The sequence below is a fragment of the Populus nigra genome, chromosome 14, assembly GCF_951802175.1.
Source record: "Populus nigra chromosome 14, ddPopNigr1.1, whole genome shotgun sequence".
NCBI lineage: Eukaryota > Viridiplantae > Streptophyta > Magnoliopsida > Malpighiales > Salicaceae > Populus > Populus nigra.
In genome coordinates this window covers 6,487,753-6,559,841 of record NC_084865.1, presented here as the reverse complement: position 1 = coordinate 6,559,841, position 72,089 = coordinate 6,487,753, and the positions used below count along the sequence as shown (strand labels likewise).

General features: G+C 33.5%; 4 protein-coding genes and 1 pseudogene across 10 annotated transcripts in view; 3 read left to right on the top strand and 2 right to left on the bottom strand.

Moving 5' to 3' along the window:
• LOC133672793 (MAP3K epsilon protein kinase 1-like) overlaps positions 1–5,186 on the bottom strand; it is a 13,616-nt gene extending 8,430 nt beyond the window's left edge. For both annotated transcript variants that reach the window (XM_062093322.1, XM_062093323.1), the window contains exons 1-12: positions 4,950–5,186; positions 4,427–4,561; positions 3,907–3,927; positions 3,335–3,408; positions 3,147–3,237; positions 2,976–3,059; positions 2,363–2,464; positions 2,079–2,210; positions 1,712–1,783; positions 1,090–1,190; positions 619–733; positions 44–439 (exon numbers count right to left, since the gene is read on the bottom strand). In XM_062093322.1, coding sequence (XP_061949306.1) covers positions 44–439; positions 619–733; positions 1,090–1,190; positions 1,712–1,783; positions 2,079–2,210; positions 2,363–2,464; positions 2,976–3,059; positions 3,147–3,237; positions 3,335–3,408; positions 3,907–3,927; positions 4,427–4,561; positions 4,950–5,009 — 1,383 coding nt within the window. In that variant the 5' untranslated portion in view covers positions 5,010–5,186. The remainder of the gene's footprint in view (positions 1–43; positions 440–618; positions 734–1,089; positions 1,191–1,711; positions 1,784–2,078; positions 2,211–2,362; positions 2,465–2,975; positions 3,060–3,146; positions 3,238–3,334; positions 3,409–3,906; positions 3,928–4,426; positions 4,562–4,949) is intronic.
• Positions 5,187–21,294: 16,108 nt separating this feature from the next.
• On the bottom strand, positions 21,295–24,977 carry LOC133673334 (alanine--tRNA ligase-like; annotated as a pseudogene).
• Positions 24,978–27,135: 2,158 nt separating this feature from the next.
• On the top strand, positions 27,136–32,991 carry LOC133673392 (uncharacterized). Of its 5 annotated transcripts, none has more exons than XM_062094158.1 (8): positions 27,136–27,416; positions 28,120–28,533; positions 28,642–28,697; positions 28,829–29,239; positions 29,399–30,704; positions 31,146–31,228; positions 31,327–31,468; positions 32,121–32,991. In XM_062094158.1, exons 1-8 carry the CDS (start codon positions 27,233–27,235, stop codon positions 32,765–32,767), a joined length of 3,243 nt encoding a protein of 1,080 aa, XP_061950142.1. In that variant the 5' UTR covers positions 27,136–27,232; the 3' UTR covers positions 32,768–32,991. The 5 variants fall into 5 exon arrangements, with proteins under 5 accessions (XP_061950142.1, XP_061950144.1, XP_061950141.1 ...); XM_062094160.1 differs by having other exon boundaries at positions 28,808–29,239; positions 32,187–32,991; XM_062094157.1 differs by having other exon boundaries at positions 28,808–29,239.
• A 9,095-nt stretch (positions 32,992–42,086) lies between these two features.
• LOC133673333 (serine--tRNA ligase, cytoplasmic-like) lies at positions 42,087–53,164 on the top strand. Its single transcript, XM_062094067.1, has 6 exons — positions 42,087–42,110; positions 42,693–42,823; positions 42,911–42,948; positions 51,762–51,901; positions 52,129–52,307; positions 52,768–53,164. The coding sequence occupies exons 1-6, from the start codon at positions 42,087–42,089 to the stop codon at positions 53,000–53,002; spliced, it is 747 nt and encodes a 248-aa protein (XP_061950051.1). The 3' UTR covers positions 53,003–53,164.
• An 11,271-nt stretch (positions 53,165–64,435) lies between these two features.
• On the top strand, positions 64,436–68,325 carry LOC133673584 (protein S-acyltransferase 11). Of its 2 annotated transcripts, XM_062094461.1 has the most exons (5): positions 64,436–64,591; positions 65,329–65,551; positions 65,979–66,277; positions 67,589–67,662; positions 67,753–68,325. In XM_062094461.1, exons 1-5 carry the CDS (start codon positions 64,568–64,570, stop codon positions 68,069–68,071), a joined length of 939 nt encoding a protein of 312 aa, XP_061950445.1. In that variant the 5' UTR covers positions 64,436–64,567; the 3' UTR covers positions 68,072–68,325. The 2 variants fall into 2 exon arrangements, with proteins under 2 accessions (XP_061950445.1, XP_061950444.1); XM_062094460.1 differs by having other exon boundaries at positions 67,589–68,325.
• Positions 68,326–72,089: the final 3,764 nt, after the last annotated feature.

Genomic DNA, 72,089 nt, shown 5'->3' with positions numbered 1-72,089 from the left:
TGAGCACAACATCATAGTCAAGAAAGCAACAGATATTAATTACCTTTTGAAGCCCATTATCTTGACTTCTTGTTGCAAAACCAAATGATCCATTCTCAACATGAGTAGAATTTGTTTTTCCCCCATCCATTCTATCTATGTTTTTCCCTCTTGCATCAGGAGATTCCATGTCACAATTACTCAGAGCCTGATCCTGGTCATGCATATGTGTTGCCCCATGAAGCGGAGCACAAGCAGCAGCTACTTTATTCATAGATAGTCTGCCAGAACTAGTTTTGAGAGATGAATTTTCATGAATAGCTAGGGTCGGGACTTGATCTGAATGGAGATCATTGTCTAATTTATCAGTTCTTTCCTCGACTTCATCATCATTTGAGGAATTATCCTTACAAGACTTACTGACATCATCAGACACTGTCACTAATTCTTTCCTGGAAACCTGAAAACCAAAAGATTTGAATCAGGATGTAGTGCCAATATATTTTAATTGCTTCTCCATGGAAGAATAAGGTGTGAATCACTTTTCAAGCAAAATTGATTTCTTTCTCCGCTAAGGATATGAAGAAAAGTCCCCAAGTTAACAACTTATCACAATGTTAAAGATCACATGATTCTCACAGCTTCAAAATCAGCAACAGAAGCTTCTGTTTTATCCACAGAACTAATTTGGCCAGTGCACTGATTATCTCCATTTAAAATTACCGCATCGACTGCAACATCTTCCTGTATGCTTCTACAAAAAAGAAAAAGTATGCATGCTTGCAGTAAGATACTACATTGACACTTTGAAAGGAAGTCATCTAATTGCAAACAAAGAAAAACAGTTCAATTTATGGTGACATGACATCTGTTTAAATATTAAAGCATAAAACACTGGATGCCACTTCCAAAAATCACAGCAGAGCAGTTGGATAGAGTTAACTACTGGTTCATCTCCACGCTCAAACTGAATATTTGAGGGCACACATGGTCTCACATGCAAAATCTTAGGCTTGGGGTTTAAGGCTAATCCATATAAACTACCTTGGTTAAGAAAGTGATAAGCAGAACTATAAACAGATGGACAAAAATAAGAAGATCAAATTCAACCTTAATGATCCACTATGACGGAAAGAGTTCAATGCACGCCTAGAATTCAGTATCCAAGGATGAGAAAGTAGTGTTTTTGCATCGGGCCGCTGCGTAGCATCCTGAAATTCACAACCAAATATCTCATTTCCTTAATAAATGAATAAAATCTAAACTGAATGATGCATGCCGACAAATTTCAGGGGTCAGCCAATTGAACATTAATTACAAAGCTGAAAGATCTATACAATCATAAGGCAAAACTGAATCAGATCTGAAACCAAACTGAGGCAAGCCAGAGTTGACTGGAATGACCACAAAGGAGAAAACAAGACAATGCTATGCCGTCTTACCAGCAATTGTGCTTCTTTCTTGGAATCCCTTTCTAGCAAAACTCAGTATATGATCTATCCTTTCTAGCAAAAGATTAGCCTATAAAAGGGAAGTGGTAATTCCCATCCCTTTCTAATTTTGGTCTAGGTTGTTGGGCCTGACCAAATTGGTGTGGCTGGGATAGTTCTTTCACAACTTTAAAATTGGAAACCAAGCAAGAAATCGTCGATGCATGAAATTAGGCAATTAGGAATTAGGTAACAGAACTGAGAAACTGATCGAGCTAGAGGACTAGACGTGTGCAATGTACCTTCTTGAAGCACTGGCGCAGAAAGTCTGTAATGTCAGGAGATAAGCTATCAGGTATCGGAGGATTATCATCCTGAGAGAGAAAGAGAGTTCTGTCATCACAGCGCAGTCAATCCTCAGACCAGTTCAACAAATTCAATTAGCCCCAAAAAAAATAAAAAAAAGCACTTGTAACATCAAACAAGACTATTGCATTCCAGACAATAAGAATCCCAAGTAAAATCTAAACAAGAAACATGAGATGGCATCAACATGGAGAAGAAAAGATGAAAAATGACAGTGAACCCAAAAGGTTTTAACAGGAAACATTGCTCTCTTTAATAAACTGAAAAGACTATATATATATATATATATAAAGCTGATCAAACCTGAACAATACGAAAGAGAGCTGGCATTGGCTGCAAATCATAGTAAGGTGGTACACATGTAAGAAGTTCAATCACGGTGCAGCCAACGCTCCAGATGTCAGAAGCGGCACAAACCCCTGACATTTCAATAACCTGACAAATAAACAAGTTTCACATGATCAAGGCTTGTAAACACCTCAATAGCTACATCATATGTATTATCCTTTCCAACCATGATTTTGATCATAATGGATTAGAACAAATAGAAAAAACATATAGCAAATGAAAGCAGGTAAGAGATGAACCTCTGGGGCCATCCAATATGGCGTTCCAACAACTGAATGTGTATTAACATCAGCTTCAGTTAATTTTGTTGCAACACCAAAATCAGCAAGTTTCACAAGGCCCTGGAAGTAAAAATAAGGTCAATTAACTGCTTTAAAGACACCATTTTAAAAGATATAGGATGAATACAGAACATAATATGAAGAAAAAAAAAGGCAAATCTTCAAGTAAAAAACATGAGAGGTGAAAAAGTACAGTGACGTCACAGAACATCCATTTACAAACATTATAGTCACATAGGCACCTCATCTCTCTTCATTATTTTTTAAAAGTAGTCTAAGAATACAAACAAAAACTCTTGTCAAATGGAAAAGGGTTTCGTTAAATTAGCCATAAACAGTCATGTCACTTATATATTTCCCTAAATGGAAAGTGTGCATCATTCCCAAGATTTAACATTATATAGCAATTATACACTGCAACTCTGAATTTACAGAAATGCACTATTTGAGAGAATAAATATGACATCACACAATTTTGGATTGAGCACCCTAGCGTATTTGAAATCAAAGTAATTATAAGGTGCTCACATCTAAATGAAAAATTACCAAAACACCATAAACAGTGCATTACCTCTTTGGTAGTCAATATGTTTGCACCCTTGATATCTCGATGAATAACACCCTGTTCATGCAAATAAACTAATCCTTCCAGAACCTGAAATCAAAATATTTTATAAGCATAAATTAGAAAAGAAAAAAAAAACTCAGAAAGAAGCTACTAACTGAAGAGACAATCAAAAACCTGGGCAATGTAAACAGCCACCAAAGACTCTGGAAAAGGCCCGAATTTATTTGGCTTGATAATGTTTGCAAGCGAGCCATTCTCAACATACCTGAATCAACATAAAGAAATTAAAACATATGAATTTGAAGCAGAGTTTACATGGAACGTCATTTATCAGTTAGTCAAAAACATAAGAGCTCACTTACTCAAGGATTATGTGAAGATGAGTCTTCGTCTTCGATGATCCGAGATATTTCACAATGTTTTTATGGTTCAAATTCTGCAATCAAATTAGTATGTTCAAACTAGTATGATCACATACTGAGAATATGCATTCTCTAGAGGGAACTCTCGTCATGACTAACTTTAAAAGCATGAAAGCCCAAGGACCTCCAATGCTAGAATATGAATTATTATATAAAGGCCATTAGACAGCTATGGTCCTGCCCAAGAAGTTCCTTTGGGTTTGCCACTTGCGTGAAGGGGACATAAAAGGCAATCATGTTCATCCTGTTTTATGCTTGAAACACAGATCCACAATAGAACCTCTAGAAGATGATGAAGGGAGTAAGGTTTTAGTAAAGAAAGCCATGGTCACGGATACCATAATAGTTTCAGTAACTGACAAAGTGGTCCTTATTTAAAAGTCAGCCCAGAACCTTATGCCCCAAATATGCTGTCTTAAAAGAATTATGGACTTGACAAAGGAAAAGTTCAAGTGCAGCAAAAAAGAATATTCAATCAAAAAGCAAACATAACAATAAAGAACAAGAGCTACCTTCAGTAAATCTATCTCTTGCTGAAACATCAATCCATTCCACCAAAGAAATTGTACCCAAAAAGAAAGAAGCAACTGTCAGCCAAACTTACAAAGTAGACAGAAAAAATATATCATTGTAAAACCAGATGAAACATTAAAAGTAAATGCTTTATTAACAGACATAAATGCTTAAAAGGAAGTTCCACTTGAGGAATTACAGAAGATATGGAAAAGACATAACTATAACCACTACAAAACCATTTCTGGCTTTCTATGAGATGTCAATAGTAAATGCTTCAACTACTTAATTCAACTTTGCCAACCCCTAAACAGCTCACAGAAACTGAAGTTGGCTGTTTCCGAAGAAAGTCAGCAATAAACTCTCAAGTCTTTCAGGCCAACTTAAAACAGTAACAAGAAAATTATCTATAACAGTGCCCTTCATCATCTTCAACTAGCTAGCAACATTTAAGATTAAAAGAGTTGCGCGTACACTTGCACACAGATGTATATCTTTAAGAGAAAATTAGAAACAAACCATGATGATATTAAGATCCTCTTGGGCAATATTCTCCAACGAAACTTGTTTAATTGCAACAAAATCCCCATTCTCCAAATCCAAACCTTTATACACTCGACCATACGCTCCTTTTCCAATCTCATCTCCAAGCATCTACACCAAAAACAAAATACACCATACTCACTTAAAAATCATGCATTCGCGCTAATTCGTTATTGACTAAAGCCAATAGTTAAGAGACAATCAGGAAACAAAATTAAAATTAAATAAAACTAAAGAAAAATAAATTAATTAACAAATTCGAAATTGAAGTCTCATATTTTAATTTAAGTTCAAATTTAATCTCTTAATCAACTAAAATTCAAATCCTAGACTGAAACTCACCAAAACAAACACTAAAAAAACCAAAACCTCGAATCGAGAAATTTCTCTTTTCAACCTCGATTTTCCCAGCAACCAAACAGAACACGGAAAATTAAATCGATAACGTGCATAAAAGTGGCATAAATAGCGAGGATTGTAGGAGAAATGGACTGCTCACATATTTGTTATCGAGAGTCTTCGATTTAAGAAAATGAGATGATGGCGTTTGCCGAGACATCTCTTCTTGTCAAAAATGGAACACGCTTTTGCTTAAGAAAATCCTAGAGACTCTCCATTTCGTGAATTCAGAAACAAAATAACCGTATTCTCCAGCCGGATAACGTTTACGAAGCCTCAGCTCCGGCGACATACGAGCGAGAGAGAAACTATGGGCGTGTTAGTGAGAGTGTCTGCTTTTTCAATGACGGAATTGACCTTAAATAAAAAAATACATTAAAATCCAAAATATTCAAAAACAAATTACATTAATATATCAAAATTATTTAAAAAATACTAAATTAATATCTTTATTAAATTTAAAATACTTTTAAAAAATATTTAAAAATAAAAATAAAGTATTAAACACGCTTTTAATAGAGTGAAGTAAAAGGATAAATTATATTTAGTTGTTACTAAATAGGCAGTTTAGATTATGCTAGCCACTATGATTTTTTTTAATATAAGAAAATCATATGATTATACTATTTTTAAATGAGAAAAAAATTTGGTTATGGATTTGAATAAGTTTAATAAACTTGATTAATTTAATAATATAATTATAAAAAAATCAATGACAAAAATAAACAATGACCAATAAACAAATAAATACTTGTTAATATTATGAAAATATACCATTTAAATATTTTTAAAAGTTCTCAATAATCTTATTTTATAAAATAAATGCAAATTAAATAAGAACAAGATAACCTCGTAAAGAAAAAAATATATATATGAAACCCAATTACCAACAAATCAAACATTAAATGATGAACTAAAAAAAATAAAAATGACAAAAAAAACCCAACTCATGTCATCATGCTAAATTCGTGGCCTGGTCATGAAATTAGAATAATCTCATACAAAAAAATTAAATAAAATAATAGAGGTTAACTTTCAAGCAAACTAAATAATAAAAGACAAAACTGAAAAAAAAACTATTAAAAAAATCAAAGAAAAATCCTAAGTCAACTCGGTTAAGTAAACTAACTCAAGACCTAAGATATGAGATTAAGATAACCCTATAGAAAGAAAAGCAAAATAAATCATGAAGCTCAAGACCCAATAACTTAATGCCGAAAGATTAAATTGAAAGAAAAAATAATTTTATGAAAATAACCTAAAACAAATCGAAGTCAAATCAAGCTAATTTTTAAAACTCATAACCTAGGTTATGAAACAAGAATTACTCTATAGAACACAAACACAAAAATATCAAAAAGCAAAATTATCAATTATTTAAATATCGATGGATAAAATTGAAAAACAAATATTAATCAAGAAAAGGATTGAGAAACAAAATATATAGCAATAAAAAAATAGGGATAAAATCTGGTATAGTATAATAATTAGGGATGATTACAAAAAGCTTTATAAGGTTTAATTGCGTTTTCACTTCTCCATTGTAGTTTGAGAAATTACACTTTACATTCTAGATCAAACAAAAATTTCAAAAATGTTCAAAAGATGAAATTACTCTCGTATATAATGTAACACAAACACAAATAACAATCACGACAACTTCTTTTTCCAATCTCTTCTCCCTTTCCCTTCTCAATTAGTTTAGTTTCATATGCTAATGACCCCGTGATTGAGGATAATGTTAGAATGGACTAGGATTATCTATTTGTTTAGCTCCCACATATTCATGTCATTTGTAATTGTATTAGATTCTGTTCTTGATAGGATTCTTGCATATTATAAGAACTTGATTTCCATAACTTTGCTCCTCTAGAATTTTGAGTGTGTGGTGTCTTCATCACCAATGCTTAAGAAGATTGTGAGATTGCACATATTGCCTTGAAAAGTTATATACATAGAACTTCCTAAATTGACAAATAAACAACAACTAAAAACACTACAAGAATACCATAAATTGCAATTTGTCTTTCATCTACTATGTTAGGGTGAGATATAAGTACATGGTTGGTCTCTTTTTTATTTTTATTTTTTGCATCTATCTTGGTTACAACAAGTTTCTTATTTAAGCATCTCTATTCTTAAGTAGTTAGATCTATTAGCATTTTATTTCCTTCCCATTTTAAATCTTTGTTTTGCATTTAGGAAGCAATTGTAATAGGAAAATTATGACCTTAAGGTGCTAAGGATATATACTTTCCCTATTCAAAGCATGAAATCAAGGAGAAAAAAAAGAGCTATGTAAAAGAGAATTTACTAAGAAAATGATACTCCAACCAAAAAGGTCACTAAAATTTCACACATCCAAACATTCTCTTCATGTGTGGTAATTGCTAGAGGTGTAGTGAAGGGAATTTGTTTTTTACACCACAATTGCACCCTATACATTATTCATCCAGACATGAAGTCAAGCAATGTTCTTGAATGAATGAATTGTGTTTTTTTTTTGTATGCAACACTATTATGAATTATTTGGTTCCTTTCTTTCCAAATGCAATAGAAAAAAGAATACCAATAATGCCTAAAAATTGTTTGACAAAATGCTTAAAATGGATTTGTGTTTATGGAATTAAGGATAACATTATTATAATTATAAATTATGGATGACAATTTTGTTATTTTAAGGCTTAAGGGTCTTTTTAGTCATTAAAATAAATATAATAGCAAACATGTAAATGATCAGATATTTTTTTATTGACTTCTTTTTACTATGTTAAGTGTTAGCGTGCATATAAAGTTCAGGATCTAAAGTGTAACTTCTCAAACTACAACGAGAAAGTGAAAACACGATCAAAACTTAAGAGGTTTTTTTTTAATTATCCCTAAAAATTAAATGAAATAAAATAATGAGGGGTAAAATTAAAAAATAAAATAAATCAGAAAAAGGAAAAAAAACAAATAAAAAATAGCAATCAAAAGAATAAAAAACAAATTGGATAAAAGAAAATTAATTGAAGTTAAATGTTGAGAGATAAAATTGAAACACAAAATCAACTTCAAAGGGTATAAAAAGTAAAATAAATAACAATTATAAGATTGAGGACCAAAATCAATACAAATACAAATTATCAAGACACATTTAATTTTTGGAAGGTTAGGCAAGAAAAATAGTTAGTTGTAGTCACACTGTCGATCCTCCGCTAATATACGCCCCAACACCTGGAAGAGCTTGGTGTGTTGCTCCCAACACAACCATGAAAGCCGACAAAAAACTTCGTGAGCGCCACCCGACAGGCGTTGACGTATCCCATGTGTTGACATATAGGTTGCATGTGCTAACAACTTTTAGTTTTCAGATAATATTTTGTATTTATTAAAATACTAAATTTCCCTTTGATGAACTTGATTATAACTTAAAAACTAGGATGAAAATACAAAAGATCTCCTAGACACTAGTTCAATAAATTTTTCTTCTAAGGGTAATTTAGTCATTTTATGTACTTTAAAAGTAAATTTTGAAAAAGCCTTTAGACATCAGTTAAATAAATTTTGCTTTTAAAGGTAATTTAATCATTTTACTATGTTGTAAAAATGTAAAAAAATCAATTTATCTCTGATCAATCTGATAATGACCAATGTAACTTGAGGAAAAAAATCATTTTACCTCCAATAGCAAGTTTGTTGTTTTTTTAGAAGAGCAAATTTGTCATTACACTTAGCAATTCATATTGCAATATGTTTAGGTGTATAGTAAAAGACGGGGTACTCTTAGTTTTTTTATAATAAACTTGACCACGTTCAACTTTCCCCCTCTAATTTAGATCTTTTTAATATTAAAATTAAGATTAAAAGAGATAATTACAAAAAACTTTCTATAGTGTAGTTATTTTTTTCACTTTTCTTCCATTCTTTTGGAAATTACATTTTACATCATAGAGTTTATAATTTCATGACACTTTATTTTCTCACTCCAACATGTACAAAAAAGTTATAAAAAAATGACAGATTATTTATAAGATGCCATTATATTTTATTTAATGATTAAAGAGCACATATAAGAAAAACCACTTTTTCCATCTTGACATCTCTTTTAAGCATTTCATTAAACAATTTCTTTACAATGCCAACATGCCCAACTTATACTCCAACCAATCTTACATGACCATTACTCCTCCAAAGCGCAATATAAAATCTTTGATTGGATCTCTTTAAAAAAATAAACCCCACAATACCAAAGTTGTTTTGTCTGCTTCTATCTTCTCATTTTCAATGATGGTTTGTTAATTTAGCATCTTGGTATGATAGATAAAGAACATAAAGGAATTGAAAGAAGAATTGAAACTACCTTAACCACAAGGTTGATCTTTGCAAAAATGGTGCTTTGATAGTCCTGCATGTGTATTGTTTTACATTCATTTTTTTGTGTGGAGAAATTGGTGCTCATATTGAATATGGAATATGGATGTTGATGTTCATCTTGAACTCTTGGGAAGATGAAATTAGGGATAAATATGAGATGTCTCTTATGATGCAACAACTCTTTGATGAGCCTTAAAAACGACAATCCTTTTAATTCTTTCATTTATGAACATGAAAAACCAAAAGAAAAAAAAAAGAAGGAAAATGACAGCATAAAATAATAAAAAGACTACCGCGGGCTAGCGAAGTTTACCATTGGTCGCATCATCGCACAAGCAAGAAATTCCCTGACAATACAACAGAAGAAAGAGCACTGCAGATTTAACCCTATTCGTGTCGCGTGTTTGTTAAAATAAAAACTTGGGGATTAAAAAAACCCAACAAATCATTGGCATACAAACATCACTCACCCCTCTAATTTTAATGAGGCTTTGATCATTGGTTTCTTCATTAGCCATGTGTGAAAGATTTGATTTTCTTAGTATCCAAATTGAAACCATATTGGGTTTTGTTATTTACAATAAAAGGAACAATTTTGATTTTGGTTTTGTGTTTTAAAGGTTAATTTTTCAATTTAATTGATATGAATTTTGACTGTTAATTGTCGATGTTTAGAGAGAAAGAAAAGATGAAGAGAGAGAATGAAAGAGAAGGAATTGCAATGTTATATGTGTGTTTGTATTATATTATATATGATGATAAATTTATCTTTTTATTTTATTTTAAATTTTAAGTTGGCCAAGGATACAAAGTATAATTTTTGAAAGAATTGAGATAAAGTAAAAAAAAACTAAACTACAAAAGTTTTTAGTAATTATCCCAAATTAAAATTGAAAAAAAAAAACCCCATTGCCTATGGCATTTTTAATGTAGAGGTTATGGTTCCCTTTCACTCATATATGAATATTGTTAATAGTCGTTGAGGGTATAAAATTAAGAGTCAAGTTGATGGTAGTGTTGAGAGATATAAAACTCATTTACTTGCTAAAAGGTTTACTTAATAGGAAATGATTGATTATTTAAAGATTTTTAGTCATGTAGTTCAACCAACTATTATTTATTTGATTCTTACTATTGTCATTTATCTGGGTTAACAGATTAATCAACTCGATGTTCATAATGCTTTCTTGAATATGATACTTCTAAAATAGGTGTATATGAAACAACTACCTAGTTTTGTTCACTATACTTTTTCCTCTCATTTTTCCCATCTTCATAAGTCTTTATATGACTTGAAGCAGGCTCTTCGGGCTTGGTACAATCACTTAAGTGATTATCTCCTCTCTGTTGATTTCCAAGCTTCTAAAGTTGATACTTCTTTGATCACTCTCTTTGTGGTAGTGATATATTTAATTTGCTTGTGTATGTTCATGATCTTTTACTTACTATGAGTAAATCAACCTTGCTCTAACATTTGAACTCCTTTCTTGGTTTAGAGTTCAAGCTTCATGATTTAGGTTATTTGTATTATTTCTTGGGAATTTAAGAAATACTCAATAGAAGTATACTCTTGACATTCTTTACAAAATTAGTATTTCTTCTTGTAAACCTATTAATACTATTACATATTTCTCCTTAAAGTTCATCATGTTGTTTGGTGTCTTGTACTTCTTACCTTACATTCTACAGACAAATTATTAGTGCTCTCCAATATCTTACTTCCACAAGGACTGATGTATGTTATATAGTGAATAAGGTTTATCTATTTATGCATGCTTCTACTGATGCTTATTGGATTATTGTTAAATGCATCTTGCGTTATTTGAACGCTACGACTAGCCATGGTTTGCAAATCACTAATAGTTTAACCTTTTCTCTTCATTGGTTTATTGATGTTGATTGTGATGGAAGTGTTGATGATCGTAAATCTACTAATTATTATCTTGTTTATCTAGGCACTACTCCTATATCCTGGAAGTTTATGAAGCAAAAAATCATCGCTCTTTCTTTTACCAAAACCAAATACAAGGCTTTACGTGATGGTATTATTGAGGTTTTATGGACTCGCTCCTTTCTTTCAAAACTTCAGCTTTCCCCTGTTTGTCCAGCTATATTATGGTGTGATAATTTAGGTTCCATATATTTATTTATGAAATCTATTTTTCATGCTCTTACTAATGTTGAGGTTAAATATCATTTGTTTATGATAGAGTTACTAAGAAAGAGCTCTAGGTTTTATTTATTTCTTCTAAGGCTCGACTAGATAATGTTCTCATTAAACCTCTTTTTCATGCTATCTTTGTTCGATTTCAGTTAAAACTTCATATGGAGTCTCCAACTTCACCTCGAGGGTGGGGGGTATCATGGAAATTATATTGTACAACTTTTATATTACTTACCTTGTATAGTTTTGTGATCTTGTGTGATATATTGCATCCTTGTTATTACATACAACTCTAACTATATAAATATAAAGGTTGGTTGCTAACATTGGTCAAATTACTTATAATTCATAAAACATGTTTTTTTTATCTGGTGTCTGTCTTATTGGGTATCTTAAAAGATATTCGAAGACAACATCCAAACATTAGTCATGGTTCTTTATGTCATTACAATAAGGACCAAACAAAAAGTCATTGGCATTACACGTACAAATCCATTGAGCTATAATAAGATATTCTTGTTTAGGAAAGGAAAATGAGTCATGTATGAAGAATTAGTGAGCTGTTGATTTAGGAATTAGGACACTGTTACAAGATCGTTGGTATCTGCCCAATCTGATCATCGAAGTTACCATTGAGCACGAGGAGGCCTATTCATAGATTGGGTAGAGCTGAATTCATGTCGGCTTAACCTAGGCCTTTTCATTATACATACTTCATTCAGGCTTTAAAAACAAATTTAAAACAAAAACAAAATAATTTCCATATCATTTGTTTAGAAAACCTTTTTTCTTTTTCTTTTTTGAGAAAATTGTCAAAAAAAAAAAGAGTTGTTACAAACGAGAATCCGTACCTTTCCAAATAAGTATTAGAAAATCTTAACGAGACATTCTGGGCTTTACATCATTTTCCATTGTGGAAATCAGTCTCAAAATCAGTTAGGATCTTAGAGAAATCTTAGTATATATGGTTTAGGAAAGAGAATCTGGTATTAACTATCTAGATTCTCTAGATTATTGCTTTCTAGTTTAGTGTAGGATACTTTTCTATCTAGTATTTATTTCTTGTTTTGAGGGTCAGTAGGTTAGCTTCTCTTCCCTATTTATTGTACAAACATACTGTTGGTAATATTAAGAAAAGAGAAAGACTTCTCTCAAAATTCTTCATGGTATCAGAGCCTACTCTTGAACCCTAATCTACTTCTCTAAGGCATGGCAGCAGCAGGACAAAGCTCTATCTCTGAGGTGACCTCACAGCCAGGAACAACCTCTCATGGTAGCCTTTCAGAAGGCACTGAAGGCACATCACACCAAATCACAGGACACAAACTCAATGGATATAATTATCTTCAATGGTCATCATCAGTCATGGTGTTTATTTGTGGAAAGGGCAGAGATGACTACCTCACAGGGGATATCATCATACTAGAAAAGAATGATCCCATGTTCCGAACATGGAAGACTGAAAATCATATGGTAATGTCATGACTGATCAATTCAATGACCAACGAAATTGGAGAAAATTTTCTCCTATATGGAACAACAAAGGAAATCTGGGAAGCAGCAAGAGAAACCTACTCAAGTTCTGAAAATAAATCAGAACTATTTGAGATTGAGGCAGTGTTACATGATCTACGCCAAGGAGAACTTTCTATTACTCAATACTTCAACACTCTCTGCCATCATTGGCAGCACCTAGATATGTTTGAAATTCACAGCTGGAATTGTTCTAAAGACACAGTCCTATATAGAAGAATTGTTGTGCAGAAAAGAACTTTCAAGTTTCTTCTTGGGCTCAACAAGAACCTTGATGAAGTCAGAGGAAGAATAATGGGAACCAAACCTCTTCCAAATCTCAGAGAAGCATTCTCTGAGGTTAGACGTGAAGAAAGTAGAAAGAAAGTAATGATGGAACCTTACAACTCAGCTCAAATAATGGAAGGATCTGCCCTTGCTGCTCGAGGCTATTCAAACAATAACTATGATAATCGACAGAGGAAAGGAAGACCCTGGTGTGATCACTGCAACAAACCAGGACATGTCAAGGAAAACTGCTGGAAGATTCATGGCAAACCTGCTTATTGGAAACCATCAAAATCAATAAATGACAAAAACAGACGTGCCAACAATGTTATCTCAGATAACAACCGAGATAAGAACACCATTCTGCCAACATAAACAAGTTCTTTCAGCAAGGAACAACTTGAGATCTTACAGAAACTCTTCAGTCAGAATTCACTATCCCAACCAAGTATGTCAGCCTCTGGTTCTGGATCTGGACTGTTAGCACAAAAAGGTAAATTTTCAACAGCCCTTACTGTTAGTAAGAAACACTCAAGCCCTTGGATCATCGACTCCAGAGCATTAGACCATATGACAGGAGATGCCACTCTTCTTAATGAATACAATCAGTGCACTAATAATTCTACAGTCCGTATAGCTGATGGGTCTTCCTCCCAAGTTAAGGGAATAGGCCTGAGTAGACTCTCAAGGGACATGATCCTAAACTCTATTCTCCATGTTCCTAACCTAGACTGCAACCTACTCTCAATTAGCAAATTGACTCGTGACCTGAATTGTGTTGCTAAATTCTTTCCTCATTTGTGTATATTTCAAGATTTGGATACGGGGAAGAAGATTGGCAGTGCTAAGATGTGTTCTGGGCTCTATCTACTCAAAAGTGAGATTCCTCTAAGGCAAACTCAAAACAGAAGCTATGTATCATCCAAGGGTCAGTCAGCTTTAAATTTTCATGTCAATAAAGATAGTGAAGTTCTATTATGGCACTATCGTCTTGGTCATCCAAACTTCATGTACCTTGAAAGGCTGTTTTCATCCTTCTTTTCCAATAAAAGCTCACAATCCTTCAAATGTGAAATATGTCAACTCTTTAAACATGTTCGCAGTAGCTATCCCACCATTTCATATAAACCATCACATCCATTTGCAATGATTCATAGTGATGTATGGGGCCCCTCACAAGTGCACAATATAACTGGAACTCGGTGGTTTGTCTTCTTTGTTGATGATCACACTAGATTGACTTGGTTATTCCTTATGAAAGAAAAATCTGAAGTCAGCCAGATTTTCCAAAACTTCCATGCCATGATACAAACCCAATTCCAGACTAAAATCCAAATCCTAAAAACTGATAATGCCAAAGAATATTTCAATTCTAGCCTTATTACTTATTGTCTAAATCAAGGCATTATCCATATAAGCTCTTGTGTTAACACTCCACAACAAAATGGAGTGGCTGAAAGGAAGAATAGACATCTGTTGGAAGTTGCTAGATCCCTTATGCTCTCTACTCATGTGCCAAAACAATTCTGGAGAGAAGCTGTACTTACAGCAACCTATCTCATCAACAGAATGCCTTCAAGAGTTCTAAACTTCAGAACTCCCAGCCAAGTCATTCTACAAGCCTTTCCACATACCAAACTACTCTCTTCCTTAGACCCTAAAGTATTTGGCTGCTCAGTATTTGTTCATATACACCATAGAGGAAAATTAGACCCTACCTCTCTCAAGTGCATTTTTATAGGATACTCTCCACACCAAAAGGGTTATAAATGTTACTCTCCTGTTCTAAAAAAGGTCTATACTTCTATAGATGTCATATTTTTTGAACATCAAACATACTATCCCAAGTCTGATCTTCAGGGGGCAACCATGAGAGAATATCAGAATTAGGATATACAATCTGATCATGTAATTAACTCAGGAGACAACCCACAAAGTCTTGTCCAAAGTCATTTGAGTCCTTACACTACACCTCTAGCCTCAATCCAATCAGTCCCAGCACCACCAACCTCAGTCCAATCTCCTGACCAAATTCATCCTACACCAAAACAGATCACAAATCATGAGCTTCTTACTTATTCTAAAAGAAAAAAAAAACTTGGAAAGGAGATAGAGCACACAATACCTCTTGCACATGACCAAGATTCAAAACTAAGTCCAGATTCTGCCCCAATATACTCAGGTATGGAAACTTCTGACTGTGAGAATACTACCTCTGTTATTGATGATTCAAATATTCCAATTGCTTTGAAAAAGGGTGTTAGATCATGCACAAGTCATCCCATCAGCAAATTTGTTTCATATGAAGGGTTATCACCAACCTATCATGCATTTGTTTAAGCCATTGATAGTGTACAGATTCCTAAGTCTATTGAAGAAGCTCTCAAAGATTCAGGGTGGAGAAAGGCAGTGAGTGATGAAATCAGTGCCTTAAACAAGAATAGAACTTGGGAAATTTCTGAACTTCCACCTGGAAAGAAACTAGTTGGGTGTAAATGGTTATTTACTATCAAACATAAGGCTGATGGAAGTATTGAAAGGTTAAAAGCTCGTCTGGTTGCAAAAGGGTTTACTCAGTCCTATGGAATAGATTATCAAGAAACATTTGCTTCAGTGGCCAAACTTAATACAATCAGAGTGCTTCTGTCCCTAGCAGCTAACAAAGACTGGCCATTACATCAACTAGACATAAAAAATGCTTTCCTTAATGGAGACTTGGAAAAGAAGTATACATGGAGATTCCTCCAGGACTAGAAACATCCTCCAACGTCAACAGAGTATGCAGACTGAAAAAATCACTATATAGACTCAAGCAATCCCCTCGGGCATGGTTTGACAGATTTACAAAGACAGTAGCATAGTATGGATATTCCCAATGCCAAGCAGATCACACACTGTTTGTAAAAACCTCTCCAAAAAAGGAAATAACAATCCTAATAGTATATGTGGATGACATCATCTTAACTGGGGATTATGAGGAAGAACTAGTGAGACTGAAGAAACTTTTAGCCAAGGAATTTGAGATCAAAGACCTTGGGTATCTCAAATACTTCCTTGGCATGGAAGTGGCACGGTCAAGGAAAGGTATATATGTTTCTCAACGAAAATATATCTTGGATCTGCTAAAAGAAACAAGAATGCTTGGATGCAAACCTGCAGACATCCAATGGATTCAACAAAGAAGATAGGAGCAGAAAATGAGAGTATACCAGTGGATAGGGGGAGATATCAAAGACTTGTGGGTTGACTCATCTATCTCTCACATACCAGACCTGATATTGGCTTTGCTGTCAGTTTTGTAAGCCAATTCGTGAACAACCCGATAGAAGATCATATGGCAGTAGTTAATAGAATCTTGAGGTACCTAAAAATGACTCCTGGTAGAGGTCTTCTATACAAGAAATGTGACAACAAAAATATTAAAATCTACATAGATGCAGACTGGGCAGGAAACATTATAGATAGGAGATCTACTTCTGGATATCGCTCCTATATTTGGGGAAATCTAGTAACTTGGAGAAGCAAGAAACAACATGTGGTATCTAGAAGCAATGCAGAATCTGAGCTGAGAGCTCTAGCTCTTGGTATTTGTAAAGGGATGTGGATACAAAGATTATTTAAAGAACTTGGCATGGAATCATTGATACCTATCCAGATGTATTGTGATAATCAAGCAGTCATAAGCATAGCAAAGAATCCAGTTCATCATGATAGGACAAAGCACATTGAAATAGATCGACACTTCATCACAGAAAAGATTGAGAAGAACATTGTTCACCTCATCTACACTCCAACAAAATCTCAAATTGCAGACATCCTTACCAAAGCTCTACCAAGAACTAATTTTGAAGAATTGAGTCACAAGCTAGGCATGTATAACATATACAACCCAGCTTGAGGGGGAGTGTGGAAATCAGTCTCAAAATCAGTTAGGATCTTAGAGAAATCTTAGTATATATGGTTTAGGAAAGAGAATCTGGTATTAACTATCCAGATTCTCTAAATTATTGCTTTCTAGTTTAGTGTAGGATACTTTCCTATCTAGTATTTATTTCTTATTTTGAGGGTCAGTAGGTTAGCTTCTCTTCCCTATTTATTGTACAAACATACTGCTGGTAATATTAAGAAAAGAGAAAGACTTCTCTCAAAATTCTTCATGGTATCAGAGCTTCTCTCAAAATTCTTCAGTTTTTAATCAAAGGCATATTCTTTTACCAAGACTAGAGAAGCTGACATTTTTTTCATTGAAATTAATAAGGTCCTAGAATCAAACAAATATCACTGAGAAATATAGGCCATTGTTTACATATATGAATAAGAGGAAACGAAGCATCATCAAAACATGCAAACAACATTAGAACAGTAGAGTAAGCAAGGCTATGAATGCGCATTTTAAAGGAAAGATGAAGAATATACACACACATGCACATTAGTATATTATCCCGCATTTCATAACAAGTTAATACATTTTTTTAAATATAAAAAAATATTCAGAATATAAAGAATGTTTTAAATCTCTTGGGTCTGGCCGGCATTAGATCTGGCAATCATGCTAAACCCAACAAACTTGGATTTTAAGGCCATGCCAGATCCAATAGACTTGGGTCTAGCGGCCATGCCTAATTATATTTTTTATAATTTTTTTATTTTTTATAAAAACATATTTAAAGTATTCTTGAAGTATCTTAAACATAAATATTAATTAATCTTAAAAAAATATTTAAACTACTCTTGAAGTATCCTAAATACAAATTTTAATTATTTTTTTAATAAAAAAATATTTAAACTATCTTTAAAGTACATTTAAACTATCCTTGAAGTACACTAAATAATATTTTTTTTATAAATATTTTCTATTTAAAAAAAATATTTAAATTATCTTTAAAGTATCATAAATAGAAATCATAATTATTTATTTTTATTTTTTATTTTAATTTTTTAGAGGCTCTTTGGTATGCCATGCTAGACCTAAAAGCCTTGGATTTGGTGGCCAAGCCAAACCTAACTAGCAACCAAATTATTTACAATTATTTATAAATGAATAAATTTGAATATTTACAGATTAACCTTTTGGTTTATCAAATAATAATTGCTTTATTTAATTTTCGAAACACATAATATCATTTATAATTGCTCTTAATTAAAAACTAGGGACAAAATTGAATTATATGCACAAGATTGTAAATTAATAATAAATAAATAAATAAATTAGTTTCTAATTCGTGAAAAGAATTGAAGTAGATAATACTATCATACTCTAAACAACAACCAATAAAGGCTTTGATACTAAAATAGTAAAAACAACGTAAACACAATAACAAAAATAACCTATAATAAAATTAATAAAGAGTTCAATTTATTCTGATGAGTTTTGAAGTAGAATAATTATTTTCAAATTTTAATGTTTATATTTTTTGTTAATTTTTTAAAGCTTTTTAAAGTTTTGATAATCAAAATAAAGTATAACGACAATACTATATAGTTTAGTTGTTAAGTAACTTATTTATATTATTTAGAGTTTTACATGATGTATTAATTAAAAATAAGAGTAACCTGTATTTTATGCTACATTTTATAAAATAGTTAATTTTTATGAATTAAGATTTTTCTTTTCAAATGCTTTACTAATATTGGTCTTTTTATTAATAAGATGATGAGTTGAATTTATTTACTTACTTATATATATATATATATATATATATATATATAGATTACAATGTCAATATTTTATTAAGGATTCTAGACCCTAGCAATATGGGTTTGACAGCCTTACCAGACCCAACCAGTAGCTAAATTATTTAGAATTATTTATAAATAAATAAATTTTAATATTTACCAGATTAACCTTTTGTTTTATAAGATAATAATTGATTTATTTAATTTTTGAAACACATAATATAATTTATAATTTCCCTTAATTAAAAATTAGGGACAACATTGAATTATATGCCATATGATTATAAATTAATAATAAATAAATAAATAAATAAATTAGTTTCAGATTCATGAAAAGAATTGAAATAAACACTATTATCATGCTCTAAACAACAATCAAGAAAAGTTTTGAAACTATCAATTTTTGTTTAAAATAGTAAAAACAACGTAAGATAGTAGCAAAAATAACCTATAAAAAAATTAATAAAGAGTTCAATTTATTTTGATGAGTTTTGAAGTAGAATAATTATTTTCAAATTTTAATGTTTATATTTTTTGTTAAAGTTTTTTAGAGTTTTGATAATCGAAATAAAATATAATGAGAGTACTATATAGTTTAATTGTCAAGTAGCTTATTTATATTATTTCGAGTTTTACATGGTGTATGAATTAAAAATAATTAAAAATAAGAGTAATCTGTATTTTATGCTACATTCTATAAATTTGTCAATTTTTATGAATTAAGAATTTTCTTTTCAAAATTTTTACTAATATTAGTCTTTTCATTAATTAGATGATGAGTTGAACTTACTATATATATATATATATATGTATATATATATATATATATATATATATATATATATATATATTACAATGTGAATATTGTATTAAGGATGTCAGATTCAAGTATCTTGGATGTGGTAGTCATGCCAAACCCGCGCCTGGATATTGCAATCATGCATAACCAACGCCTGCGTCTGACATAACACATGATTGCCAGACCCAGGCAAACAACAAATAAAGAGATGACAATAGTGTTGTCAGGAGACAGAAAAGAAAGAAAGATCTCAAACAATTGATCATCAGCATCAATCCAACCATGATATATCTACACGTGTCGTTCCATGTAGAAGAGGGCATGACTGTGCATCTAGTGATACGAAGGATGGGTAGATTTGGCCACCGGGAAGTGTCTCACGTGTCTCCTTAATGGCGCAGGCACCACCCACTCGCTGAGGTGTGTGAAACATGCTCCGACAACTTTTTGATTTAAAAATACAAAATACAACATGAAAATACTAAGACACCCCCATGATCCTCTTAATTACACAAAATATCCATGTAAAAAATACTAAAATACCCCCAAAAGCAAATCTTTTTTTTTGTTTTTTGTCTTTTCTGAGGCTAAATTCGTTATTTGCTTGTGCTTGGAAATTGAGAAAACATGTTTGTCATTGTGGAAGAAAGCCAAAGAAACGTTTATCCGCTTACGAAAAGATGAAAAATTAAAAGTGAAACTACTATTACAATCCATAGTGAAATATCTCTTAATTTACAATAATTTTCCCGTACCGTTTAACTTTTATTATAATATTACCTCACTGATTCTGCTGGGCAAGCTTGGCAGGTATAAGAGTGATGAGCTCAAATCTGACCCTATTACTTGCCAGGCTGGTCCAAGCCCAGTTAACTGAAAACCCATTTCCAAGGACAACAAATAATCCTCAAGCTCAAACTAGTCCATCGGAGTAGTTCAGCCCATGAACATGTCTATTCATAGCAAACAGATAGTCCACACCCTAACTTCGAAAAACTGAAGCCCTTTCAAAAATAAAAACAAAAAGAAAGAAAGAAAAACAAAAATAGAGATTGGAAGTTACAGATTCATCTTATGGGAAAGAATGTGTTGGGAGAAGATTGAATTACTTGGAATAATATGACTTCATCTTCTGTTACCAACACAGGTTAACCATTATAAGGTGCAAGAATTTTTTAAAAGAAAGCAAAAGGTAAACGATTGTAAAAATTAACAGCACCTCCTATAAATTAACAGTTCATGATGAGAAGTCATGTTGTAGTAACTATCTGCAATTCATTGCTTTTGATCACCTAGTTGCTTGTAGCAGCAACTGTATAATCATTTTTTCCGTTTTTATTTCAACAATGACTTGCCCAAGTTTGTTAACTGGTATCAGAGAAGAAACAACACAACTTTCATCCCTGTTAGACAAGTAGCTAGACATCAAAATTCAAATGGTTTTGCTCTATTTTCTATGCACACAAAATACCATGTCACATATATTTCCATGACCCACAAAGTAATTCAGTCATCTTAAACCATGGAAAAATCTTTAAATAATTGTTACTCAGTTTGATATTCCCGTAAGATTTTGAAAATTTAATAACTGTTAAAAGGCTTTAAAGTGTTAATAATCCAGGCTTTAAAGGAAAATCAATGGAAACTGTACTACATAAAGAACCGGAAAAGACTAACAACCTTGTGCTCCAAGACTTTCAAAACAGCTGCATCCAGACCAACATCAACATGAAAGATGCAGAAGCCTTTCCCATATGAAGAAGCAACTTCAGCTATCTCAACTGTAAACTTGACAGCCTTCTGAATATTCTCTTCAGCAATTTTCTTTTGTGCTTTCCTCACTTGATTTTGATGCAGAAAACTATTTTAGAATAAGCTAGCACCATATGTGAAATACAAAACATAAACAAGGAAACCACAAGAACAAACAAGGAATAGAAAACTCGTTTACCAAAAGGAATACTTTTAGCACTATAGCTTGGCTATAATACCTGCAGTACTAAAATCATGGCCCCAATATGAGCTTTTTTGGCTGCAGGAATAAGTGCCGAGTCCACCCGAGTTTTTAGAGAAGCTATTTTCTGTTAAATGAAAAGAATAAATAAATAAATAAATAGATATTTAATGACCAGCAAATATAAAATTTAAAACTTGAAAGGTGTTCATAATCCATGATTAATATAAACCTGCATGCTATTCTTATCTACTTATCAGAAGCCACATCCAAAAAGATTTAACTAGAAATAAAAGCAGTCAATTTGTTGAAACATGAAACTTAGAGTCTCTATTGAAAGTAAACAGACATCCAGAGCAAATGTCCATTTACATCATTTCCAAAGACTGGTCTCAGGTTGGATAAAAGCATAATCCTACCATTTCTAAAGCAATATAAATTAAGCCAATGCAAAACAAAACAAAACAAAGTAAATGACTGAAAAAGTTTTTGAAAAGGATCTTTTCCAGCAAGCTTTCATCCATCTTAGATGTCTCATTAACTTCCAACTCAAGTGAGTGTGCCAATTCCATTGCTTTAAAAGCATAGTCAGTTGTGACAGCAGTTATCCTTTGAATTCCTTTCGCAATTCCCTCCTCATATAAAAGAGCAAATGCCTTGGCTTCTCGCGTATTTGTTATAAGTAGGATCAACATTAACCTCCATAGAGTTCTGCTGAAACTGATAACTATTTTTTATTTTCTGGATTAGCTAGGAGGTCCTCAATTTTTCGACCAATTGAAATGGCTCTAACAGGATCAGGATGGACCTGTGAGAGAGAGAGAGAGAGAGAGAGAGAGAGAGATTGAAGAAAACAAGCAAAAACATCTTTAGTAAAGAGCAAATAAAGCTATAAAGCTCACTTCTCCAAAAACAGCTTGCAAGTTGTTGATTTGCTTGGCTTCAGTAAAGGTTGCTTCCTTTGCAAATACATCTAATTCATCTTTAATTTGCCCATTCACAATTGATTTAATCTTTTTTAAAAGTTCAGGATCCACTAGTTTACCTATACAAATTCTAATAACATTTTAAAAAAACTTCATAAATAGAAACAAGCACATTGAACAAACCTTTTAGCATTAGATATCCTCTAATAAAACTTACCATGACAAAAATCAAATCTTAGTTTTTCAGGAACAACTGATCCCTCCTGGTTAACATGATTGCCAAGCACTTCCTGATTTCATGTTACATAGAACATTTAGAAAACCATAGTTTTTCACCCCACAAGATAAATAATAAATAGATTCAAGGATAAAGGGCCTTTAGAGCGTATCCTGAGAGCAAAGTTCAACATGTGTGTACAGGTATGATTGGGGGTAATGAGTTTACGCCTATAATAATTAACCTGCACAATATCATTAGGAGAAGTGAAAATTTTCACAAATAGAAGGAAATCACAAAATAATTTGTAAAAAAGAAACATATATTGCCAGTTATACCTTGCATATAACTTTGTCACCCATAGAAAATCTGCCACTTTCTCTAGTAAGAGAATCAATATGAAGAATAAAATTTGGACATCGCAAACTTGGAATGAACCAAAAGGGCCTTCAATTACTCCAGTATAAAAAATCTAGAACTAAAAAATTAAGACTCATAAGATTGAGTTTAACAAAACAAAAAAGATTAAAAAGGAAACATGCACTACAATACTATCATGATAAGCAGTTCATATATCATTCTCTAAGACTATGAATCTGATATCTGATAGTAAGAAAAAATCAGTATTCTGAAACATAAAAAAAAATAAAATCCATGGCATTTTCCAATTAAGTTTCCACCTTGTTCAGCATAGAAACTAGTAGGCTCCAAAACAATACTACCTCCAACGCCAAAGGCACTTTCCCAGAACTCAAAACTAGTGTAGATAGCCTTTATTTCACTTTCATGGTCCTGGAAAAAACATAGGTGACACAAATTCAGGCAAAGTAAATTGAAGAGTTTTACAGCTTGATTTTTACATAAACTGAATCTAACTCAAAATCACTAGAAACAAAATCTTGTAACAAACAAAAATCTCATGCGCTAACCTCAAACCGAATAAATTTGAAGGAATCATCTGTTGCAGAAATACCCTTCTTATGTAATGCTGATGTAGCATCGACATCAATGACAATAGCACCACCAGCTTGCTGCAAAAGAATGATATTAGTAGAAAAAAGGACGGTGCAAATGACTTTTTCTTTACACAAATTTAAACTTTTTTGCATTTAGATTTACTTTGTAGCTCCACGATGCTTATTCCGTTCATTTTTTTCCTTCTCTTGTTGTGAAGGCCTTAACCCGAACAGCTCATCCGAGTAATAGTAATAAATTAACAATGAATTTACAAATAGAGAATACAATACCTTATCTTGGGCATTCCTTGATCTTTCCCTTGCCTCATCCATCATATTATTGAAACCTTCAACGTCAACCTGCAATCCTCTTCCTCTATCATCAGCTGGTATAACAGAATAATTAGGATGCATGCACATATGAGAACATGCAAAATAAAATAACGAAGTCCAGAATGTACCTGAGTCAAATATAATGAGAAGCCATATATGTCCCATAAGACAATTGCATCCTGCAACAAACAGATCAACTAAGTTGAAGAGAAAACATGTAAAATAGTTTCATATAAAATAATGAAAGTTCACAAATAAGAATTATATAGACAAGTACTTGCCTGTCCACTCGACACCTTTCCTTGAACCTCTTGAGCAACCTTTTTAAATTTCTCAATACCCTAAAAATAAGATGAAGAGCAATTAAAGTTTTTAAATAGACATGTGGAATTGCAAAGAAATAATCCAGGTTCCTTTGAAAAAGGTAGTATCACCAATAAAAGCATGAAAAGAAGAAAATGGGAACACATCGATAGCTAAAGACTAAGAAGAAATCGATGCAATGTTAAAGTAAATTCAACAATACTCTCATATTGATATATGTTGTATCTGCACTTTAAAACACTTTAAAACTTTTAGTTTATTAGTGATACTATTGGTTTCTTACAGGTAGGGAATGTAGCCAAGCCTAAAATTTAAAAGCTACCAAAGATAAAGAAAAAAATCTCTTGTTCATACCAAATGTTTAATCAATAACAATGTTGCCTTATTGCCCCTGAGAATAAAAAACTTTAATTTTTATGGCAACTTGAACACGCCAAAAAGTATTATTAGGACATAAGAGCTTTAATGATAGATAAAATGTGACATTACTCATTGTAAGTATGTTCTTCCTGGCTCTTAGTAGGCTTGAAGTCTCATAAGCTTCCACCCACAACCTTCCAATGATGATATTGACTTGGTTTCTCTAGTATGATTGTATAATTTACCTTAGAAAGGATTACCATGGTTTCATTACATAATTTACCTTGGAAGAGATTGACTTACTCACCCTAGTGCGATTGTATAACTCTTTAATGAAGGAATATACACCACAACCTTTCAAGGATGAGATTAACTTAGTCTTCCTAGTGCGTTGTACATTTTACATTGGAAGGGATCACCACGGGCTCCCTAGTGCGATTGCATAATTTACCTTGGAAGGGATTGACTTGGTCATTCTAATACGATTGCATAATTCTCTAAGAATATGATAGATATCACAACCTTTCAAGGATGAGATTGACTTAATCTCCTTAATGCAATTGCATAACCTTGGAAGTGATTGACTCAGTTATTCTAGTACGACACGGGTCCGTCCCCTCCGCCTCTTAGAAGCTTTTTAAGTATGGGCATCGCCATGGTCCCCCCCATCTTCAAAGGATGGACCAGAGGTTTCCCTAGTGAAATAGTAGCACCCTCCTCGGGTTCCCCTTAACCTCTTATAAAATTTTCTAAATATAAGACTCACTTTTCTTGGGTTTCCTTCAATCTCTTATAATATTTTCTAAGTATAGACTCATCCTCCTTAAATTTTTCCTTCGCCTCTTAAAATATTTTTCAAGTATGAGAATCGACATAAGTCTGTCCTCCTGTCTCTTAAAATTTTTTATAAGTACAGACTCCCCTTTCATGGGTTTCTACACCAATTAGAAAAAAAAAATTCAGTATAGATTCCTTCATGATTCCCCTCTACTTGTATAGAAATTCTTTTTCAACCATGGTGTATACCCCTATATATGGGCCTTTTGGTATATTACTTGAGGTTTTCACCCCCTCTTCTCATATGAAGAAAATTCAACAAACTCGTTGTACAATATTTTTACAAAGACTTAGGAGCTACCGATAACCCGAATTTAATGAGCTTAAAAACCCTAAAAGCTCAAAACCCATGGTCTCAGGTAACATGCCTAGACAAAACTGCCTATGGTCTCAGACTTGGGGAAGAACCCAATGTTATGGGCTCTGCTGAGAGGAAGAGCCTTATTAAAACTATTAGCCAAAATTACACTCTAGCCTTTTATCTCCACAAAAGACAAGACTAATAGGCTACAAATACCCCAATGAATCTTCAAGCTCTAGGTTCACAATATCTATTCTCTACTGCATATGTATATTTAAAGTATTTCTATCTAAAATATTATTGTCTTATTTCTCTAAAAAGATACTTACTTAAGCATTTGAGGGTCTTCAAATCCATCAAAAAGGACCTTTTGTAGGTACCAGTCACCAGTCAATTTGTCCTACCAGATTTTGGCTACCAACCATCTTAACTAGAAAGAATAAATCGGATTGCTAGAATTAAGAGATTAACCGATTACTTAACATATATAAGCCTTATTACTAAATTACTTGGATTTATGAGACATCTTCACACATTTTATATTTGAAATCAAAGTTTACAATATATTTTCGAATTATACATAAACCATCTCGTTAGTATACCATTAGAAAACTCAAATATAATTGACAAAGATGATACTCAAACTTGAGAATTCACCTTCAAAATAGAAGATAAGTAATTTGTGAGTCGAATTGATATATTTACAATTTTTTTTCCTTACGGCCTTCTTTACGGACTTTTCATAATAAAGAATAGTACCATAGCCTTATTAAATATTTTTTCTATAAACAAAGTTTGGGTGGAGGAAAATCAGTAGACAAGGGAAAAAAATAGCAAAAAAAATAAAAAATATTATAAAAAAATATAACATGGTGTAAATTATTTCATTAATATACTTTTTTTTGCTACTCGTCAACCACAATTTTAACCCAAAAAATTTAAAAATCACACTCACACGTGCGCGCCTTATATATGTATTTAAAAGAATGTATAATTTTGTACACTATAATCATTCATAATTTTATTTTTAGCTTTAGCTTCCATTCCCTTCATTTTTCACAATATTGGTGGCTAAGAAATTACTATGAATGCATGGGTTCTTACGTCTGAGTGTATATATAAGCACCTTGAAGGATTTAGTCTTGACATCCACATGAAAATAAGGACTAAAACGTAAGTTGTTAAAAGATAAAGGAGTAAATTACAGTTTCACTGAAGTATTGGGACTTGAAAAGTTATATAATTTTCAAGAGACAAAAAGTGTAATAAAACCCACACTCCCCACCCGACCCGTCTCCCCCCTACACTCTCTCTTAGCTGTCCAATGCCATCGAAGAACAAAATCAGATAAATTCTCACAGAGCTTCAACTCAAATCTCAATGAGTAAAATCAGTTTGATTATCTTCACTCTAGCTATCATAATCACATCATCATCGCCATCATCATCAACCGTTGATAGTGAATCAGACGGTGGAATCGGGCAATGGCGAATTCTCACCAAGCAAAATTTTTCTTCTCAGATAAGACTCCACCCTCATATCCTACTCGTCATCTCTGTTCCCTGTAAACTCCCCTCTCTCTCTGTATCATTAAAGCAATACAGCTCTTAATGTTTAGACACACGGTCACAAAATCCAATATGTTTTATTTATTTATTTATTAGTTTTATTCTTTTGTACATGGACCCTTTTGTAGTTTTTTTTTTTGGATTTTCATGAGTTTTTCTTCGAGATCCTTTATGTTTTTTAGCTTAGAATTTGCGGTTTGTATGGTTTTGTAGAGACCCAGTATAGTTTTTAGCCTTTTTAAGATGAAATTCATGGTACACCAGAACCACAGAATTCAATACAGTTTTATGTTTTTTTTTTTGGAATTATGAATCCCAATGTTGTTTTAGTGATTTACACTTGTTAAGAGTTCGTTATTCAGTTTATGGCCCGTGATTCGTGGGGAGGTAGTGGTGTAAGATAATGCTTAAGTTTTTAATGACAATACCTTCTTAATGTGTTTCCTGAGGTCACATTTGAGAGAATTATGCGTTTGTAAAGATACCCAATTTATTTTTTAGTATTTAATTTGAAGATTATGTCTTGTACTATATATTTCTTGTTGTTTGTTTTCAAATTATGGATAATTATTGCCAAATATATATTTAGCAATTATTGAGATTTATATGTTTACATAGAGACTCAATATGTTGGAATTTAAATGTGTATCTGGACATGCTATATGGTTTTGTTAATTGATTTTAAAATTTAATGAACAGGGTCAGGTGAATCTCGGTCGCTAATGAAGGACATAACGCATTTGGTTATTGATAAGAAAGAAGAATTCGGATCTTTAAAGTTGATGTATATGCACAAAAATAATGAAAAAATGTTAGCGGATGCTATTGGTGCTGTTGTTACAGATGAGATTACTCTCTTATACTACCATCATTCTTTGTATTATAAGTATAAAGGCAAATATCGGGCAAGGAATATTTTGTCTTCCATTTTTCCTTATTTTTCGCTCTTGCCTGAAGAAATGCCATTAAAAAGATTGAGTGGTGAAGGGGATTTGAAGATGTTTATTGAATCGGCGGATAAGGCTGTGCTCTTGCTAGAATTTTGTGGGTGGACAGAGAAATTGATTGCTAGAGAGAAGAATAATGGTAGCAAAACTGGTTTTGGTGTGCAAGGTGAGAAACCTTTGGTGGCAGTATTTATGCATGTGTGTGTGTGTTTAGACTTGAGTGTTTTTGGCATTCAATTGTGAATCACATCACAACTAATTTGTACTGTAACAGGTTTTGATGTAGAGAGTAATGTAATTTCAACACCCAGAGGGAAGGAAAACCAGAAGGTGGCTGGTAGTTTTGAATTGCTCTCTGTTATTAGCTTGATATTATAACTGATATTACAAAGTAAACAGGGCAAGAAGTGGTTTTTATTAAAATTCTCAAACTTTTCTAGTTTCTAATGTTCTGGTTCCAGGGGACAGAAAATGGAGAGATGAAATGTGGAATGGAAAATGGGCTCAGAGGAATTCCTTGGCTTGGGGAGTTTGCCTCAGTAAATGATAGTGCTCCTCTTCAGGAAACTGATTCCCAGGACAGTGTGGATCTAAAGCCCAGTGCTGTATCTTGTTCCCTTGAAGAATTTCAGAAATTTGATTCTTTCTTCTCAAGTTTCATGACTGATGTAAGGGAGTTCTTCCTGCCTCCTGAAAAGCATAGATTTGGTCTGGTTTCGGAGAAATCAATGCTCTCTCCTCTTGGTGTTGGAGATTCTGGTTCTTGGTCAGTAATGCTTTATTATAATGGATGTCCAAGTTGTTCAAGTATTCTAAAAGAAGGGGATGACATGAAGAGAGTTCTACAAATGGAAAAGTCAATTGTCACAGAGGTGAGTAAATATGCTCTTTCTCTGCCATTGTTTATTGCTCCATATGCTCTATTGGGTTTCTTCATCACTTCTTGTTTGCTTTTAGAATTATTATTCACCTTACTCTATTATGTATTATATTGATTGTTGACTGTTGTCTATTTGTTTCACTTCTCGTAGCTGGAAGGTGATGGACAAGATCTTGATTCCGCAATACCTTCAAACAAGCCATCAGTACTCCTGTTTGTGGATAGATCATCTGACTTATCAGAAACAAGAAGAAAGAGTAAGGAAGGTCTTGATGTATTTAGAGAACTAGCGTTGCACTACCAAATATCAAATCAGATGGGTCAGCAGAGCAACGACAAGTCTGAAGCATCCTCTGTCCAAGCTTCAACTGAATACCAAAGTGTATCTGGACACCCGAAATTAAAGCTATCTCCAACAGCTCAAAACATTAAATCAAAGGACAAAATGTCTATCATGATTGTAAATGATGGCAAACCTGTCTTGTTAAATAGTATGGCTTCAGGTTTGGAAGGCAGTTCCTTGCATGAAATCTTGACTTACCTTCTTCAGAAAAAGGAGGAAGCTAAATTGAGTTCAGTTGCAAAGGAGGCTGGTTTCCAACTTCTTTCTGATGATTTTAACATTAAAGTAACAGATACATTACTGTCAGTAGCAGAGGTGGAGTCTGAACACATACCGTCTGATGAGAGCCTTGTTAGAACTAGTACTGATCTGGACAAAGATTCTGCCTCTAATAACCGTGAAGGATCCCAGTCGACTACTTCTCAGGATGATGAAGAGAAGTCTACTTATTCTGATGCAAGTAGACGCCTACTATCTATAGAACCTGCTCAATACATGTCAGATCATAAACCACCTACTTCAGAAGATGCAAGGGCAGAAAAAAAGGGTTCTTTCCAGTCAGACAAGTTGGGGGAAGAACAACGCAACTTTCAAAATTTCAAGGGTTCTTTTTTCTTTTGTGATGGAAACTATCGATTACTAACAGCTTTGACTGGTGAGACCAGGATTCCATCCTTGGTAATAATTGATCCACTTTCACAGCAGCATTATGTCTTTACTAAACATACAAATCTCAGCTACTCTTCACTGGAGGATTTTCTTCATGGATTTCTTAATGGAAATCTTGTCCCATATCAACGCTCTGAGTCTGAACCTGAAAGCCCGAGAGAAGAAACTCGCCCACCATTTGTTAATATGGACTTCCATGAGGCAGATTCCATCTCTCAAGTTACAGCTCACACTTTCTCAGAACAGGTTCTTGGTTTTAATCAATCTGACAATGACTTTGCTGCGAATGCATGGAATGAGGATGTGCTGGTCCTTTTTAGCAATAGTTGGTGTGGATTTTGTCAGAGAATGGAATTAATTGTTCGTGAAGTGCATCGAGCCATTAAAGGATACATAAACATGTTGAAGACTGGATCTAGGACTGGGGAAACAGTGCTCACTGATGGTAAGTGCACTTTAAAGTATATTTGTTTAGTCCATGTTTAGTTATTTGTTCTTTTTTTCCTTTTCAGAACATGCTTTCCAAGTGAATTCATATAAAGATGTTTCACATGGGAAAGCTTAAACTGGAGGGCTGGTTTTCCAGAATCTGTTTTAGACTAGGTCAGAAAGGTTGCAAATTAATTTCCAATTATTATCTAGGGTTAATTAACTGGTTCATAATTATGGAATGTTTTAGAGGTTCTAATTCTCAAGGAATTCATTCTGACTAGTAAAATCTGGCTGGTTTTGGCTCTCTTACCTGTTTGACATGGGAAAAGTCATTTGTTGTTGCATGGTTGCTTTCTATAATTTTTCTTTAGTAAAATCTACATTTTTGGCCAGACAAATGGTTTTTCTATATGAATTGGTATGAATTTGACAAATGAAATGTATTATGTGACAGATAACCTAAAGAAGCTTCCCAAAATCTTCTTAATGGATTGCACGATGAACGATTGCAGTTTGATTCTAAAATCAATGAATCAGGTATGCCTTACAGTAATGGTCCACGCTCCAATGTGTTTTTCTCTTACAGCTATACTGTGACACTTACTTTCTATTTTCTGGTGTATGTTGATGTGCAGAGGGAAGTTTATCCTACTCTGTTGTTATTTCCTGCAGAAAGTAAGAATACTGTCTGTTATGAAGGAGACATGGCTGTAGCTGATGTTATTACTTTTTTAGCTGACCGTGGAAGTAATTCTCGACATCTCACCAGTGAAAATGGTAATTTTTTGACAAGAACATCTCATCCTTGGTAAATGACATTTGATGGAATAGTAGCTGAAGGAGATTGATAAGCATTTATGTTGTCCTAGTTCACACTTTTGCAAAGTTTAGTGTTTTTGAAAAAAATCCACATCATGCCTCTATTTGGTTAGTTGTGATCAACTAACACCTCTGATTTTGGAATCTGCCAAATTTGGTTATGGCTGCTCTTTGCATGTAACGCATCAGATTCATAGTTAAATTTCGAGAATGTGTAGCAATTCCAATTCAACATGGAGGCATGATGTGGATTTTTTCAACAATTATAATGGCTAGCTAACAATGAAATCCCCAGTTACACAAAGGTATTATCTTAAAAATAAAAGAAGAAAAAGAGCCAATACCTAAAGCAGAAATATAACAAAATTATAGGAATTTTTAAAAAATTGTAGGACTTGTAGAGTAAATGTAATAAGCTCTCTTGGAGTTCATGTTTCCTGTTGCTGTTATGCTTCAGCTAAACACTAGGAAATTGAACTTTTCCCGCTCTCAACTGTCGTGTTGAAGCAAATGTGCATCTTATAGCACTGCTGTGACGCTTTGTTTGCATTTTTATTCAGAAGATTTTACTTGATGCATTATAGAATTCTTTTTTAATTCAATCTTATAGGAATTCTATGGACTGTTGCTGAAAAAAAGGGTGCTAATTCACTGAAGGATGCTTCGACTGCTGCAGAAGATAAATCCCATGAAGTCCTTTTAAAGGACCTAACTCCAAAGAGAAATGTGGAATATGGTCAGACCAAATCTCACACATCCAAAGGCTTGCATGATACGGTATCTCAGGTGGCAGTTGGCTCAATCCTGGTCGCTACTGAAAAGCTTAACACACAACCATTTGACAAGTCAAGGATTCTCATCGTCAAGTCTGATCAAAATACAGGATTTCAAGGTCTGATTCACAATAAGCATTTGAGATGGGACACTCTGCAAGAACTGGAAGAAGAGTCAAAACTGCTAAAAGAGGCTCCTCTATCGTTTGGTGGTCCACTTGTAACTCGCGGAATGCCTCTTGTTGCTCTGACTCGAAGAGCAGTCGGAGGTCAATACCCCGAAGTTGCACCGGGTACTTACTTTCTAGGTCAGTCGGCAACACTACATGAAATTGAAGAGATCAGGTCAGGAAATCAATGCGTATCTGACTACTGGTTTTTCTTGGGGTTTTCGAGTTGGGGCTGGGAGCAGCTGTTCGATGAGATTGCTCAAGGAGCTTGGAATTTAAGCGAGCACAAGAAGGAACTCTTAGACTGGCCATAACTGTTTATTAATGTTCATCAAACTAGAGCGTTTGAAACTTCTCAAACGGGAACAGTAAAGAGCGATCGAGCACGGTAACTATATTAGAATTAGAAGAGGTGCATAAATTTTCTTAGTCTTAGCATCTAGAGGTATTAATGGATATAATTGGTTGGATTTTGTTATGTAATTGTATTCTATCCAACTTCTAATAATTTACCAAATATAAATCTGATTTTTTTTAACCCGAGTGAGTTGGATATATGTGTTTATTTTTATGGATATCACAAATATATACGGTTTGGGCATATTAATTCTTCTATTCTTTTATGAATCTAAAAAAAAAAAAATATTGGGCAACTTATGGAATTAGATAAGACTTTTAAAATATATATATCATCACTATGAAAACTATTATAATTTTCATATAAAAACAAAATAAAATAAATTAAACATTTTATTAAACAATTGAACCTTTCGTATAAAAACAAAACAAAATAAATCAAATATTTTATTAAACAATTAAGGTTCAATATAATACAAAGATAAATTAATAGAAAAAAACTATGAAATTTTTTAAAATTTGTGATTTGACTAAGAAAATAAAAGTTCAATATGAATTCTTGAAATTTACATGAAGTGCATTTGTTTTTCTCATGATCTCTTGGTTGTCAAATATAAAAAAATTGAAATTATAAAATGCATTGTTATTTTATCATATCAGACTCAAAAGAACAACTATAATTTTTGTGAAAGTGGGGAATAAAGAGAAGGAAAAAAGAGATTAAGAGAATGAGAGGTGGCTTGTAAGTACAAGGGCCAAGAAAAAAATAAAAAGATAGAAGGAAAAATGTTATTCATACCAAGAACTTGGGTTACTTACATTGAGTTATATGAGTTGGGTCAGGTTGAGTGGGTTTTAAAAATCACAACTCATATTACAAATGAGGTTTTTTGACTCACTATCACCTGAAATATCTGTATTATCTGATTTTAATAGATCTAATTAGGTTAAATAATACAAATATTACAGATGAACTAGTTTTTTTTAACACCCCTGTTAGGATCTCCCTCTCATAATGGAGCACTTCATTTGTTTGCAAAATAGTTGTCTGTAGGCCTTTTTTTTTTTAAATTCATTATCAACTAACAAACTAAAAAGATAAAAGATTTGGGTTTTATGATAAAAATTTACATTGATATAAATAGTGAAGCTTCTCATTTTCTAATTAGATGTAATTAGGCTTGAAATTATGGTAAACATACCAAATTAAAAGACATAAATATATGGCTAACCCCATTTCATGTTAATTTTTATTTTCATTTTAAAGTTATTTTGTTTATTTTTTAGTTTCTAATATAGAGAAAACATAGAGAAACTCACTTGAAAATAGTGAGAAGAGAAAAAAGTTCTTGATTTTCATTAGTTCGACAACTAAAATAGTGAAAGTAAGTATTAAAGGGTGGTTTTTAAGCCTTTTTATTGCCTGAAAAAGTATATCAGACTTGAGAGGAATTTTTTTTCAATTTGATTGTGTTTTTAGACTGATTTAGATGTTTTTTGAGTTGAGAAATTAAGTTTTTGAGAATTCTATGATGTTTTTTTGAATGAAAATGAGTTTAAAAATTAAATTTAGGACAAAAAACCGCATTCTCCATGAATTTCTAGCCACCATAATAATGGTTGAAATCTTGGCAGCTGTATAATAGGTGACAAATCGCCTGCTACTACGGGAGAACGGTTGCCCACTTAACTAAAAGAAAAAAGAAAAAAGAAGCTCTTAACACAAAAAAAAAATAACCAAGGCCCAAACACGCCTGAATTTTTTAATTTAGGCTAGGTCCACGTGTATGACTTGATCTATTTTATTTTATTTTTAATTTAATTAATTAATTAGAAATATTATAATTATATTAATTTGTTTAATTCTCTTAATTTATTGAACTCTTAAAATAATTAAGAATATATTTTAGTTATTATTTAAAATTTGATTTGGAATTTAGAAATTGAATTCAAAATATCTTCATTTTCAAATTCTATTCAATTCGAGTCATAAGTTTGGCGGGATAACTTAGATTGATCCAGTTGATTGAAGTCATCCCGATAATTGATTTTTTTTTTTTTACTTTGAATACATTATATTTTGAGTTCACAATTAGGTTTTTATTTATAAATAGAAAATATATTAGCAATGCCCATATATTTTTCTTTAATTTTTTTTCAACCAATAATGAAATCTAATGTTTCTAAAAAGAAAATATGTTTTTAAGACCTTTCTGGGTCTGTTCATAATCAAGCTAACCTTATAAAGTCCGACCTAAGTCTATTTCTGCATTTAATCGCTATTGTTACCCGACCTGACCCACCCTCATCTTTATTCCTTAGCTTAACTTATAAACCCAAAAACCATAGTTATAAAATTTGATCTGATGGTTGACCCGACAAAATGACTTGCTCATGGGTTAGATGGGTCAACCCTGGTCAAGAACCAAGGCACATATTAATATGGTTGTTATGACATAAAATGCTCCCTTAATGTTTTTCACTTTTCACTTTTCTTTCCCTTTATTAAATCCTCACCAAAACTATTATATTAATATCCTAATATAAAAAATATTTAAAAAAATTGAAGGGGCATTTGCCCCCTTTTGTCCTCACGTGGCTTCGCCATTGTATCCAGCTCATTTACCCAAATTTTTTCTTATAAACAAAAGGCCACATTTTCTTTCGAGCATCGATTGCCTACTTCTTTCTCTTATATAAATTTCTCTTCAAGTCCAGATAAGCAAGTAATTTTTTTTGCTTTATGTTTTAGGTAGATTTCTTTAATCTTTTCTATTTATTTTATTGTTTAATTTTAGTTTTATTCTTTTATAATTAGTTATTAAAAATATTAGGGTTTATGACAATTTAGGGATTTTGATATGAATGTGTTCAAAATAAATGTTTGAATTTACTAATTTAATCAATTAAATGTTTCTTTTCTTATTATAAATGAATAAATTAATGTTCATGCAAAACCACTATTCTTGACATCTCTTGTACTGACATAGTAGATTTTTGAAACTATTAAACTGAGGTATCTTAATTCAGTATAATCATGGATTAATTATTTAATTGAGGTCTCTTAATTTACAATGTACATATATTGATTGTCATTTTATATCACAAATTTGTTTGTAATTAATTGTTAATGAGATGCTTGGAGTTAGGAGAGGGCATGGTTTTAAATCCCATAAGCTACACCTTTTCTATCTCGGTATTTTCTGTTATTTGAAACTAGAGTATAGTATTAAAACTTATTTCACATATTTGACTTAGTGAGTTCATACAATTTTTTTGTGTGTCTAGAAATAATTTAAATATCTAGAAATGATTAAGTATAATTTAGACTCCGTTTGGGAACGCGGTGCAAACCGCGTTCCCTAAAAATTCAAAATTTTTTTTTTGCTAAAAATTAATTTTTTTTGTGTTTTGGATCATTTCGATGCGCTGATCTCAAAAATGATTTTTAAAAAATAAAAAAACATCATTTTGATGCATTTCGGCACAAAAAACACTTTGAAAAGCAACTGCAACCACACTCCCAAACAGACTCTAATCAGCATATTTATTATATGCATATAGATATGAATTGAAATGAGTTTTGATGAATTGATTGTATTTTGCTATGAATTTCATATGGAAGATTTAGAATTATTGTGTAATTCAACTGACTTTTGTTTAACAACGAATTATTGTGTAGTTGTGTTAATTATTATGTAACATTAATGATAATAAAAAAAATCACCAGGTTCATCAATTGAATTAATGTCACTAGACAAGTATTTCAAGTGTAAATCCCTTGAGAATGAAGAGTCATTCAAAACTTCAAGTCATGTAACTCAATCAAGTTCAAAGAAAAGTCATTAAAAAGATATATAATATTTGTTAGTAATTTGCCCCCTCATCTAAGAAACTCTAGCTCCATCACTGATCGGGGGCCCAATCTCTCGTTAATGATAGCCATTGCCTGGTTGTGATGCATTTGTGTGATTATGCTAGTTGCTGGTCACCATGTGCACTGGGATTTTGCTCAAGTATGCCACAAATGGTGTATGAGTGATCCGTGCTGTTACATTTTAAGGCCTGCAGGTTGGATGTGCTGGATGTTAACCTAAAGAGATTTCCTGCAAGAATTCTTCTTTCCTCTTTATTTTTGAGACTGAATATATATATACATAGCAGTTTACAGCCTTACTAGCTGTCTTTGGAAAGAAATCAACTACTATCCCATAACAATCGAGATTTACATAAATAGGAGATATACTATAATATGACAACTATAGTTTCATGTTGTGTATAGATTTGTACAGCTCACGCCAACACTCCCTCTCAAGGTGGTGAAAAAATGTCTTTGATACCCAGCTTGTCAGGTGAGCTGTGAAAGTTTTTGTTAGAGACAGCTTTTGTAAGCATATCAACAAATTGATCATTTGACCTGACGAAGGGAAAACAAATCACTTTTTCTTCAAGATTCTGTTTAATAAAATGTTTGTCTATCTCAATATGTTTTGTCATGTCATGTTGGATTGGGTTCTGAGATATTTCAATTGCGGCCTTATTATCACAGTACAAATTCATTTCTGAGTTAGGAGCATAGCTAATTTTTGAGAGTAGTCTTCTAAGCCATAGAAGCTCACAAAGCCCCTTCGCCATACCTCTAAACTCGGCCTCAACACTTGACAGTGCTACCACTTTCTGTTTCTTACTCCTCCACGTAACCAAGTTACCTCCGATAAACGTGAAGTATCCTGATGTAGATTTTGTCAGACAAGTTTCCTGCCCAGTCAGCATCTGTATAACCTTTAATGTCTAAGTGATCAGTATTGGAAAACATAAGCCCCTTCCCCGAAACTGATTTCAAGTACCGAAGAATTCGAAAAACTGCATCCATATGGTCTTTACTAGGACAATGCATAAATTGACTGACTACACTCATAGTATACGAAATGTTTGGACGTGTATGAGATAAATAAATTAGCTTACCCACCAGTCGTTGATACCTCTCTTTATTGATTGGTTCTTGATCATGGTACTCCCAAAGTTTCTGATTTTGAACTGTTGGGGTATCCACTGGCTTGCAATCAAGCATTCCTACTTCAGTAAGTAGATCAAGTACATACTTTTTTTGTGATAGAAAGTTGCCTCGTCTTGATCTAGCCACTTCGATTCCAAGGAAATACTTAAGTCCACCAAAGTTTTTCATTTCAAAATCCATAGCCAACTGCTTCCGCAGTTTGCAGCTTTCTTCTGTATCATCTCCTGTAATTATCATGTCATCTACATAAATTATCAAGGCAGTTATCTTACCTTGTCGTCGTTTTAGAAAGAGAGTATGATCTGAGTTGCTTTGTTGAAAACCATACTTTCTCATAGCCATGCTAAAACGACCAAACCATGCACATGGTGACTGTTTCAATCCATATAAAGCCCGTTGTAACCTGTTGACAATTCCAGGGGAGGATGACATATAACCCAGTAGGATATCCATAAATACTTCCTCCTTAAGATCTCCATGAAGAAAGACATTCTTCACGTCAAATTGATGTAAGGGCCAATCTAGATTTGCAGTTAAGGATAACAACACTCTGATAGTGTTTAGCTTTGCTACTGGGGAAAACATCTCCTGATAGTCTATTCCATACGTCTGAGTATATCCCTTGGCCACTAACTTCGCTTGTATCGTTCAATGGATCCGTTTACTTTATGTTTAATAGAGAACACTCACTTACATCCAACCGTTTTCTTCTCATTCCGTAGTAGAACAAGATCCTAGGCTCTGTTCCGATTTGAGGCTTCCATTTCTTCTTGAATTGCTAATGACCATTTTTGATATGCTAAAGCTTCATGGACTCCACAAGGTATGTGATAAAAAGACAGACTGTGTGTAAAGTCTATAAGAGGGTCGGACAATCCTCTTGTCATTATATGATTAGAGATCGGGTACTTGGATTTTTTCCCTTCACCATCTAGAGAGTAACGAGCTGGAGCTTTGCCTTGGTTATGCCTGAAAGGTAAGTGATAACCAGTAGCGATATCCAAAATATTGCCAGAAGATAATGAAGGAGATGTTACCTCAGGAATATTCTCAGGGGAAGGATTTTCATTGTCGGATTCATCAAGAAGAGGGGTTTTTCTACCAGGAGATTTAAGCTCTTGTTCTTGTTCAGCTTCAGCTTCTTCACTTAGGCCAATATCTGCAACCAATGATGATACTAATGTTACCACAATTTCTTCAGCCACAGCAACTTCTTCAGCATGTATAATAGCAGCTTCTGTAGGAGATGCTACTGTCACAACTTCTTCAGTCGGACCAGCTTCTTCAGCATGTATAACATCAGCTTCTGTAGGAGATGCTACTATCACCACAGTTTCTTCAGTCGGACCATCCCACCACTTCTGCTCTTCATCCTAAGTCTCCCTCTGAAGAGGAGAAGTTGATATTTGTGAAAAATAAAAATTATCCGACTCTACAAACATGATATCCATTGTTACATAGACCTGTTTTTTATTTGGATCATAACAATGATATCCCTTCTTGTTGGTACCATACCCTAAAAAAATACACCGAACAACACAAGGTTCAAGTTTGGTTCGTTGATTTTTATGCAGATGAATGAATGCAACACAACCGAATACACGTGGTTTAATAAGTAGTAGAGATGGTAGAGTAACATGTTATGACAGAACCTGTAATGGAGTTTTGAAATTCAAAACCTTAGAGGGCATTCGGTTCATCAAATAAACAATAACAATAACAACATCATCCTAGTGGCGGCCAGGTGCTTTCGATCCAATCAATAGTGCATGTGCAGTTTCTAGAATATGTCAATTTTTTTGTTTGGCCACTCCATTTTGTTGCGGAGTCTGACTACATGAAGACTCATGAAGAAGACCATTTCTTTGAAAGTATTCTAAGAAATCTCGATTTATATACTTTCCCCAATTGTCAGATCGAAAAATACAGTTTTTTGCTGAAAATTTGTTTTGAATCATAGCATGAAATGCTTGAAATACACCAAATACCTTATCCTTGCATTTCAATAAGTATAGCCAAGTCATCCGCGTACAGTCATTTACAAAGTCATAAACCATCGTATACCCGAAACATTTGTAATAGGGAAATGTCCTAAAACATCAGAATGCATTAGAATAAATGGAATATCACTTTTATTAAGACTAATTGGAAAAGGTACACGATGACTCTTGACTAAAATGCAATTCTTATATATGAAATCTGAATATCTCAAATTTGAAAATAACTGCGGAAATAAATGCTTCATGTAGCTGAATGAAGGATGTCCTAATCGGTAATGCCATAGCCAAATCTGTTCTTCGCTTGCACTAAATGTGCGACTCATAATATTGACTCTGCCCGAACTGAAGTCATCCATGTAGTATAACCCCTCTCTCTTAGTACCACGCCCAATGATCTCCTTCTTGAGAATATCCTGAAAAAGACAAAAATTTGGATACATTAGTGCTACACAGTTGAGTTCTTCGGTGGCTTGACCCATAAATATTAATTTACTGGAAAAAGATGGTACTAATAGAGTATTAGGCAATGAAATTGACGATGATATATCTACGGTTCCAGCTTTTGTAAATGAGGCACTTTCTCCCCCATGATCCTATTTTTCAGAACATTATGGGGCACTTTCTCCCCCATGATCTCCATTATCTTAGTGGCCTATTTTCCAGCAAGTAGTGGACAATTATTGCCCATGATCCCATGATCCAGCAGCTTGTAGAGAAATCTTTTGATCAGCCTCCATGTTCTGCCCCATGATCCCATGATCTAGGAAGACCATGACTGCCACTGACCCACGTTCTGCATGCCCACTTGGCAGCCCCATCTGCCAGCTCTTTCTGCGTCAGCTGTTGAATCACTTGTATGCCTTGGACAGTCCTTCGTCCAAGTTTCAGATCATGCCAAGTCGAACCCATGACTTGCATAAGCCGTTGCGCGTTGTCGAATTCGCATCTGCGTGCAGGCTGCCAATGTCTTCGCTGCTGAATTCCTCGACAGCCCTTGTTCTCGTTAACCTATCCACCTGATGAGTTTTCCTGTATGGCTTAGACATTCCAGCGTCCAGTTTATGTTCATCAACAATCTGTGCTGCCGATTTTCCTTTGACGAACCTACAGCCGCACACATCTGCGTTGCCGATTTATCCCATTGTTGGTATGGCTGCCAGCACCCTTAGGCACTGTTTTGGACAGCCTGCCGAAGCATGCACCTTCGTCGGACAGATTTGAAGTACCCTTGCATCGCATCTGTTGTGAACTAGTTCTCACTCCTATAGAAATCATAGCAGCGGCTGGAAGAGCATGACTGTCTGTCTGATATCTTCCTTTCAGACATATGCATACACCTGTTCCATAGTTGGAAACGCCTTTAGTTGAAGAACATCACTTCTGATCTTGTCAAGCCTGTCATGTAATCCATCAAGGAAAGTATACATCCGATCCTCTTGCAAGAGAGTATTATATTTTTGTATGTCATAAGCACATTCCATCGGGTTTGGGTGGCGAAAATCAATCTCTCTTCATAAACCTTGAAGACAATTGTAATATATCTCAATTGGTTCCTCAGATTGTTTCATTTTAGTTACCCGTCTCTTTAAATCATATACCTGAGATGTGTCAGTCCCATCAAAATAGGTTGTAACAATTGAATCCCATACCTGTTTAGCCGTAGGAAATCGAATGAAGTTGCTGACCAAGGATGGATTCATTGAGCTAATTAACCATCCCTTTACAACACATAGTTCTCTGTCCTCCATCTCCTAAATGAAGGATCATTCGGTTCTGGTTGTGGAAGATCACCATTTATATATCCAAGCTTGTCTTTTTCTGAGATGAACATCTCAATAATTTGGGACTATAAAGCATAATTGGTACCATCAAGTTTGATACCAATCTGTGTTGCAATAATATCCTGCATTACTGCTGGAGTTTGAGTTTGATTCTAGTTTTGGCTTGAGTCATTCTTGCCATAAGGTCTTCAAAGTTTGCAGTTGTATTTGGTTGCTCTGGTTTAACCAAACCGGTTGATGTTGCCATCTCCTTCATTGTCATATGTTGCTATTGTGATAGAAACTTTCGTTATAGCAAAGATCAGATAAAGGATTTCAGCTCTGATACCATGTTAACTTAAAGAGATTTCCTGCAAGAATTCTTCGTTCCTCTTTTTTCTAAGACTGAATTTTACAAACTTTCTAGCTGTCTTTGGAAAGAAATTAACTACTATCTCATAACAATTGGGATTTATATAAATAGGAGATATACTAGAATATGACAGTTATAGTTTCCTATTGCGTATAGATTTGTACAGCTCACGCCAACACTGAATACTTATACTTTGCGCTGCACTTATCTATGTTAAATTTTACTAATATCTTGCAGTTATTATTTGTTGTTGTGTAAGGCTGTTATGTTTTTGGTGTGCATTGGTGCCTTGTCTTTCACCTTCGAGTTGTTGAAGTAGTGGAATGCTTTATGTGCTTAATGAAACCTTGTTTTCTTCTCCCCTTCTGCTCATTTCTTACTCTCTATACCCTCCCCGCCTTCTTCAATAACTAGAAAATAAAGAGAAAAGAAAGGGAAAAGGAAGTTCAAACTATTAATCATGCTATCCTAACAAATCCAATAAAAGGAAGCACAAAGTATGTATGTTAATTGTTTTCTGTCTGACAATTCTGTTGTTTATTTTTTGTATCAAAGAATGTGAGGAAAAAGAAAAAGAAGTGCCAGCTGATAAATGCAGAACTGATCTTTTCCTTCTGTATCACTATTTATGTTGATCCACTAAAAGTGTTTTTCACCTTATGATTGTATAGGTCCCTTTATGTATGGATGTGTGCCTGCAGTAAACAACTGAAGTAAATGACTTGGTTCTAGATTGATAACCTACTTGATGTTCGACAGGTGACTGGTGAGGGAGATGACAAATATCTAATCGTTACAGTTGAACAATCATTATGTGCGTATCATCAAGATGATTGGATTCATCCCTCACAGTTGCCAATCAGGTTACAATAACTATCTCAGGACCAATATTTTTAATTGGCAAAATCACCATATTTGTTGTTGTCTTAACTTATTTCTTGTTTTCCCAGATATGCTGGGGGCTTGTTTTGTTACCGTAAAGAGGCTGGTGCACCACTACAAGATTTCACAGTTTTACCGACGGAAATATTCTGTCAGTGTGTGATTAGCAGTTCGTCGGTGATTTATTTACCGACATCTTCATCGACAGATTAAGTCCGTCGGCTTTCCTTTCGTCGATGATTCCCCATTTGCCGATGGTTTTACAGACGGAATTTGCGCGCCAAAAAAAAAGTTTCCCGCTTGAAATATACCGACTGATTTTTATTTCGTTGGTGATATCGTGATTTACCGACAGCTATGTATCGTCGATAAATTTGTCTGTGAGTGTTTGAAATACCGACCGAATATATCCGTCTGTAAATTCATCGGTAAGTGTGGCAGCTACTGTCAAATGCCGACAGATTAAGTCCATCGATAAAGCTGTCGATGATTGTTTGAAATACCGACCGAATATATCCGCCTGTAAATGCATCGGTGAATGCTACTGTCAAATGCCGACAGATTCATTTCGTCGGTAAAACCCTTGGTAATAGTTTTTTCTAAATTTGTTTTTAAAAAATTATTTAGAATATATAATATAAAATTATATAAATTAATGGTAATAAAAACCAATTATGCAAATAAAATTTATATTAAACATCAAAAACAAAAAAATCAAAGTTAAATAATATTCATTACAAACTGAATGTGTTTTTTAAAAAATATTAAATGAAATTTTAAAGGTAAATAATGTTTATTACAAATTAATATAAATGTGAAGCTGGAGGAGGAGGAGGAGAAGACTGGTGGTTATGCAGCCAAAAAGGATTAGGCGCGCATGTTCCACTTTGTGTTGCCATGTTCATGACCATTTCGTGAAGCTGTTCATAAGCCGCTTTTTGTTGTTCAGACTCTGCTCTTTGTTGTGCTTGAGACGCTTTGAGTTGTTCAGACTTCGCTCTTTGTTGTCCATGAGACGCTTTGAGTTGTGCGTACTTCGCTAATAGGTGGTCGTATTTTTCGATGAGCTGAGTCGTGTGTTGCTACCAGGCCACGAACCCCTTAGATTGGGAGCTCGATATTGATTGGGAGCTCCCAACGGTTGAAACACTACGGGTCGATCGCAAGTTGTCGGCCGTAGTGTTGGAGAGCCCGTAAACCTGATTTTTATCGGGTCCACCTGACGATCCAACCTCCATCCACAAATCCGGATCGAATTCCAGATGGGTCAAAATATCGTCCCCGTTTCTCTCCCTCAACCGATTATTATAGGTCTCCTGAAAATAAAAAAAGTAATCATCATATTCAATTCAATAAACATAATAACTTACAAAATAAAATAGTTGAATAAACATACCATGAAATGTTGAACACGGTTATCAACAAACTGTTGTGCCCCCTTTTAGCGGTCTTGACTCCTTATGTACGTCTCCACAAACAGCTCCATCGGGCTCGGCTCACGTCCAAGAGATGTAGCCTATAATGAAAAAAGATTTATTAACAACAACTTAATTTAACAATATATTTTATTTAAATTAATCTTACCATTTGTTTCACATGTGCAGCAAACAGAACAGAGCTGCCAGTGTGCGTTGTCACCGAGCCATGAATTGGCCGATTCCAGTTGCCAGCACCAGAATGTGAGCGTTGTGTGAACCGCTCAGACGTTACGTGCTCAAGATAGTGCGACTATATATCTTCTGGGATGTATATCGGTTTGAAATCCCTCCAAACTGCAACATCGTTCCAGCCTTGGAAACCCCTATCTCTTGCGGGTTTTTTTGCCCTTTTTTGTGCTTCATACCAAAAATCACGGAACCTACTTCACGCAACCAAAAATTACATTTCGAAACATAAATTTTTGTCTAAAAAAAATCTTGTATTGTTTTCGATGTTACCTAGTTGCCGCGTGATTTTCCCGCACCCTCCTCGCAACAGTGTTATGCTCACTATCCCAGCAGAATTTGTTCTGTGTATAAATAATTAATTTTAAATAAAAATAATAATTTATTTACAATTATATTAATAATTTATTAGAAATAAGCTAAAAATTATAAATTAACGCCAACCTCAAACCTGTCAAATCATGCATTGATTTGAGGCATCCATTCAGGATGCTTGGATATCTGACTCCATTGAAACAATGGAATCTTTATCGACGATTTAAACGCCGATGATATTACTCGGGCGGCTTCAATGTTTGTGAACCTAAAAATAAATGAAATAAATTCAATAGTGATTACTTCATAAATTATGTTGTAATTTTTTTTTTTTAAAAAAACTAAAATCTTAACAAACTTACATTGAAAGGTCGTCCTTCCACTGTGTCTCATACTTGCGGATAAATTGATTCCACAGCGAAGTAGCGCTGGAAGAGGCAACATCGGTTGATGGCGCAGGTGGTGTAGGTGCCTTTTCTTGAGAGGCACGTAAGGAAATATCATCCTCGCTGCTAGACGAACTAGCTGCGACCATACATGAGCGACCAACTCTGGTTTTCATTCTACGCATCTACACAATTTTATACAAATAATTATATAATTAAATTCAAATGTTAAAAAAAAAATTGACAACATCTCCCATATACTGGATACTACCCAAATTCACAAACCTGCACATATTAACAATAGCCATAACCAATTGACCTAATCTATACTAATTATTCCAACATATTCAATTACTAATCCTAAGGTAAATTCAACATTAAGAATTACAATTCAACAAATTATTCAATAAATATGCCAATACAATAATAAAATATATTTAATAAATAAATAAAAACTCTAGACTAACAATTAAAATTAATGGAAAAAATTAAACATAAATCATGCAATAATAGAGTAAAATTAACAATTATTCCAAAATATTCAATTACTAATACTAAGGTAAATTCAACATTAACAATTACAATTCAAAAAATTATTCAATAATTATGCCAATACAACAAAACAATAAATTAACAAAAAACTCTAGACTAACAATCAAAATAAATGGAAAAAATTAAACACAAATCATGCAATAATAGAGTAAAATTAATAATTATTCCAACATATTCAATTACTAATTCTAAGGTAAATTCAACATTAACAATAAATATTCAGCAAATTAACTAATAATAATTATGCCAATACAATAATAAAAAATATTCAAAAAATTCAAAAAAAAAAAACTATAGACTTTAGGAATGAAATATGCTTACTTTAATAATGTGTTGAATTCAATACTTCATCTACATTACAAAAAATACACCAAAACAAAAAACATAACCAAAAAAAGAAAAAAAAAGCCCTTAAAGTACAATGAAATAGAAGAAACACATACCTTTTAAACTGATGAAGATTCACAAGAAAACTTGCTAGAGATTGCAGGTGAAAGCTCTGAAGAATGGAGAGGAAAAGAATCGAGATTTAAGGTGAAAAACTGAAGAGAAGAAAAAATGAACTGAAGGGCGGTCGCTGAAACTTATATGGTAGTTTTACCGACGGAATCACCGACGGATATAAAATTAATTATTATTTTAATTTATTCCGTCGGTGAAGTGTCAAAAATCCGTCGGTAATTTTTGAATTTCGCACCAAAATTTTTAATGACCTTTCATATTTTTCGTGGTCTGTCGGTAATTTCGTTGGTAATATGACGCGGTCAGAGATGCGTTTAATGCACAACCCTTTGGAATTTGCACTATTTGTCTGTAATTTTGTCGATAAAATTGACCCGCCGACAACTTACCAGGACTTATATCCGTCGGTATGACGTCGGTGATTGTGGCATTTCAAGTAATTATTTTTGAACTCTCTGTGAAATGCTGACGGACTTATTCCATTGGTATGGACGTCGGTGATTGTGGCATTTCAAGTAATTATTTTCGAACTCTCTGTGAAATGCCGACGGACTTATTCCATCGGTATGGATGTCGGTGATTGTGGCATTTCAAGTAATTATTTCGTGTTACAAAATATATCATCCATGATCTAAATTACATGAAAAAAGGGTTTTACACAGGGCTTCATTTTGATTGTTAGTCAGAATTTTCTTCTTCTTTGTCGTCAATTGAATTGTCATCACCTTCATCGCAATCTTCAATATGAATATCATCTTCTTCATCGATATTTGCTTGTTCGCTAGAGCTCAAAACAACATTCAACTCCTCTACGTCAACATCAACAAACTATCATCGAAAACACGAAAATTTGAATTTTCTTCCAATTCAATCGAAGGAGCAACTTGATATGGTTCAACCAACTCACTAACTTGAAAGACTTCATTTCGCACACTTGTGTCTTCGTTCTCATCTTGAGCAACCTCAACACGACCCTGAGGTTTCGTTTTTAAAACGGATAACCAATCCACTCTTGATCGATCCTTTCTAAATGAAGGGGTGTATGTGTAATAAACTTGTTGACATTGCTTTATGAAAACAAAGACATCGTTTATGTTGCGGAGTCTAGCTTTTGAGTTGATTTCGATCAGACCATAGTGCGGATCAACTCTAATTCCTCTATCAGTCGTGTCATACCAATAGCATTTGAATAAAAACACTTTATTCTGCTCATTATGATATTGCAGTTCGACGACCTCTTCTAATCTACCATAGTAGTCAACTTCTAACTCACTACTAGTGGATTCCTTAACACAAACAACGTTGTTGTATGTCTTTCTTCCTTGCCCATATTCTTCAGTATGGAAAACATATCCAGTGACAAAATACCTGTTGTAGCACTTACATTTTCTTTCAGGCCCCAAGCTTAGTGAAGACAATGACTTAGGCGCACTCCTTCCCATTTGATAAATCTTGTATGTAATGTACATCAATAAACAATAAATAAACGAGAATCTTGTAATGACATGCATAAGTACAATAATTTTGCAAGTTAGAATGAGTTTGTAATAGTGCTTACATGTGTTCTGAATCACGTGGCAAATTGTTCATCTTGTAATTGAAAGATCTGGGATTCGGTCAGCTGTGAGTTATTGGAGAGCAAATATTGTCGATGTTGTCTGCAAGTGATAATGAGTGTATGATATTACAATATATAATTAACAATATATTACTCACAAAGTTTAATTAGTATTACACATATATAAACTTACTGAATAAAAGGTCTCAGCTTATCACAGTTAAATAGAACATAGTTGTGTGCTTGTTTGAACTCTATTTCCGACAAATATCTTCCTCTTACGACATTTTTAGGTGTGTGTCATCTAGTATTGGAGAATATTAACAAGTTTCCACTGGAAGGCACTTCATCGCCATCATCATGTCGTGGAACGCGATTGATTCTCGTTCTCAGATGAGGTTCGAAATAGTACGAGATAAATATTGAGATCTCCTCAACAATATAGGCCTCACATATCGAAATCTCAACATGCACCTTGTTCTTAACCTTTTTCTTGAGATTAAACAAGTACCTGCATTGAATTAATCAAGTATTTTCAATTAAGAAAAACATAGAAAATACTTTTATATATGAATTACATTGCAACTGTAATATCTAACCGTTCGAATGGGTATATCCATTTATATTGGACCGGTCCTCCAGCTTTTGCCTCGAACGATAAATGTATCGGGAGATGCTCCATTGAGTCAAAAAATGATGGAGGGAATGTCATCTCAAGTTTGTATAGTGTCTTGATGATATTTGTTTGAAGCCTCTCAATGTGATCAACATTCTACTTGCTGGAGCATATATCTCTGAAGAAATGACTGATATCTGTTAGTGCATCCCATATTCCCTTTGGCAACAAATCACGAAAAGCTAATGGGATGAGTGTTTGCATAAACACGTGGCAGTCATGACTCTTCATTCCATACAATCTGCAGTCCTCTATATTAACCAGCCTTGATATGTTCGATGCATGTCCATCCAAAAAACACAGACTCTTAAGCCATTTGTAGACTAGCAGTTGTGCGTTTTTCTCTAACACGAAGCTTGCTCTTGGTTTTGCGACCCGTGACTCATCATAAACCAACTCCATATTTTTACGGTTACACTATAAAGCTATATCCAATCTAGCCTTAATGTTGTCCTTCGTCTTCCCCTTCACATCCATGACGGTGTTGAAAATGTTCTCAAACATGTTCTTTTTTATGTACATGACATCAAGGTTATGGCGGAGCACATTGGTCTTCCAATAAGGAAGCTCCCAAAAGATACTTCGCTTTACCCAATTATGGGTCAAACCAAAACCAGGAAACTTTTGCTTACCTAATTGAAGGCCAAACACAATGTCACCGTACTCTGATACAACATCATACAATTCTTCACCAGAAAGACGCGGGGATGCAACATCTTTTTTCAACTCTGCCAACAAAGAAATCTTTTATACTCTTTCTGTACTTGTGATTAAGTGGCAAGAAACGACAGTGACAGTAAAAAAAAGAAGCTTTACCTCCGTTTGCTAGCGTGAATGCCTTGTTGTTTTCTATGCAGTATGGACAAGCGAGTTTTCCATGCGTGCTCCAACCAGAAAGCATTCCATAAGCTGGAAAATCATTGATAGTCCACAACAAAGCCGCCCTCATAAGGAAATTTTGTTTCCTCGATATATCATAAGTCAGAGCTCTGGTGGACTACAACTGCGTCAACTCATCAATCAACGATCGAAGACAAACATCTATATTCCACCCCGGGCTGCTTGGACCGAGTATGACAGTAGATAAAAACATGAACTTCGGCCTTATACATATTCCTGGTGGCAAGTTATAAATTGTGAGTATGACTGGCCAACAAGAATAAAGTGCAGCAAATGACCTAAATAGGTTGAATCCGTCTATACACAACCCAAGACGCACATTCCTTGATTCAGCTGAAAAGTGAGGATACACACTGTTAAAGAGTTTCCACACTTCACCGTCAGAAGGATGCACCATCACTCCATCAACTGCATCATGTGCTTGGTGCCATGTCATGTGCTCAGCAGTCCTTGGTGACATGAATAACCTCTGCAGTCTAGGTGTGATCGAGAAGTATCTAAGTTTTTTATATGCCACTAGAGTCTTTCCCCTACTAGTTCTAGGTTTGTAACGGGAATGCCCGCATGTGATGCACTTGGTCATCTCAGCATTTTCAAGTTAGTATAACATGCAGAAGTTAGGGTACATGTCAATTTTCTGGTATCCTAAATCGAGGGGTTTCATCATGGACTTCATAGCATAGAAGTTCTCTTTCAGCTTGTTTCCTTCAGGTAAAATGCTTCTCGCCCATTCAATAATCTTGTCATACCCGGCCTCACTCAACCTGTGATCTGACTTGATGGTGAACACCTGTGCTACAACCGATAATTTATTGTGGTTCATGCAGCCATCCCATAATGATTCGTCAGAATCTTTCAACAAATCAAAAAACCTAGCTACATCTGTATTAGGTTCTTCTTCTACGATTTGACATTGACTAATATTATCTTGATTCATTCTCATTGCATCCATAACCATATTTCTGTAAGGATTAGTGTTGTCATTTGTCGTTTCATGCATGTTGCTAGCACTAGAAGTAGACCCAACCACCGTTTCTCCCATTCTCTTCTTACTAACAAATACTTCTCCATGTGCATACCAACACTGGTAATTCTCCATAAACCCTTTGTGTAGAAGATGCATCATTATAACATCTGGATGCAGATATTTTTTATTTTGACACTTTCTGCATGGACACCTAATACCGCCTCCAGTAAAATTTCTGGGAATAGATGTTGCAAAATTAATAAAACCCTGAACCCCGTTACAATAATCAATCCTCCGCAATCCTTGGGGTGAATCTCGATACATCCATAAACGATCATCCATGACTTATATCAAACCTCTATAAAATTATGATGACATCATGTATTAATTAACTAAGTTAGGTAAATAAACTTACAAAAATATTACTTTACCACTCCAACAAACCAATCACAACTTCTCATAAATATTAAATATTCATTATCATTTATCAACGTCCATACAAATTAATATATATAAATTTACGAAAATTACCACTCTGCAATACCATTGATAAAACTCTCCATTAAGTAAGCTATTAATTATTTCAAAACAGCACATGTAATTCGGTAGTTCCATAAAGTTTTAATAATTTACAAACAAATACAATCTTACAAAATCTAAAACAAACCATAACAAGTATAGAATTATACATTCATATACTACAAGTTTGTTTGAGAAATAACAATAAAACATGTACATCTACTAACAAAATACATATACTAAAAAAACAATAAAATTGACATTTAATTAAATGTTAAAATTTAAAAAGATAGAATTACTTACAAAAATTGATAAAATCCGTCGGTAAATCAGAACACGGATGTTGTGACCACAAAACTTCAAGAAATATAACTTGTGCTGAGATGAGGGAGATTTTTGTTTTGGGGGGAGGGGGGGCTAGTTGCTTGCAGATGGGGAGAGTTGGGATTAGGAAGAAGAAGGAGAAATAGGGGAGGAGAGGGTCGGCAGAAAGGACATATATTAACCTTTTTTGACGGTTTCACCGACGGATTTTCCGTCGGTGATGCCGTCGGTGATTCTGACAGAAAAATCAACACGTCACCGTACGGATCTGCTATTTCGAATCCCTCGATGATTCTGTCGGCATTTTAAATGGCGAACCGGTCACGTCACTATACGGGCTGTCGTTTTGAATCCGTCGGTGATTCTGTCGGTAAAAATAACCCCGCCAAAACCTCCACGTCAGCGACCCATATATTTTTTTTTAATTCGGAACGTTTTCCGTTCGTAATTCAGTCGGTAACTACCGACGGAAAGTGTCTATCGGTAGTTACCAACTGAATTACGGACAGAAAAGTTTCCGTCGGTAATTTCGACCTCAAATTACCGACAGAAATATTCTGTCGATAAATTCATTGTTATTTAGCGAATTTCTGGTAGTGCACATGGTCGTGATACTCTCGACATCTTTAGGGTTCATCAGGTTGAGAAAGTAGAGTTCTGCATTACCAGCCCAAATGGCAATGATTCTTGGGACATGCACGATGAAATGTTCAAAAACTCCGAGTTTTACCAGGAGGTATGATATCGCCCTCACTTTTTTTTGGGAATATGTGAATTGCTCCCCAATACAAGTACAAGTGGTCTTCTCTTAACCTGCTAGATGGCACAAGTGATTTGGAACCTAAAGTTAACAACAATTTCACTGCCTACCATCTCCTGGTCTCTCTAGCATGCACACACAGACATGCACTTTGCTCACTCGCTTAAAAGAAGTGTTCTAATAGTTGCCTCCTTTTGAAACAGCTCAACATCCCCTATCAAGTTGTGGCAATAGTTTCTGGTGCTCTGAATGACGCAGCTGCAAAGAAGTATGACTTGGAAGGCTGGTTTCCTGCTTCCAATACTTGCAGAGAGCTGGTGTCGTGTTCAAATTGCACAGATTACCAGTCAAGAAGATTAGAAATTCGGTATGGGCAGAAAAGGTAATGCCTTTTCTATTCATGTGTCCTTTTATTACAAGTTATGTCAATTTTACAGAACTTTTTTGAACTTTATCCCAGTTGCACTACTCTATGATTTAAGGTTATTAAAAAATGCCACAGAAGCTAGGTAGAACTTGTGAAAAGTTTTTCTTAAAGACTGACCTGGGTATAATCTGGAAAAAACTAAAATTAAAAAACTCAAATAGGAAAGATTGTTGAAATTAGAGTTCTACTACTGTATTAAAAAATTGCTACAACTTAAAATGAAAACGTATCCTATTGCAGTCCGAAATGCCTTGAATTGTAAAAGAAATGTTGGCGTTGCTTCCATACTAGGGTGAACAAGTGTCTTGTCTGATAAGATAACTGTTTGAGTTTCCAAAACTAAATTGCTTATGATAATCTGATTCCTCAACAGCTTCTAAGATTTTGATTGGTTACTTTATGTTTGATTGCAGAGCGAAGAGCAGGTAAAGAAGCAATATTGTCACTTGTTGAACTCTACCCTTACAGCAACGGAGAGGACCATTTGCTGCATCCTTGAGAACTACCAGAAGGAAGATGGTGTGGGGATTCCAGAGCCATTAAGAAAACATATGAGCGGCAAAGAGTTTCTACCTTTCCAAAATAACCCTTCCATTGAAGGCAAGGGGAAGAAACTCAAGGCCTTGTCTTTTTTTCCTCCCTCACTTTAAACATTCTGCAGACTTCACACGTTGAGTATTAAAATCTGGGAAACTTGATCTGACTTCTAATATTGAACTGGAAACAAGGCTTCTAGGATGATAGGTATACCTGTAACAGTATTGTATTAATTGTAGTATTGTGTTAGTCTTTAACTCCCTGGCAATGAAAACGCACTTTTCATTTCCACAAGTTGAGAAACTGGTATTGGTGTTAGTTTGTGCTTTTGCTTATTTATGAGATGATGATGATGAAGACGAAGAAGTAGGATGCACCAATTTTGATTTGACTTATCAAATATTGATCTGGATTCCTGCATGATACACTGTATAATTTTCTGGTAGAGGTGAGAAAAAAAATTAAAAAATTAATTAAATTAAAATGTAATTGAAAAAACTGAATTGTAAAAAAAAATCTAATTAGACTTATTAGAATTTTTTAAAAAATGACCGGTTTGATTTGGTTTTACAAATCTGAAATTGAAAAAACCAAACTGAACCGAACCCAAACCGAAAAAAACTGAAAAAAAACCGAGCCAAACAGAAACCAAACCCATTAGAAATTACAAAAATAACCCCAAAAATAATATAGTTTTTGGTTTTTATATAAAATAACCGAACCGGAACTGGTCGGTTTGAACCGGTTTTTGTTTTAAAATAACTAAACCGAAATCGATTGGTTTGAACCGGTTTTGGTTTTTAAAAAAAAAAACCAATTCAATTTTTTTTTTTTAATGAAAACCAAACGAAATAAATAATCACCCCTAATTTCTTGTATTGTGTTCAGTTTTTAACTCTTTGGCATTGAGCGCTTGTTGAGACGATGGTAGCGGTGTTATTAGACATATTTACGAGCAACAATATCATCTTAAAAAATATTTATACCATATCAGTTTCTCCTATAATTAAGGTGTAGGACCCACCATTTGGTTTCACTTCACACCATCGATGGTTGACATTATATAATGCAAAATAAATGTTTCGGGATGAATAACTTTGTTGCTTATGCAAGTTTTCTGTCTCAAAGATGAAACGTCACTTCTTGTTGTTTGACTTGTGAAAACTGTTGGATAGTTTATTCTCCACAAACGAACACCAAAAGGTCGCCTGTCTTTTCTCCATATTCTATGTTGGATTAACAAATTTTCATTTCATTCGAAGTTTCCGAAAATCATTGTCTTAAACTTTGCTAATTATACTTGATACCTATTCTCTCATTAAAGAGATTAAAACTCTTTCATGCTCCAAAAATGTCATTCTCACGTATGAATTCTCATCCATATATTTATACATGTTATTGTTTGCCTAAGCCTATGTTTAAAAGGGTTAAAGACAGGATGATAACCCAATATATCTAAGCTGGGCATAATATCAGTCTAGTTTGCTTCCAAGCCCAAAACATTTGGGTTCAACTTTGTGTTGAGACCATGTATATATAGGCATAGAGATTTGTCAAACTCTATATCTCTAGGTTCAGTTCTATGCTAAGCCTGAGTACATATGGGTTTGGTGAGCTGTTGAACCCAACATCCTTAGGTTCAGCTACGCACTAGGCCCAAGTACATATGGGTCTAACAAGTTGCTAGACACATAATCCCTGGATTTGGCATCATTTCAAGTACAAGTGGGCATGGAACTAACAATAATTATAGGACTCATGTTGGGTCACAAGGCCTTGTTTATTTATTCTTATAACTTTTAACATGAATAATCTTACATGTTTATTTTTGAAATATTAAAAGTCAAGAATAATCATCTATTTACATGCTTGGGTGTATAAAAATCTTCTAAGGGTCTAGCATATTTTCATCGACATTAATATTGTGTAAGAGATATTTATCTCTTATTAATGCTATCAGGAAAAAATAACACTTCAACTTCTCCATTCAAGCAAAACATGACAAAGTTCAGGGGCTATATGTACCCGCTAAACCATCTAGGTAAATGGTTCGTGATTTCCATTCTCTAAGTTTTCATACTTTATTCTTAGATTATTTATAATACAAAACAAGAACAAACACTCTTGTTCTTAGAACTTAAAGATCATTCTCTTATTTATTGTAATATTTTATTAAAAGTCACTGACTTTATCATCAAAAAGTCTCTAAACCCTATCAATAGGGACTATTTTACAGGTGTTGGGCATTCTACCACTAACCATCGACTTTGTAAACTCTAGAGAAGAGAATATTAACTTAAACGCATGATCACTCACTATCTAAACACTTAAAAATCTCATTCCAAAGCATATTGGATTTTTGAACATCATCAATTGGCACCGTCTCTAAGGAACTAATAAAAAAACCATCAAATGTTCTTCTTGAATTGGTTTTTGACGTCCCTAATTGTTATCAATGATAGACAATCAAGATACCTCTGGGATGGGACGTGTCTCTAATCTCCCTGCAGTTGTTGACACGTCTAATCCATCAGAGTTTCAACAATTCATCAATCAGGTGCAACACCTTACTCAATCCATGTTGGCATCCTAAGGGCAACACTAGTCCTTACCACCCTAACATGTCTTAACACATGATGTAGCTCTCTCAGTTCCAATTTCTCAAACACAAGTTGTCCTCTCTGTTAGGAGAAAATTATATTATCCAGAGAAGGTTGGAAAAGATGACTTAAAGAGCTTTCCACCATAGTGATCTCATAGTCATTCTAGAGATTGTTCTCGTTGATGTGAAGCTCTCCCAATAAATGGTCACTCTAGACATGACCTCTCTGGCCACCACATAATAAAAGTTAGCTATCTATCATGTCGTTCCATGCTAGAATTTCCCAGCCTTTTAGAGCTTATTATATAATAGTCGGGGAGAAGTTTGGATTGTAGATACATCCATGATAAGGTTTATAATTGTAACACCCTTAACTTTCAAGACACTTAATGCTTTTGACAAGGAGAAAAATATGGATTTTTTTTAAAATGTATTGAAAATTCCCATTAAGAAATTTCTACCAAAATTTTAGTAGAGATTCTCCAATATTTGGAACATCCTAAGTTATCAACATCATTCTATTTAATTCTACACATATATTTCCAACCTTTGATCCAATCATTTGAATCAATCAACCATTACAACATCAATATCTCAAGCACAACTTATTATTATCATAATAAGGTGAGTTATATTCCATTATAATTTTTTTCAAGCATAATCTCATAACAATAAGATAAGGTGATATATACTATATTTAAATTACATTAACTATAATTTCACAACAATAAAATAAAACTATTTAGAGAGTTTAAAAAGCTAAATATCTAATATTACTTTTCAAAATAGTTAAGTAATATTGAATGATCATCCAAATTTCTTTTACGTAATTTAGATTCAAATATTAAGGTTTACATATTTTATCTAAAATTCATTACAAATGTTATAACTTAAATTTGACCCATTTATTTTTAATTTAATTTTAATGGGGTTAAAAGTTGAAATTAAAAGATCAGGGGCTTGAATGCAAAATTTCAAAACTTCAAGGACCAAATCAAAAATGCTCATTCCCAAACCAAGACGACATCGTTTCCACATGCACTGTTATTCTTCTTCTTCCTCTAGAGCTGAAAGTCTGCCTGCAAAGAAGGGAAGGAAAGTTGAAATGCCAGCATCCCAGTCCTACCAAAACACAAAGATCAATTCCTATCGTTATGAAGATTATAATCTCGGGGAGATAAGGACCGAATCTCACGCCTGAATCCGTGCAGAAGACTAACTTCCATGCTGTGATTATCAATAGAAGAGATGTGGGTTGGGGAGCAAGAAAGTCCCCTATAAATACCTCAGAAGAGAGACACCACAAAGAAATAGGGAAAAAGAACCAGCAAAGAAAAAAGAAAGGAGAGAACCAAAAAACAGAGAGAAGCTCGAGAGGAACAAGGGACTTCAACTTCCCCTCACCTAGTTAATCCCATCAACCAAACAAAACAAAAAAGGAAGAAAAAAACAAAAAAAAAGAACCCATAACAGAGGAAGGAATAAAGGACATAAAGAAGGAAGAGGAGAAAAAAAGGGAAGGAGATCCATAATACAAAGCAGAAAACAGAGAGAGATCGAGTAGAGAGAGAACAAGGACAAACCAGAGAAAAAAAAACAAAGGCAGAGTGAAATAAAGGAAAGGGACCGTAGATTCTCCTTCAAAACTCCAGTAACCAGGAGCAAGCTCAAGCCAACATAGAACAACACAGGAAAAAAAAACATAGATAACACAAACACTGAAGAGAAAGGAAGAAAACCAAAGAATAGGACAAGCAACACAACAGTACTAGGCAAACATTGAGGGAGAAAAGGAGAACAAGAGAAGAAAAAAGAAACAAAGCAAAGAAAAGCAAGACCAGAAGAGAAACGCACAAAGAATAGAGGTAGAGGGGAAGAAAGTAGCTTTGAACCCACATGGTGGAGCCTTCGTGTACCAATTTCAGTGGTTGAGTTTCGCACTCCCGTCATCTTCCTTTTATTTTTGAAATATCCCAAATAGTCATCAGAAACAAGCTAGTCGAGCATTGATTTGGGTGAGCCAGTCCTCCATCACGTCTTCATCTCCTAAACCAGGTAAGTCTCTTTTCTTCTCTTCCTACTTTGCAATATAATTCATTTGTTCCTATTTTTATGAATTATAATTGGCACATCATTGTACCGCACTCATCACGTGTTCCTGCAACGTCATTTCTACATGCACTATTCTTCTTCTTCTTCCTCCTCTAGAGCTTAAAGTCCGCCTGTAAAGAAGGGAAGGAAAGTTGAAATATCAACATCCCAGCCCTACCAAAACACAAAGATTAATTCCTATCTTCATGAAAATCATAATCCCAGGGAGATAAGGATAGAATCTCATGCTCGAATCCGTGCAAAAGACTAACTCCCATGCCGTGATTATCTCCAAAAGAACCGCAAAGGAAGGATGGCTAATCAAGTAGTAGTTTTGTCGACACCAACACAAACTCAATGGTATCATTAACCCCCAATACTTGGGTTGGCTAATCAAGTCATATTTAACAATCATCTTGTTGTGATATTGCCAATATCAATATGAATATATTGATATCATTAGCCTTTCAATATTGGAATAGATAATCAAATTCAAATAAATGTCAATGTCGATGAAATTTCATCAATATCATTAGCCCTCATTAAGCGAGATGGCTATTCAAGTCCATTTTTCTTCAATTTCTTTCTTCTTTTACTCTTTTACACTTAATACATAATCTACACATATAATGAGCTGATAGTTTAGCACTATAAGTTATTCATAAATAAAATTAAAAACATGCATATAACTATCTGTCAATCGTGATATGTTTGCTCATGTTCCGTACTGGGGTCGAGGTGCAAAAATGTCACCCGTCAATACAGAACCAATATATTATTAATCCTTTTAATAACTTTGGAAACTTAATTAGATTATCATGAAATCAATACTTAACTTAGTACAACACCCTTATTCTAGCTACACAAGCACCTTCCTTCGATTATCCATGATTTCCCATTAACTCATTAAAGTCCTTTAATTCTTATTTCTTTCCTTTTTTCTTTTTCTTTTTCTTTTGATTTCCTTTAACAAGTATCGATTTAATTTATCTTAGCCAAATTCATCTACTCTAATATAACTAAACTTATGCAAGGTTTGAACTAATTTCATCATTCTTTATCGATGTCACATTTCCCTCTCTTTAGCCAAAATCTTCATAAAATAAAGGTCATGGTATTTCTTTAAAATTTTGGGTAATTTTATTCTTATATACTATTAAACATATTTATTAATATTTACTAACAAGACATTCTAATTAATTGAATTCATAAATTTCATTCCTCTAATTATTTGTGTTGGCTGAAACCTATATAAGGGGAGGTGCAAAACTTCTTTAAATTTCTTACAATTAACACTTTACCCATAAATTTTTCATGTCGATAATCATCAATAAACATTTATAACATTCATTCAAACTATTCAATGCACTAAAACCCTAATTTCCACAATGTTTGCTACACTAATTCAAGCTCATTACATAACAAAACCATAATCTACCATGTTAGAAATGATTAACACTTCTAAATTACCAGAAATCTCAAGCAATTAAGTAAGAGAATGCAAGTTTTCTTTATGTTTTCTTCTTAGACTCCAATGACTCTCCTAAACACCAAAAACTTTCTTAATTCACTCAATTTTTTGGTGTTTAATCACTCAAAACCTCCTCCCAACACTTTAATCTACCCATTCCCAAGTTTTTTAGTGAGAGTTTCCAACAAAATGAAAATTTTCCTCTCTTCTTTACTTTCTCAGGCCTTTTATACCCCTCTCTTTTCTCTCCTCTAAAATTACCATAATACCTTTTTTTAATTAAATTAGGTGTTTTTCATTTAACCGGATATTCTATTTTAGTTAACCTTTATAATTAATTATAATAAGAAATACACACACACACACACGCACACACAGATATATACACACACACCATTCTTATTCTTATTTTCTTTAAAACTGAGGGTTTACAATAGTCTTCATGAAATAAAGAGATCAATTTTATCTGGACAAGTCTTGCACACCCTTATCCCCAAGAAGTACATCTCCATAAAGATAACTTTAAAAAACTATTATGGTATTGCAAATCTATAAGAACATGTCCAAAACATGCATATCAACCTTGAGGTTGTCATCCAATATGATGATGATATGTGCAAGATCCTTCATACAACCTTCAAGGGCCCCGTCAATATGAGCCTAATATAACAACCTGGAGCTGGGCTCTATCATGAGTTTTAATGACCTTTATGCTAAACTTGTGTCATGTTATAGCACTAGTATACCCTTTAAGAGGAGTTCTATATAACTTTTTGGCATTGCTTAATCAAGAAAATAATCCACTAGGGTATATTTGAAGAGGTTCAACAAAGAAATGCTCAAGTTGGAGGAATTGATTGAGCTAGTAACCTCAAAGGCTTTGATAAATGGAGTGAAGGAACATTCTCTATGGAAAGATCTATATGTTGTACCAGATAGAAGCCTTTTAAAGGTAAAAGTCATTAAGAATCATATGTGGGTAGAAAAAACTAGTATATCAAGGCATGAATCTCCTCGTTTCTACTAAGAGGTTGAGAAGAGAAGCCTTTCAAACAAAATCATTCTTATAATAGAGATAATAATTCCAAGAAAGGTTAGAAAAGGCCGGTAAGAAGCACATGAAATACCCTGAAAAGAGACATTCAACTCTCGTGAATGCCACCCTCATAAAAGTCTTTATAGCTATCAAGAGGAAATACTTTTTTTAATATCCACCTTATATAGTGTCGCTTTTATACACGCATACCTTCAAGAAGTTTTGTTTGTTCCATGAGGATAAAAGACATGATACATAAGATTACTTCACATTGAAGAAAAAAAACAAATTGAAATGATGATGGCTAAGGGTTATCTAAAACAATTTGTCATAGGCATGCCCATTTGAAATGATATAGAGAAGAGCCTAACCAACCTACCTAAGCCCTACCCGAGATCAATGTGATTTTGAGGGGCACTTCAGTTGGGGGAAATACTTCAAGTGGAAATAAAAGGTATGAAAAAGAGTGTAACAAACTCGACTGTATGATTTGATCAACGCTAAAAGATCCCAACATATGCTCTTAATTTGAGGGTAATTTTTTTTTTGTAAAAAATTCTACCAAAATTTTGGTAGAGTTTCATTTGTATTTAGGACATCCCAAGTTATCGACTACTATCAATTTACTCAATCAATCCATAGAGAAGAAAGGAAATCTGTCTTTATAGGAAATTTATATTTATAGGGAATGTGTGCTTACTAAGCCTTTGTTTGAAGGACAATGTAATAGCCTGGCCTAACTTGGCGTATATTATCCGCTTTGGGCCTTACCGCCCTCACGATTTTGTTCCTGGTTACGCGAGCTCACTTCTGAGCCTGACACCCTAAAACGCGTACAACAAGTCAGCGACCAGCACTACTCATAAAGCCTTGGCTCTGGATGCTCGCTTTCGATATGGGATATCACAAATAGGTTCTAACAATAGCTCCTTAAACCCAAGTTATCCAACTTCCTCACAAGCACCCTAGATAGAGGTCTTAATAGCTGAAGTCTCTGCAAATGAAATCAAGGGTGGGGGTATTGGGATTGCTAAGACAAGAGAGACCTCTACAACTAAGGCTACACAACTAGTCTTTATAGGGGTTGAGACCCTTTTTCTCTTAAAGCAGGCACCATAACCTGTAAGTACTTTAAAAGGGTCAACTCTGCTTAACCCCCAGCTAGGGAGAACACCTTTATTTTTACAGAAGTGGTGTTTCCCGCTATTATTTCCTCAGAAACAATGAGTTTTTCTATGTTGATGGGGTTGTGTTCCATCTCTTCTTTAATTTTATCTACACTTAAGTCAAGAGATGAAGGTCCCCTCCTCGATGTAGACAAACTCCCTTCTGCGGACCTCGCTGAAGTTTCCCCTTCTCCTTCAACAATTAACTTTGTGAAAAATAAAGTTAGAAATGAGGGTGCATACTTTGCAACATGGCTTGGTAATGTCATTTATCTATTTTATTGATGTCGTACCTGATTGAGGTCAAGGTCAACACATCACATGTTTTCTTCTTATCCAAACTTATAAGTTCATCAGGTTGAAATAATGGCTTAAACCCAACTTAGTATTACAATGTTCATCAGGTCAAACCTTTTAACATGAGAAAAGAACCAATTATATATGATTAAAAACACACACACGTACACATGTAATTATGAAAAACAAGAAAAATGATATATTTGTCTCCTAACTATCATTTGATTCTCAAGTAGCTCCTTAAATAAAAAATCATTCTCAATTGAACCCTTATCTATTAGATATTGTCCAAATTAATTAATCCTTAAAGACAACTAAGTCCTTTTTTTGGTGATGAAGAATGAAAAAAAGGCTAGCTATTGTAAACTTTTCAATATAAAATATTGCACTAACATTACGAGCTTATTTGAAAGTGTAGGAAATGTTGTTTTTCAAAGTACTTTTAAATTGAAAATGCATCATATAATGTTTTTTTTTAATTTTTTAACATTAGCACATCAAAATGATAAAAATCACTAAAAAATATTAATTTGAAGGTTTATATATATATATATATATATATATATATAAAGAAAAAGCATGATTGGATCGCAATCGAAATAGTGCCTACATCATTTTTCTGTTCAAAAGAATCCTTATCGTGATTGAAACTCAAAAATCTTTTAAAGATAACTATGAATATATATAAAAAAAATATAAACAAACCATTATGATAAATTGATTCAAACTTTTAATCTTATGAACAACTCTATATGAAAAACTTATTACGTTACACTCATAGTTTTAAAACTCGGCCCGGCACGGCTGGTCAACCCGGGACCCGACTAACCCGAGGCCGGAACTGGGCCGGGTTTATGATAAAATAAGGGAATTCAAAAACCCAGCTGACCCGGCGACCCGGTTGACCCGATCAAAAACTCGATTGACCTGGTAAGATCTGGTCAAAAACTCGGTTGTAACCCGTTGACTATTTATTTTTTTAAAGCAAAACAATGTCATTTTGATTTATACAAAAAATTAAGGTTGACCTAGATGACCTGGTTACCCGATCAAAACCCGGTGACCCGATCAAAACCCATGACCCAAGCCTTGGGTCGGGTCAACCACCGGGTTGGCTTTAAAAACACTAGTTACACTAACATTCCGTAAGCAAAAAGTTTTGGTTCTGTTTATTTTATGGAAAGTGGTTTTATGGAAACTTTCTTCTATTTGTTTACCATTACAAAAGTTGTTCAATGAAAAACACACTTTTTAGTCAAAAAAATTTTAGCTTGGTTTTCAGAAAATTGTTTTCATTTTATTTTAAACAGAAAACACATTTTGGAAGTTGTGAAGAATTAAAAAATATCTGATTATTTGTTAATTATATCAAATTTCCTCAATCTTTTGATTGTTATATATTTTGTTTTAAATAATTTATTTTTTAATTTCATCCCTTAAAATTCAACTGAATTTGATTTTTATACCAGCTTTAGTTCTTATTCTTTTAATTGTTATTTATTTTTCTCTTATCCTTTTTCTAATTGAAATTTTTTATCTATCAAATTTGGTTTTCATTCTGTTGATTATTATTTATTTTATTTGAAAAGAATTATGAAGTTAAAATATTTTTTTCAATTTCATCATTTTTTAATTTTTTGATCTGTCAAATTTAGTCTCCATTCTTTTGATTGATATTTGTTTTATTTGAAATAATTTATGAAATTAATTTTTTTTTTAATTTCATCATCCTTTAGCTTTTTTTATCTATCAGATTTAGTCTCTATTCTTTTAATAAACTTGAAAAAAATAAAAATATTAATAAATTATTTAACAACTTATTTTTTATGATATAATCAAATATTAGAAAATATTTTCCAACTTATTTTTTTATGGACACTATTAAAAATTAAAAAATTATTTTACTTTTTAAAATTTTATTTTTAATGAAAACCATTTTTTAAAAATAAACAACTTCCAGCAAACATTCGTGCCGTAGAGTGTATTTGGTATTGCGGTAGCTGTTGTGGTTGTGGTTTGAAAAAAGTTGTTTTATAAAAAGCACTTTTAGTTGTGGTTGGTTTGAAAAAATAGGTGTTTGGTTAAAATTGTGGTTGAAATTGAGGTTGAAGAAAAAGTAGTTTAATGTGTTTGGTTAAGAATGTTTTTGAAATTGAGGTTATAAAATAATTTTAAAAAATATATATTAATATTGATGGTTTTTAATTTAAATACTGTGGATTTAACTATTGTGGTAACATCATGAAATAAATCATACTTTATATATAAAAAAATTTATTGTTCTATTAAACTATCTACAATTCCATTACGTACAAAATTCATCCAACAAGAACTACAGTTTTCATAATTTTTTAGCGTGTAATAAAATTAGATAAAATATTATCATGTATAAAATTCACTCCAAACTATTTTTTTTTTAAATGTTAAAAAAAAACTTAACACACTAAAAAAAAAAAGTGTCCACGCAGTGCAAGTGAACAGTGCAATAGAATTGCACTGTTCACCATTTTAAGTGAACAGTGCATCACTTGCACTGTTCACGTTAATTGCACTGTTCAATGAACAGTGCAATTAACGTGAACAGTGGAAAAAAAAAGTAAGAAATGGCTGCTTCTCCTTTCGTGCGTTGCTAACGCAGAAATTCAGTGGGGCCCAATGAACATTAAACCAATTTTTTCCTTAACCAAACAACTACGAACTACGTTTTAAATAAAACGCAGCCGCAGCCACAGAGCCAAACGGGCTCGTAATCTTTTAAGAATTACAAAGGTAAAAATTCCGAGCCGCGTTCAATTAGTCAACGTCCAATATACGGGGAGGAGCCAACTTGGTGTTTGGGGATACAATTAGTATTAAGTGATAATTTAGGGACACATTTGTATCTTTGCCAAGACGAAAAATCAAAAGAACCACCAGCGATACATTCTCCTATATAAAATGTGAGAGAGCTTCATCTCTTGTCTGATTTAACTGAACAATTCTATCTTTTTTATCTGGAAAAACAAAAGCGAAAACATGGTTGACTCGAACCTTAACAAGGTTAGTTTTTTTTTTTTCCCTTTTTCTTGGTTTGATTTCATTTTTTTTTGCTGTTGTCTCTGTTAGAAAGATTTTAAATATTGATTGAAACCCAGTTGCTAGAATGGATTTTATGTTTTTATTCTGTTAGAAAGTTTTGATCTTGACATAAATTTAGAGTACATAAGATAGGTCAGAAGGAGAAAATTTTGTAGGTAAAGTACAAATATTTATCAAATTATTTTGTTGCTTTTGACTGAACTTGTATCATGGGAACAAAAAATAGATTGGTGATTTAAAAATTGTTGAGATAGAGATTAAATGATATGCATGATTCACAAGGTTTACTTTGCATACTTTTGATAAATACTGCCACTGGAATTTGCATGTAATATAACATCGAGTAGTTTCTTATACAGGAGAAGGATCCTGGTTATCATTATTGGGAAAGAAGTTTTATTGGAAAGGGTTTTAAAATTTTGAGAGACATAAAGAAGTTGAGTGCTAGTGATGGTGTTTTTGAAGTTTTGGGATTGAAATATAAAGTGGGCTAACTGATTCAAGACTGTTGAAGTAGTTCTAGTTTGGAAATAGTTTGTCTAAATGGAATGTTTGTGCAGTTCGTTTGACCAGAATTTGGTAAAGATTTTGATTAGGTAAATTGAAACTTTTAAGATGTTGTTTTTGTTGTATTATGCAGTGGAAGAGAAAAGGAATGATGTTGTTTTTCATTTGGTATTCTTTTCTTGCATACACAGGAGCATTTAGTAACAGTGGTTAGCGAGGATCATGAGACACCATGCTGGGGGTGCGGGTTGCGTCTTCTTCACCCACCTAATGCACCTGTTTTCAAGTGTGGCTGGTGTGGGGCAATAACGGATAAATATGAGTCGAAATGTGATCACAAGAATTATTGGTGGAGACACATGCGTGACCGTTGCTTTGTATGTGTCCTCATCGGCTTCATTCTCTTTGTAATATGTATGTCACAGTAATTTCTTCTTTCAAACCGTGTGTCTCACTCCTTGCAGTGAACATGTTTTTAAGTACTTCTTTTTGTAGAACTTTTAAAAAGAGGAATGAAGCAATTTCAACTTTGGAAAGTTAAAAGGAAGTTTTCTAACTGGCTTGAACTTCTCTTTTTCTATTTGCTGTTATCCTTGTTGCAAATATCATATTTTCTTTCAACTTGCATTTGATTTTTCATCATGAACTAGGATCTTCATTTTCACAAAATCAAATTTCATCCTAAAGACCTAATTTCTCTTTATTGAACTATACGAGGATATCTATTGATTTCAGAATTAATCCAGAAACATTTTTCATCAAACCATTTTCTGATTTACTGCTTTTTAATATCACTGAAGTTTTTATCTATCTCATCTTAATCCAATTTCTGAAAGTGCAGGTGGTGGTGTGTGGGCAGTGTACCCTGTCATCTTCTCTATCAGTTTTTTTTGTGGGATTTTCCATCTAACCATAACAGGTATCTTGTCAATAACTACTGTATTACTGTTTACTCTTACGGCCTTAAGAAGTGCTGGAACACCACCTCTAATAGAGTGGGGTAGCTACCCAGCTGTGGGAAAAAAACAGCTTGAAAACTACACCTTCTGTCGCTATTGTTCAAAGCCCAAGTCACCGAGAACTCATCACTGCCGTACATGTGGAATCTGTGTACTGGACATGGATCATCACTGTCCTTTTGTAAGTGCCCATTATCTCTAGAATTTCGAAATAGTTTAATAATCTGGAAGCATGGATGTGGAGTCTTGTTTCTGCATGTTATTTATTATCTTGGAATTGTGACTTCCTACTAGTTCTGCTTGGGTAATCTGTGAAAGCTGTATTTATCTGGAAATGTAAGGACTAAGGAGCTTGCAGTCCATACCTTAAGTTTTGATTTTCCTCTATTGGAAATTTGTCTTCAGTGTTGACTTGTTATGACCAGGAAGAAGTTGAATGGCCTTTAAATCTTAGGTTGCGGCCTGCTTTCCTTTTTGATGAATTATGCAGCAGTCTTCTTTCCTGTCACTGTATAAGTTTGTACCAGTCTTAGCATCTTATTGCATTGCCAAACAAGAGAAAAAAAGATGAAAATAGACTGGATTTTAATACATAAAGATATCCATAATTTGGGTACAAATTCATTTTTTTCCCCCTAAGGATCTCAAAATTATTTTTCTTTGCTGAAGCTAATGTTAAAGTTTGGAGCTATGTTTATGATCTGTTAGGCTTTGGATTGCCGTACTATGTTCTGCTGAATGCATGTAAAGAGCAATAGCAACTATGTAATGGATAACAATAAATACTCATCAATTTCTCCCTTTTCCTGCTATTAAGTACCGGAATTAGAGGACTTCCTTTTCAGATCCTAATAATTGGTAAACAAGTTAAATTACAATATATTCTTATCTTTAATTAGTACCACTTTATCTGGCTGCCAACTTGAACATTTTTCTGATGTTTCTCATATTTTACCATTTTAAACTCTGTTTAATTGCCTTTTCTTCTTTTTTCCTATGCCTTGTATTTTTTTAGTGTCTATCTTACATGGACACGCATATAAGAATCCATATGTGTACTCACTTGCAATCAGGATTTACAATTGAAAACGACTCTTTTAATAAAAGAGGGAGGTGGTTAAACTTCATGAAGGCCTTCACATTCAGTTTTCCTTCTCATTTTTAAACCCAAGCTAAATTAACATATAAAATTTTGAGAGCCTAAGGATGCATTGCAATCTATTAAGTCAAAATAATTACAGAGGGAGTAGTTATTAATGCAATGTATTTGTTTCATATTGAGGTTATGCCTTGGAAGGTAGCTTGCTGGATTGGCCACCCAGCCCACCTCAGACCTTGTCTATACATGGATTGTGTTATGAATGTTCAATAGGTTATTTTTCTATCCTATGTGCACATTTGGTCATTACTTTCTCCATCAACTTGCCCTTACTTTACACGTGTTCTTGCATGCTAAGGACACTAACCATGCCTTATTAAAATCTTTTTGCAGATTGGAAATTGTGTTGGTGCAGCAAATCACCAAAACTTCATTGCATTCCTTATATCAGTTCTTGTCAGCACAATGTATGTTACAATCATGTCCGCATATGCTGTTTTGCATATATGGCCTCCATTAACATACAGATACCTAGACCATTTTCGTGCTGGTGACAGATCTTTGGCTTGGAGAGCATTGCAGGATGTTGCTATTGCATTAGTAAGCTCTGCGGTGCTCCTTTCCACAAGAGGGCTTGTACTCGTCTATCTTTTTGTTTCCAGTATTTCTTTAGAGATTGGAATAAGCGTTCTTCTGTGGCAGCAGCTCTGCTACATATATGAGGGACAAACTTACTTAAGCAGCTTAAGTATGCGGGGAGGTGACGAAGCTGGAGAAAAAGATTGCAAAAATCTTTTCCGTTTCTTCGGCTGCCCATATCCTGTTTTAAGATTCTTGCCAAATTTCTGGAATTCACCCAAGAGACATGAGAAGTGAAATGGATACGTTGGCAGTGAAAGACACCATTATTTTCTGCAGAACTTAGAGAATCGGTTCCCCTTTCTCCTTGAAACTTTTCAGTTTCTTTTGGGATCAACTCCAAGGCGACTCAGTCTAGCCTCTTCTGATTGCTCTTAATTTATTTACCATTTTGATAGGTAACATAGGCAGTTGATATTGCAATTCAGTGTATTTTTATTACATAATGGAAGTGAGAAGACAGAGATAGGGAAGGTTCAATTTCTTTTGTATATTCTGAGTCTCTGACACTGTTGCTAGCCTTCTATATATATATATATATTTTGCCGGTTCCATGGTTTGTTAATTCCTCCTCCCCGCATCCATTTCAAATTTTATTAATAAATCACATTATTTTTATTTTATTTTTTTGATATATGACTATGGAGTATCCTTATTTTTAACATAACAGTGGAGTATATTTAATACAATTAAAATTGTTATTATATGGTTTTCTTACGTCTTATTATTGTCAGATTTTTTATTTGTTTAAATCGAGGAGACTGAGATAATTGAATATAAAGCAAATCGAAGAAAGGGACCTGATATTTTGGAGGGTATAACTAATAGCTCCTCAACTTTCTGTAGCAGTCTTTTAATGGTATTCTCGACAACATATCAATTCTGGTCTCCTCGATTTGAACAAATAAAAAATCTGACAATACTTACATGATTACATCAATTCGTGTTGTTTTTTCCTTGTTAAAATTGAGATAATTGATTATAAAATAAATTTAAAAAATATATATAAAGCTAAATTTAAAAAAACCAAATTTAAAAGGATGAAAAAAAATTGATATAAAAAAAACCTGAAGTTAAGTTTTTAAATCTACAACTTGGGTCATGAAACTGAGATCATCTAATCTAGAAAAAACACGAAATTCAATTCTTAATCAACCCTATATAGAATGATGAAATTGAAAATTAATTCAAACTTACAAAAGAACCTAAAAAAAATTAGAAATCAAAAGAATAAGAGCCAAGTTATAAATGAAAACAAATAAGAGGACTCTGATATTTTTGGATTGAAAGATGAAATTGAAAAGAAAATTTAATTTTATGAAAGGATCAAAAACAAAAAAAAACACTACAAAAAAAATTGGCAAATATAAACGGAAACACCGACAGAATTTTTTCGTCAATAAATTGCGGTGAACTTTACTGACAGAATAATATCTTGTTGTATCCATCATTAAACAGCGAAGGAAATATTCCATTGGTATATATCAAGGGAATTACAGTGAAAAAAAAATAAAAAAAACTAAAATATACAATGACATGTCATTTATATAGACGGAATGCCTCACAGAATTAACTTGTCAGTGAAATCCTTCCATAATATCGTCAATAATATTTAATTTATAACCTGACGAGCGACCCTCCTCCCCCATTTATTCTTCTTCATCTAAGCTTTACAATAAACAACATACCCTTTATTTTAGCACAAATCAACCTCCTATAAATATGGCCAACCCAACACTCAATCTGTCAACATCTCTGTTCTGATTTAAATTTTATTAAGGATCCCCCTCATAAAGTAAGTAAAACTATCCATTTTTTGTTTGAACTCAATTTTAAAATGTTAATTTTTATTGCATATTTTTGTAGAATATGTATTTTATTTAGGTCTTTACTTGTTTTACAGCTTTTTACCATAGAAATTTGTTGTATGAATGTATGATTTGTACATGTTAGGGTTTGTTTTGAGATTTTAAAAAAATATATTTGTTTGTAAATTGATAAAATTTATTTCGAATTTGTGACTTAGGTGTTTTGTAATGAAATAAATAATGGCTTACTTAACGAGTCTATTTTCTATTTTGTCAATTTTATTGTTGACTTGAAAATTTTGGTAAATGTATAAAAATATGAATTTATATAGATAATTGATAATGAATTAAGAGTACTATTAAAATAGATTGAATAAGTTTGAGTTAAACCAATGTTAGTTAATTTAGTTAATTTACATAATTAATTAATACATGTTATCATCAATATTCTATATAGGTTTGATATAAGTAATGGATGACCGTTCATAGAGGTATCGAGATTCACCCGAATGGTTATGTAAGATGGATTATTGTAATGAGATTGAGGGTTTTATTAATTACGCACTATCTAATTTAAGAAATATTAGCGGAGGTGGTATTTGATATTCATGTAAGAGGTATAAGAATAAAAAAGTTCCATGATCTATATGTTGTAACGATGCATCTTCTGTATAAAGGGTTCATGGAGAAATATCATATGTTACTTACGAGACCATAATATAAAGGATGGTTGGATAAACTTCTAATTCTAGCATTGTGCATGAAGTTGTAGATGACAATATTAATCCTTATAGGAATATGGTTATGGATGCAATGATAATGAATTAGGGTTATGTAGGTGAATGTCCAGTCGTGGATGAAGAACTTAATGTTAACGCAACAAGGTTCTTTGATCTTTTGAAAGATTTTGATAAACTATTATGGGATGGGTGTACAAATCACAGTAAATTATTAGTTGTTGCACAAATATTCACTATCAAGTCAGATTATGGGTTTAGTGAGGTTGTTTATAATAAAATTATTAAATGGGTGATAAGAATTTTACCTAAAGAGAATAGGCTGAAAAAAAAATTTATACTGTTAAATCCATAATGAAACCCCTTGACCTAAGATACCAAAAAATTGACATGCATCCAAACTTCTGCATATTGCTTAGTATAAACCCAGAACTAACAATGGAAAGACTCTTGTTGTACCTAGAAAATGTAGATGCATCTCAATAACACCTAGATTGCAAAGGTTATTCATGTCTTTAAAGACTGATGAACATATGACATGACATCATTCATATGATACAGTAGATGAAGTGATGTGCACCCTTCCGATGATGAAACTTGAAAATATTTTATTAGGGTGCATCCTCAGTTTTCAATGGAATCAAGGAACTTGCATCTTAGGTTATGTATAGAAAAAATCAATCCATTCAGGTCATTTACTACTTCTTATTCTTGTTGGTCAGTGATACTAATAATTTACAACTTGTCATCGAGGATATGTGTGAGGCCAGAATATATGTTTTTATCTATGGTCATACACAATCCTAATAGTCTGGGTTGGAATATAAATGTTTGTCTTCAACCGTTAATTGATGAGTTGAAATAGTTATGGTCATTCAAGACTTTAACTCATGATGTATTGAGGAAACAAAATTTTTAGATGAAGACAGCTTTGATGTGGACTATCAATGATTTTCTTGCGTGTGACATGGTTTCTACTTGGAGCACGTACGAAAAATTAGCATGTCTATACTGTATGGAAAATAATAACCCTTCATGTTAACAAATGATAGTAAAATGTATTTTTTTTTAATTGTCACCGACAGTTTTTGTCAATAGAACACAAGTACAGAAAGAACATAAATGACTTCTTTATTGGTATAGTTGAAAGGGATGTTGCACCGCTGTTACCATTAGGTGAAGAATTGTATGACATAGTGTCGCAATATAATGACATTTTGTTTAGTTTTTAATTTGGTAAGCATAATTTTCCTAGTTTTGGTTAGACATGCAATTAGATAAATCAAAGTATTTTTTAGGAGCTTCCTTATTGGAATACCAATCTCCTCTGTCATAACCTTGATGTCATACACATTGAAAAAAACATGTTTGAAAACATTTTTAACATAATTATGGACATGAAAGGGAAGACAAGGAAATGTTAGAATAAATATACATTTGTTTTATCACTGTAAAAATATGAAGTTGATTTATGATGGTTCACCGATTGCTAAGCCCAAATCCAGCTTCGTCTTAGACTATAATGCACAATTACTTGTCTACCAATGGCTTAAGAGTCTGTATTTTCCTAATGGATAAGCTTCGAAAAAATCTATATTAATGAATTTAGAGGATTACATATTGTATGGAATGAAAAGTTATGACTGTCACATGTTTATGAAAACACTCATTCACTAGCTTACTAGGATTTATTTCCAAACGGTATATGGA

What these genes read in the sequence shown, in the direction of transcription:
- LOC133673392 (XM_062094157.1), top strand. Translation starts at nt 27,233, where the DNA reads ATGAGTAAAATCAGTTTGATTATCTTCACTCTAGCTATCATAATCACA. An exon ending in AACTGGTTTTGGTGTGCAAG is followed by an intron (nt 28,534 to 28,641) that starts GTGAGAAACCTT and finishes GTACTGTAACAG; the next exon opens with GTTTTGATGTAGAGAGTAAT. An exon ending in GGAAACAGTGCTCACTGATG is followed by an intron (nt 30,705 to 31,145) that starts GTAAGTGCACTT and finishes ATTATGTGACAG; the next exon opens with ATAACCTAAAGAAGCTTCCC.
- LOC133673333 (XM_062094067.1), top strand. Translation starts at nt 42,087, where the DNA reads ATGACAGTTATAGTTTCCTATTGC. An exon ending in TTGTTACCGTAAAGAGGCTG is followed by an intron (nt 42,949 to 51,761) that starts GTGCACCACTAC and finishes GAATTTCTGGTA; the next exon opens with GTGCACATGGTCGTGATACT. An exon ending in ACTCCGAGTTTTACCAGGAG is followed by an intron (nt 51,902 to 52,128) that starts GTATGATATCGC and finishes CTTTTGAAACAG; the next exon opens with CTCAACATCCCCTATCAAGT.
- LOC133673584 (XM_062094460.1), top strand. Translation starts at nt 64,568, where the DNA reads ATGGTTGACTCGAACCTTAACAAG. An exon ending in TTGACTCGAACCTTAACAAG is followed by an intron (nt 64,592 to 65,328) that starts GTTAGTTTTTTT and finishes TTGCATACACAG; the next exon opens with GAGCATTTAGTAACAGTGGT. An exon ending in CTTCATTCTCTTTGTAATAT is followed by an intron (nt 65,552 to 65,978) that starts GTATGTCACAGT and finishes CTGAAAGTGCAG; the next exon opens with GTGGTGGTGTGTGGGCAGTG.